Source organism: Pleurodeles waltl, chromosome 6 (genome assembly GCF_031143425.1).
Source record: "Pleurodeles waltl isolate 20211129_DDA chromosome 6, aPleWal1.hap1.20221129, whole genome shotgun sequence".
Lineage (NCBI taxonomy): Eukaryota > Metazoa > Chordata > Amphibia > Caudata > Salamandridae > Pleurodeles > Pleurodeles waltl.
The window spans coordinates 1651791613-1651863701 of NC_090445.1; positions in this window are offsets into that span (position 1 = coordinate 1651791613).

Consider the following 72089-nt stretch of genomic DNA (forward strand, 5'->3'; position numbering starts at 1 on the left):
ATTTTAATATTGAAAACTTGGGGCTTCAGCATGTGAACATCAGGGATGTGGTAAGTTGCAAAGTCACGATTCACAGAATACTATCAATGGGATATCCAGGAGTAGGAAATCATCAGACAGGAAGTAGGCCCGGAGCCTTTTTTTTTTTTACACATGAATGATTTGGGGAATTTCAGAAGCTTCTACTTTCTATCCCAAAGCCAACGTTTTTAAACATTGCCTGCTTGTGCAAGCAAAATAAAATTTAGCTTATTCTGAGACAATATGCAGTGCTTGATAACGAGTGCCACCAGCCAGCTAATAAGCAACCAATGGCAAATAAAGCAATTTTCGAACATCAGTAACTAGATTACAGGATTGCAAAACCTTTGACAGTCAGATTCCCTGCAGCAACATAGAGATGCTAATTGGTATTGAGTGAAATTGAAAGAACAAAAGGGGTTACTGCAGAATGGCGTGATGATGCAAATGTGTGCTCATGGCTTGAGAAGGGTTCATAAGGGAGAACAGGCATAGCGGTTGCGGTTTGAGGGATCTTTCACCACTTCTGCAGGAAACAAGACCCTAGGGAACTTCCTATTGTACTTAAACCAAGTCAGGCTCAGGTTGAGCTCAACTCACAGCTGGTGCCCAATGCCCAGCTACTTTCACAAGAACAGGGAAAACATATCTGAGTGTGGTTTAAAAAAGTATTCTGGGAAGTCCTCCAAGCAATAGCTTTAGTAGCTATGTCGTACCCAAAGACTCCATACAGAAGCCCTGTAATGAACATCTTACCCTTTCATTATTGTTCTTATTTGTATAGTGCATAATTGTGTACACTATTATAATTTTCCATTTGCAATATAGGAGATGTCTCTGACATCCTTTTTCCAAACAATGGGGGTCATTCCGACCCCGGCGGGCGGTGCCCGCCGGGCGGAAACCGCCCAAAGACCGCACCGCGGTCAAATGACCGCGGGGGTCATTTCAACTTTCCTGCTGGGCCGGCGGGCGATCTCCAAAAGATCGCCCGCCGGCACAGCGGGAAAGCCCCTGCAAAGAGGAAGCCGGCTCCGAATGGAGCCGGCGGATTTGCAGGGGTGCGACGGGTGCAGTGGCACCCGTCGCGATTTTCACTGTCTGCTAAGCAGACAGTGAAAATCTTTGTGGGGCCCTGTTAGGGGGCCCCTGCACTGCCCATGCCAGTGGCATGGGCAGTGCAGGGGCCCCCAGGGGCCCCACGACACCCGTTCCCGCCAGCCTCTACAGGCTGGCGGGAAGGGGTCGGAATCCCCATGGCGGCGCTGCAAGCAGCGCCGCCATGGAGGATTCCCTGGGCCAGGGGAAAACCGGCGGGAAACCGCCGGTTCCCCTTTTCTGACCGCGGCTTTACCGCCGTGGTCAGAATGGCCCGGGAAGCACCGCCAGCCTGTTGGCGGTGCTTCCTCTGCCCTCCACCCTTGAAACTGCCAGGGTCGGAATGAGGGCCAATGTTTTGATTTAAAATAAATAAAACATATCATAATAAATAAATACATATCAGAAGTAGAGCAAGAAAGATCCAGAAATCAAAATTGAATACACAGTTGTACACTGCAATAACTAAGTAGTTCATTATAATAGGGGCAAGGGAATCTTGTTTGTTTGTATAAGTGAGCAATTCTTTCCCAGAGTAGCTTGTGTTAACGTCTGAGAATGGTAAAGTCAATGAGATAGTACTGTTTCAAGTCATTTATCTAGACTGTCTCATAAAGCTTGATTGCTAATAGGTGATAAAGAACTATAGCATTGTATTCACTCATGCACACATATAAATAGACCATGCCCATGATGTATGCATTGAGAATCGATCTGCCTGTCTCTAATGTGAGACAGAGGTATTATGCCAAAATACAGTTTCTAAATTATTGCGAAAGACAGATATTGTGTCAAAATATTGTGATGTTAAAACTATCCTGGCACGGAATATAAAAGTTGAGAATATCATATTTAAAGTTTCTTATGTGATGTTTTTAATATAGGTGTGCATAATGTTGTTTGTTAATTATTTATGTGAGTTTTATTAGTGCTTGTGTCATAAATTGCTATCATTTTAATGTTAACTATGTTACATTTGTTTAGTGCAGTTTTTTTATTTGGCAATAAATCTTAAGGTTTTTTATTTTAAGAATATTTTAGTTTTTGGTGGGTTGTTGCGTTTGTAGGGGATTAGGGTGGGAAGTTTTTAATTTATTTTTATATTATACCTTTTTATAAGTTTTACTTTATAAATTAGATAATTGATTATGCAATTTTTGTTATTTATTAGATCATTTTAAGACTATATGGTAATAAATGTGTCAATTAGGTAATTGATATTGTGTGCATATAACTACATACAGATACATGTATATATATATATACCTCCACACACACACCCACACAAACACACACACACATTCTAAACTTACAGTCATTTAAAGCCACTAAAAATCTTGTCAATGAACAAGTAACATCCAAATATTGCGTTCTGAATAAAATCTTTGGCAGCACACCACCCTAAGCTGTATTATATTGTTTATCAAAATAGGCTTTAAAATTCATTTTACGAGGCCAAAATGTAAAGGCAGTCTATCACAGTATGAACTTCAGTACATTGCTTTTGCAAAGCACAACTACTCACCCCATGCACATTTGTGTTCCTAGAAAGGATGTAACCCTACTATAAATTGTAATATTACAATGCACATATGCTGATTCGACAGAGAAAAATTTATAAGAGTTATGTTCTCAAGACTCTCAAAAATGAGTGGTTGAATCCCAAACTTGGGTGGCATGATGAGCAAAAGAATTGATGGATTAAACCCATATCTGTGACTGGGGGTGAATGTTTGATTGGTTCCGCATTCCGTCCATCATTTGTGTTTGTTTGCTGTTGATGCCATAAGTGCGCCGGGTATGCCCAAACGTGGGTACCAATCAATCAATCAATCAATCATAGTATTTATAAAGCGCGCTATGTACCCGTTAGGGTTTCGAGGCGCTGAGGTGGGGGGGGGGGGGTGGAGAGGCTGTTTAGCGGTCGAAGAGCCAGGTCTTGAGGAGCTTCGGGGATGCCCGGAAGCATTCAGTGGAGGGCCCGGGGTTGAGGGCGCGGAGCTCTTCGGCCGAGAAGTGGGCGCGGGAGGCGCGAGGACCAGGGGGGGTGGCGCTGGGCGCGGTACAGGCGCGGACGGGCGCAGACGGGCTTGCCTCTGGCGCGCCAGCGGCGCGCCCGCTGCGTGGACGCGCAGCGCCAGCCATTAAGAAGGGAGGGGGGAGGGAGGAGCAGCTGGGAGGCGGGAGGCGGGAGGGAGCGGCAAATGGGGGCGCGAGGGGGGCGGGGCCGCAGGGAAGCAGCGGCTGGGGTCGAGGAGCGCACAAGGGGCGAAAGGCACAGAAATCGGGCAAAAACAGTCACAAATGCAGGAAAAAACACAATATGGACACAATACTGGGATTAAATACGATCGGGGAGACAGCAATCAGGGGGGCACAATGGGGCAAAAAGCGCCGGCGGCGAGGCGCAGAAAAGCGGAAAAAAAGCTGAAAAACAAACTTACGGGACGGCGGAAGCGGCACTCGGGTCAAGTGAGCCCACTAGCCACCAGGGATGAGGCGCAGGAGGATGCCTGCGGGTGGAGGAGGGCCTCGAACACGCAGACGGCAGCGTGGTCGTGGGGCAGAGGCAGAAGGCAGCAGGTTGGTGCTGCGGTCGTGAGGGGCGAGTTCAGGACCGTATGCCCAAACGTGGGTACCGGGCTCACTATGCCACTGGATTCAAGCTAGCCTGGCTGATGAAGGGTGATACCCTGAAACCAGTCCAGGGAGGACCTGGCCTGGCAGTTTGGGCTGGACTGTTCCCATGGGGAACAGGGTCAAGACTGATTTGCATATGGCTGGGTCCAAACTGGGACGGCATGATGAGCAAAAGAATTGTTGGATTGAACCCAGATCTGTGACTGGGGGTGAATGTTTGATTGGTTCCGCATTGCACCCATCATTTGTGTTTGTTTGGTTGAATCCTTTATACATAAATGCCATAGATCTGTTTCTCTTGAGACTTACAAACCTAACCCAGTTTCTATCCTTGATAAAACTATGGGGAAGGCAATATTACCATTAGTATTCTGCAATAAGCATGCAATATTTGACATCTGTTTCCTTAACTCTTTTGCCAAGCAAAATCAATTTGAATGATTTAATCTTTACAGAGAGTGGCAACGTCTGTTTGAACTGATGTTAACAGTTTACTCTAAAATCTCAATGGAGAACTAGGATTGCAAGTCTGTTTCAATTCAGATAGGGGGGCCACAGCACATTTAGTTAAGGATAATAGGTTTTTCAGATAATGCCCTTCCACCTTTTCCCAATCTAAATGTCCACTCAGACCTAGTATCTCTATCCCATATGAAAACTGAGGAGGGACCATTCCTTTATAAGATGCAAATATACGTAGTAACATAGGCCATCCGAATCTTGTTTGAATTTTTGAGTTTAAAGTTTCGATGTGCAGAGACCAAGGTAATGATTTATTAGAAACCTTCCCAGATACTTATATTCCCAGCCTTCCTCAACTCTTGTTGGGCCATTGACCATACGCACCCTTGTTGCTTTAAACCAGAGGTCATTCTTTTAATTTTATGGAGAATGATAATTAAATTTTTGCAGTACTAATCAAAATCTCCCAATTTCGTTTCCAGACCAATTGGGGTTCTGCCCAGAAAATGCTTGGGAATCTAATAAAAGTTTAAGGAGGTTTCTTTGGTAAGGGAATACATGTAAGTGATGCTGCACCACTGTAACAGCTTCATACATTTTCTAAGGACTGGAGAGGAATTAATCAATTTCAAGGCTGAATTTTAGGGTTTGGGTGGCATTCCACATGTCATCGGTGCCATTGATGGCACCCACATTGCCCTGATGCCACTACACAACAGAGAACAAGTGTATTGTTACAGGAACAACTTTCATTCTATCAATGTACCAGTGATGTGCATACCTGATGTATGCATCTTTAGGGCCTATGCACACTTCCATGTATCCAACCATGATTCGTTTGTACTACGCATTAGCAGCATTATAATAGTAAATGGTACAACTTGGAAATGTGAGGGCCTGGCTTCTTGGTAAGTGTTATGTTTCAGCACATGTGAGAATCCCATAATATAGTTCTGTAAACCATGACAAATATCTATACTATAATTTCCATTTTGTTTAAATGTTTTTGTATTTTAATAGACTCAGTCTATCCTAGTAGGCTATGGTTGCTTACTGCGACTGAGAAATCCAACCATCCCAGGAGAATTTTGCTTCAATTATGCACATGGTAAACCTGTGAAATGGGCTCTTGGCGTTCTGAAAGCAAGATTCTGTTGTCTGGATAAGTTTGGTGGAGCCCTCCACTATTCACCTGAGAACGTGTGCCAGATTTCTTTGTTTTAAGGGCCCACACATACCAGGTTCTGAGGATGGGATGAAAAGGGTAAAACTGTGTAGAAGAGTCTTCAGGGAGGTGTAACTCCAAAAATTATATCTTAAGTTAACAACTAACTAAGACAGAAATAATTCTTACACCGCTTTATGATGCTTACGATGTGTAGAAAGTATATACAAAGAAGTTGACATGATTTAAATTAGTTTGTGTATCTCCATGTAACATACCAGGGCAGACAATGGATACTTGTCATATAGGTGGTCATTACAACCCTGGCGGACGGTATTAAAACGGCGGTAAGACCGCCAACAGGCCGGTGGTAAAAAAAATAGCAATTACGACTGTGGCGGAAACCGCCAACAAAGACAGCTACTTTAACACTCCGACCGCCACGGCGGTACAAACAAACAGCGCGGCGGTCACCGCCAACAGACAGGCAGAAGACAATGTACCGCCCACACTATTATGACAGGCCAATCTGCCACCTTTTCTGGGGCGGATACACCATGGATAAAAACACGGCGGAAGCAGGAATTTCGAAGGGAAAACGCTCTCCTCTACACACTCCACGAGGAACGAGGACACCATGGAACCGGAACTCCAAATCCTACGTGCGATAGTCTTCCTGCTCCTCCACCAAGAGCACGAACGCTGGCGGCGAAGACCACGGTGAGTACTGCACCTACGACACAGGGCTGGGGGGAGGCAAAAAACAGGGACACACACATGCAACACCCCCACCCCCACCCTCACCCACTACAACACACACACTAATGCATATCAATACATCACAGTTACACCCCCTCAGACCCCCCCGGAAGAATGCAAAGACCAAAGAAAATGAGTGTAACCATCGGAATATATTACAAACAAGTAGGCAAAAATATATATATACACCATGTACAAAATATATACCAGGCATAGTAGTCCAGGTGTCGCACAAAGTAAGTCCGTGGAACACTGGGACCACACGGTATGGGCGAGGCCCACACAAGATCCCCGACCATGACGGAGAGAACACTGCAGGGGCATCAGAAAGCAAGAAACCAGGCACCTCAGGGGGAGGGAAAGGGGGGGGCACCTCAGCCACTTGAGTGCACGACGCCAAATCCACGAGGGGGCCACATGCCCACTGTTACATCCTGGGGAGTGCAAAACCACAGTCTCTCAAGTGTATACAGTGGGTGGGTTGCCCACTGTTCAATCCTGGGGAGTGCAAAGCCACAGTCTCTCAAGTCTAGACAGTGGGTGGGTTGCCCACTGCTTTATCCTGGGGAGTGCAAAGCCACAGTCTCTCAAGTCTCTACAGTGGTTGGGTTGCCAACTGCCATATCCTGGGGAGTGCAAAGCCACAGTCTCTCAAGTGGATAACAGTCTCCACTGGTTCTGGAAGGGGACTGGTGCCCAGAGTGCTTCATCCTGTGTAGGACAGAGGTAGTGGATAACAGTCTCCACTGGTTCTGAAGGGATCATGGTGCCCAGAGTGCTTCATCCTGTGTAGGACAGAGGTAGTGGATGGATGTCTCCACTGGCTCTGGAGGGGGACTGGTGCCCAGAGTGCTTCCTCCTGTGAAGGACAGAGGTAGTGGATGGATGTCTCCACTGGTTCTGGAGGAGGACTGGTGCCCAGAGTGCATCACTCACCACGGACCCAGTTGCGTCAGTGCCCCTGCCGCTCATGGGCTAGCGGTGCTTGAGTTGGCGGTGCCCTGTTCAGCGGTGCTTGAGTTGGCGGTGCCCTGTTCAGCGGTGCTTGAGTTGGCGGTGCCCTGTTCAGCGGTGCTTCTGCTGGCGGTCCTTCATGGCCCAGCGGGGCTTGTGCTGGCGATCCTTCATGGCCCAGCGGGGCTTGTGCTGGCGGTCCTTCATGGCCCAGCGGGGCTTGTGCTGGCGGTCCTTCATGGATCAGCGGGGCTGGTGCTGGCGGTGGCCTCCTGGGCTGCTGTGCTGGGGCTGGCAGTAGCCTCCTAGGCAGCTGGACTGGGGCTGGCGGTGGCCTCCTGGGCAGCTGGGCTGGCGGTGGCCTCATGGGCAGCTGGGCTGGGGCTGGCGGTGGCCTCCTGGGCAGCTGTGCTGGGGCTGGTGGTGGCCTCCTGGGCAGCTAGGCTGGGGCGGGCAATGGCCTCCTGGGCAGCGGGGATGATGGCAGTCCTCTCCGCCGTGCAGCTCTTCCCAGACTTGCCGAGTTTCTTGTGGCCCTTCCCCACCTTGGAAGGTGTCACAGCTGACTCCACACTCCCAACGGGACCCCTGGGAGCGGCTTTGGTGGCTGGAGTCTTCCCCCTCTCCCGCCGGGCACTGGTCAACTCCTGATGCTTCACAGGTGGGGGACTGTCTGTGCTGTGGCTCCGTGCCACATTGGCTGTCCTGGTGGCCCGTGCACTCCACATACCGGTGACTACAGGCACCACTGGTCCCGGAGATGTTGTGGCTGAGGTGCTACTTCGGGACCTATGAGATGGACGGGGTGGGGGAGGTGTGGGAAAAAGGTCAAGGCTGGACAGGAAAGTTTTTGGGACACACTGGGACGGGTAGCTGGAGGGGGTTTGGGAGTGGAGGAAGAGGTGGTGGTAGTAGGAGGTGTACGTTTGGTGACTTTGGGTGCAGGTGCATGGGTTGGAGGCTGTTGTGAAGTGGATGGCTGTTGGGTGGGTGTGTGCATGCGTTTGTGTATCTTGGGAGGGGGCGTCACAGACACACTGGGAGAGGACACAGGGGACGTGTGAATGGTAGTGGGGGTGGTGACTGCACGTGAGCGGGGTGTGCTGGTGGGTGTGCTGGTGAGGGACGTAGTGGCTGTAGAGGTAGTACATGCAGGTGTGAGTGTAGACGAGACTGGGAGGGAGGAGGGAGACGAGGAGGAGGGGGACACAGTGGAGGCAGAGGAATCACAGGACCAGGGCAGAGGAACGCTACAATGAGGCCGATGGGCGAACTAGGAGGGTGATCGAGCGGACCTTCGGCCTCCTGAAGGCCAGGTTCAGATGCCTCCATATGACAGGTGGATCCCTGTTCTACTCACCAAAGAAGGTGTGCCAGATCTTCGTGGCCTGCTGTATGCTTCACAACTTGGGTTTGCAACGCCAGGTGCCTTTTCTGCAGGAGGATGGTCCAGATGGCGGTGTTGTTGCAGCTGTGGAGCCTGTGGACAGTGATGAGGAGGAAGCAGAGGAAGAAGACATGCACAACAGGGACTCAGTAATCCAGCAATATTTCCAGTGAGACACAGTTAAGAATACAATCCTGCCTACTACATGTACTTTAACACTACTACCTCTCTCCTGTCTGTTGTTTTCACCCAGTGTATGGTCACTGAGTTGTCACTTTCCCTTACGATTTCACAGATGTGGGTCCCACTGTGTGACATCTGCTTAGATTCCTCATGGACTAGAGCTGTGTGACATAGGTATGTTGACATTACTATTTAAAAAAACATTTTGTCACTGTAATTGCTAATACACTATTTCGAAATCACAGACAGACTCCAGATCATTTTGTGCTTTAGGTGTGTTTATTTAAATGCTCAAAATTGGAGGGGTAGTGAAATGGTGAGGGGTGATGGCGGAGGAGTGTCTATGGCAGAGTCCAGTCTATTAGTCTCACTGGTGCATTGCCAATATGGGCATAGGAAGTGGAGCTGGGGCAGTTTAATTATGGACAGGGTGACAAAGTGGGACAGTAGGATGACAATCAGGGTGGTCTCATTTCTTGGCGGGGGTCTTGGCATCGTTCTCTGTCTTGTTCCTGGATCTCAGGGACCGTTTGCGGGGTGGTTCTCCCTCTGCAGGGGGTGGGGTGCTGGTGTTGTGGTCCTGTGGCGGGGCGTCCCGTCCACTAGCGCCGGCAGAGGTGGTGGGCAGTTCATCGTCCATGCTAGTGTCAGGGGCCCCTTGTAGTGCCACAGTGTCCCTCCTGGTGTTGAGTAGTTCCTTCAGCACCCACACGATGTTGCCCAGGGTGGAGCTAATGGTTCTGAGTTCCTCCCTGACGCCCATATACTGTTCCTCCTGCATGCGCTGGGTCTCCTGAAACTTGGCCAGTACCATTGCCATTGTCTCCTAGGAGTGGTGGTAGGCTCCCATGATGGAGGAGAGGGCCTCGTGGAGAGTGGGTTCCCTTGGCCTGTCCGCCCCCTGTCGCACAGCAGCCCTCCCAGTTCCCCTGTGTTCCAGTGCCTCCGTTCCCTGGACCGTGTGCCCACTACCACTGCCCCCAGGTCCCTGTTGTTGTTGGGGTGGTGGGTTAGCCTGGGTTCCCTGTAGTGGTGGACACACAACTGATTGACATGTCCTGGGTTCGGAGGTATGGGCCTGCTGGGTGGGTGCTGTGCTGGTGTTTCCAGAGGGGGGAAGGTCTGTGGTGGCCTGTGCCTGTGTGAGGGGAACCGACTGTACAGAGGTCCCCGATGGTCCGGGCTGGTCATCTAGATCCAGTTGGACAGAAGTGCTGTCATCACTGTGGGCCTCTTCTGTTGGTGGTGTGGACATGTGTGGACCCTCCTGTCCGGTGACGTTGGGTAGGGGTCCTGCAGGGGTATAAAAGGATGTTTATTAAATCTGTGTGTGTAATGGTGTGCAATGGGTGGGTGACCGTGTACCCCAGTGCTAGTATTCCTGTGTGGGAGCTTGTGTGATGATGGTTTAGGGGGGTGTATGGGTATGTGCCTTGTCCATACTTTGGTGATGGGTGTCCATGCTTTGTTGTTGCATGCAGGGCATGGTGTTGGGATGTGTGGTTTGTGATGTTGGGACATTTGTGAGGAGTTGGGGTGCTGGGGGTGAGTGTGAGGGTGGAGGTATGTGATAGCATGCAGGTAGGGTGGGGGATGTAATAGTAAAGCTTTGACTTACCAGAGTCCATTCCTCCATCTACTCCTGCAAGGCCCTCAGGGTGCAGAATCGCCAAGACCTGCTCCTCCCATGTTGTTAGTTGTGGGGGAGGAGGTGGGGGTCCGCCGCCAGTCCGCTGAACCGCCAGGTGGTGTCTTGAGACCACGGAACGCACCTACCCCCGTAGGTCGTTCCACCTCTTCCTGATGTCCTCCTGATTTCTTGGGTGTTGTCCCACTGCGTTGACCCTGTCCTCTATTCTTCGCCATAGCTCCATCTTCCTAGCTATGGAGGTGTGCTGCACCTGTGATCCGAATAGCTGTGGCCCTACCCGGACGATTTCCTCCACCATGACCCTGAGCTCCTCCTCTGAGAACCTGGGGTGTCTTTGCCATGCCATGGGGTGGTGTAGGTGATGTGTGGGGTGGAGTGTGTGGTGATAAGTGTGGTGATATGTAGTGGTGTGTTGTGTGAGGTGCGTGGAAGTTGTGTGGGTGATGGTGTTGTGTGTCTGTGGATGCTGTTGTTCTTGCTGGTGGTGTCTCTCTCTGGCCTTCTTTCGGAATTTTTTGTCGTGGGGGTTTGTGGGTGATGTGGGTGTGTGTTTTATATTGTAATGGGTGTGGTGTGTGTATGTGTCTCAGGTGTGTGTATTTTGAATTGTCCAATGTGGCTGTGTTTTGTAAGAGTGTGTGTATTTTGAGCGCAGCGGTGTGTACCGCCAATGGAATACCGCGGTTGAAAGACCGCCGCGTGGATTCGTGTGTCGTGATAGTGTGCGTGTATTTCTGTTGGCGTGACGGTGGAGGTTTTGTTTTTCGCCAGGTTATCACTGACCTTTGGTGTGGCGGACCTGTGTGGGTGTCTGACTTTTGGCAGATTCCGAGATGTGGGTCATAATAGCTGTGGCGGAATTCCACAGCCGCGGCGGTGTGTTGGCGGTCTTCTGCACGGCATAAAGCGCCTTTTACCGCCAATGTTGTAATGACTGCCATAATCTTTTTAAACAGTACACATGAAGCACATATTCATGGCAGCTTGGATAATATTCTGAAAAGGAAATGCATTTAAATGCCGTAGCAGCATTACAGTTTATTAAGATAGACTGACCTACAGTTGGTGTTAACATTAGATTTGCTGTACCTTTTTAGGAAATGTCTATGTTTACGTCAGAATATTTTTAATGTTACAAGACACAACTATAAGTGATTTACCAGGGAATAGAAATTTAATTATTGGCTGCCTACTGCCCATTTACTTACCTTTCTTCACTTCAAATAGGATTCTTTCATATTCTTCAGTTTGCAAGATCCCATACATCTTTTGCTCCCATGGCAAGAGGTGCATAGACCTGAGAGAACCCCCACCAGTCTGTTGGGCTGCTATGTGTGCTTTGGAGGCCAGAGATCTTACCCTCCCTTGCCGATCATTCCAGCGCTTTCTAATTTCCTTCTGTGAATGCATGGTGTTGGACACAACATTCAATCTTAGGCAATTCTGTTCGACATTTGCCTATTTTGAGTAATTGTTGTAAATTGGACAAGGGCTCCAAATAAGTGGGCACCATCTGAATGATCTCATCCAACATGACTGTCAGTTCTGAGTCTGTAAATCTGGGATTTCTTCTCCGCAGTCATGGTTTAAAAATCAAAAGGCAGATATACTAGGTAAAAAATGAAATAGAAATAGAAATAAAAAAGGGAAAATGCAACAAAATAGCACAGGAAAAACCAAATAATGTGAACCCAAAATGGCTATCTGCTGCCTTTTGCTTGTAGGAAAGGCAATGGATCATGGTGTAGCAGGGGGTGTGATTTGCGGTGTACTTAGCAAATGTGATTACTTAGAACATTACTATCGAGTATGTGATTTGAGCGTCCGTGTTTCAGATGCAATGCTATACCATGATAAAAACGTACCTTGACGTATTTAACAATACATAACTACGAGCCCGCAATGCTAATGCAGATAAATAAATTTGGTGGGCGGAATCCTGCTACACCAATGCGGAGTGTTGTTCGATGGTAGAGGATTATTTGCCGAATGGACAATGGATCTGTATCCTACACAATGGATGGAGGTTTCCAGTTCTATATGTGAATCAAATGGAAGGTACTCTGGAAGACTGGCGAGTGGAATAAAACCTCTGTCGTGGAGGACGGGTGGGACCACCAAGATAAAAATTGAGTCCAAAGTCTCTTATGTAAAAGACAATGTGAACAATATTCAGTGTGACAGTGGACTCTTGTCTAAATCTACATTTATTCACAGATGAAGATATTTCAGGGATGCTCAAGACACTGGGGCCCCTTCCCGAGTCACCTCCTGAGCTAAATATAGAGGGGGTTTTATTACTCACCACCCATCTTTTCACCTTATCAGTTGACAACAGTGGTTATTTGCTGCTCCTTTTTAACAATAGGCATCATAAAACTTCTCACAATCCTAGTGGCAGAGGGTTTCTTTACAAGTCTGGCGATCCGAGGACTGCCAGGCTCATGGTGACGGACGGACCACTGCTTTCAGGCTGTCCAACCGCCACATTACAACCCTGGCCGTCAGGGGACCACTGTCACCCAGCCATGGAAGCACTGAACTCAGCACTGCCATGCTGATTACAACTCAGCTTTCCTCCAGCCTTTCCATGGCGGTCACTGCACCATGGAAAGGCTGGCGGAAAGCCAGTGCCGGGGGCTCAGGGGGGCCTGTGCACTGCCATGCCATGGCAGTGCAGGAGCCTCCTTTCCCTGAACCCTTGGAATGCCTTGCAGACAGTGCGCATTCTGAGGGTGCTGTAGTGTGGAGCCGAGACCAATACCGTAGCACTGTTCTGGCAGGGCTGACCAACGGTAACATTATTCCCACTGGTCAGCATGGCAGGAACATTGCAATTCGACTGGGGGGTGCCGCCGGCATGACCGTGGGGTCTTCCCCGCAACATTGACGGTTCCGTGGTGAGACTGCCAATGTCATAATGGGCCCCAGAGTTTTAGAACTTTAAGTTGATTCCTTTATAGAAAACAGCAAATCACCATCCCTACTCTTCACTCTCCTAAATCGATTGTTGCGGCCGCCTTTACTCTTTGGTGGAGTTCAGCGGAATGTTATGTGCAGAAAAGAAACAAAATATCTACATAATCATGCCCAAATGTACCTGAGTCTCTGCTGATTGTATATTTGTGACGAAACTTGCAGTCAATGTGACCTCTGTGACCCCTTTGTGGCCCCACTCAGAGGAGGCTTTATGGGCCTCAGGTGAATCCAGTGCTACTCAAACACTCAGGCCTCAGCTCCCTGCAACCTCCAGAGATGGGGCACCGGGGGCCTCACCGTAAGTAAACGCAGAGGCAAACCTTGCACTCCTACTGCTATGAGAGCCTTACTTCATGGCAGCTTACATGAACGCCCCTCGACGAAGCCTGGGTACCCCTGCCGAATCTGGATGCGGGGGCCAGATCCAGCCCTACTCGGTCCTTCCTGGGCTTGTCTCATTCCCTACTGACACCACTCCAGGGCAATAACACTCACACAAACAGCCTCTGCATCCCCCCCCCATCTCAAACAGATGTGAAAATGTCAGCTGCCAATACTGTTGAGCTATTGTAGCAAGGTAGGTATGGTCTTTAGTAGCAATACTCCACAGCACCAAACAGGTCACAACTAAAAGGACAGCTGCAAAGATGCCAACAGAAGGAGGAACGCCAAGTGAGGTGCTAACCATGGTCGCAGCCACAGCCTCTGGCACCAATGAGAGAAGCACAAGCATACCTCTACCACAGGGGGGCAGACGAGGGCAAATTCACGTGGCTTTACCTGATTCACATCCTTAGCATACATTTGTTTACATTACACATTAATTCTCCTTCTGTTATGATCAATGAGAGGCAGCAGACCAGCCATTAAACTGTTCCACCTCAGGCCGCTCTGAATCCGCAGACTGTATATAATATGCTAAGTTTAGGATTTGGAAACGTCTTGGAAAGAAGTGATCTTGTGAAATTGTGCAACTCAGCCCAGAAAATAAACGGTTTCAGCAATGGGGCCTCCAAGAACCACATTGGTGGAAGTTGTTAGCTGCTCTGATATTGCTGGCATCTTAACTGTATCTCGAAACGTCCCGAATATCAACTGCTTTTGCAAGAAGAAAGTGAAACTCATACTTAGAAAGTGCCACTATGCAGTCACAGTCATACCTACAAACTATATAAACACATTCACAGTCTGCCCGCGAACCCAGGAGTCTGACCACAACCTAAATACTTGCATAACTATGCTTTACAAAAACAAAGTTCTGAAACATCATTGATCCAACATAAACTCTCACCAAAACACATATGGAAAATCTCCGGCAGAGACAAACTTTATCAAGCCCTCGCTAAAGAACAGATTGAAATATAGATCAACATTTTCCTAATAAAAGAAAATGATGAAAGCCAAAGAAGACTATAGGAATCCTCTGTAGGAAAACAAGCACGGTGAAAAAGCTTCAAGTTTGCCACTAGTCACAACAAAACCACAAAGGAAAAAAACGGAAACTTTGACTTTGACTGGAGGGCCCCTCACATAGAATTATGAAAACTCCCTAACCAAAAACCCTGCAACCAGGACCTAACGGCCCAGTACAATGGTCCTTTAAAATATTCAGGTTACTGTGGGAGAATAGAAAAAATACTTTTCGTGTTGCAACAAAGCAGAGAAAAAGAAGCAACTAACAAAGATTAGGTGGAAAGGGTGGACAAAAATCACAAACAGAGGAGCAGAGTAAAAGACTGCATCAGTCCACAGAGACCCCATGCCATTAACAGAGCTACACAAACATTTCAAAAACATAACACCGAACAAAGTACCTTGATAAAATAATTATTATTAAAATACTCATTCACAGCACCCTAGACTCCAGTTTGTATCGATACAATTACTTGCCCCATGACAATCCTCCTGCACATTTCTGGAGGGCTTATTATCTCCATATACCAAATTGAGAATCACCTGGACCCTACCAACAACTGAGTTGTCTGTGTTGATCTGGGTAACAATTCTGTACCACCAGAAACCGAATAGTCCAGGAATACATAAACAAATTACACTGAATGCAAACAACCAATCACAGGACAGCTAAGCACATACAATAAACACACAAATTAACCAAAACCTCCCTAGAAAACAAAAATGCAAAACATTTCCACACATTGCATATTTATCAAAGTTTTTTGACCGGTGACAATAAACTGTGCACTTTTTAGCCATTCCTACCCTTGCCTTGCCTTGGTCTCCTTGTTCTGCTCTTCAATCCATTTCTGTTGCCATTTGGAAAAAAAGTCCATATCGATGAATATTCTGTTCACAGTGTGGAAGGGTGCCCCCTCAGTTGCATTTTCATTGGCTGGTTTCAACATAAATTCAATCAAGCCAGGTGAGCAGCATGTTTGTGAAAGTGAACACTTAAAATAGTGCACTTTAAAATTTCCTATCCTTGTCTAGTAGTAGCTAATTTTTCTACTATAAAAATATTTTCTCCTGCATAGGGGGGAATCGCAAAATGATTAAGATTCAGTTCAGATAAAGGGGCGTTGTCTCCCCAGCTATGCTGCCACTGGCTTTCTTCTACATAAAGTAAACCAACTCAGTGGTGCAGTGCAATGGTGGTACATGTGTTATGTGAAAAATGCATAAAGTTTGCTGTTGTTGTGCTGTCAGGCCATAAAGCAGAAGGCACACCACTCTGCAGGCTCAGTTTCTTTTATCTCACAGGTGGAGTTGGACGTAGAATCAGATCACACTTTTAAAGGTACAGTGTGCCTGATTCAAGAAAACTGGTGCTGCATCCACTGCAACGCCAGTTTTCTTGCGCCCCTTAGAACCCCCTAAAGCCACCATGTGTGAGCCGTATTTAATATATGGCGCATCATGACGGTAGGTAGGGAACTAGCGTCCACATTTTTGATGCTAGTTTGGCGCTTTGCAGGATTAGCTCAAACAATGTTGCAGCTAATCCAGCAAAGCACTTTGAGGCCCATTCTAATTAATGGTATGTCTCCTTTTAACGCCTGCTCTGTGCAGGTGTTAAAAATGCAGCAAAAAATGGCACAAATAAATCTTTTAGAATTCACTCCCCATTTTTTCAGCCCCCCCCAACAGTGTAACGCCCTCATTGCATACATTATGAATGGCACAGGCATGATGTGGCGCAAGGGGTTACAAGGTGGCACAATGCATGCTTTGCACCCCTTTGTAAATCTGGCGCAAAAAGTTTGGCCTTGTTGGGCCACATTCGAGTTAAAAAAAATGACGCTATTGTGGTGCAAAGAAGCACTAGGCCCTCTTAAATCTGGGCCAATATGTGCAGGTGAAAAGTTACAAAGCAATCAGTAAAATCTTTCACTCCTCCCACAGACCCCAGCTAACTACCATCAAAACCTGGTAAAAACAGCTTTGCAAACCTGATAGCCACTTTGGGAGTCAAATACAGTCAGCATCTAATTTAAAGGTAATAATGTTTTATTAAAAGACTGAGGCACTTTAACTGCTGCTTCTTTCGTAAACTTTGAACAGACAGATTGAAGCCCCCATTTTAGTAGTTGCAATAGGTATAGACCTGGCATGGCCTCTGCAACTACCATAAATGTTATTCATTATTAATTATATGATTTTTCCATCACTCTTTAATCCTTCAAATGTTAGCATGGTCAATTTCCGCAGCAGAATTTCTCACTCAGTATCAAAGGAAATTTGTATTTCAGAAATTTGCTTTTCTATGCTTGTTCACCTGTCCTTGATAATTTCCCCTCATTTAACAGTGTAATAAACATAAAAGGGGAGAGTCATTTGCCAGTACTTGAAACAACAACTGTACCTCCAGAAATGTTCAAGGATTTGATAGAGGAATTAAAAACACATGTTTTCAATACAATTCCTGAAGCACTTTTCTTAAATATAGGAAGGCCAATTGTGGTTAAAAAAAGCCCACTAAATCCGGTGCTGTTGCTTCTGATGTTGCTTGCCAGTGATGTAGCTCTTTAACGTCAGTGATAAACCCACTTATGATGATAAGACCATTAATACATTAATACCATTTGTGAATCAAACATCGCCTCAAATTTTTTATATAGAAAAATGCTTCAGAGATTGAGAAAGCCGAAAAAGTTATGTTTTCAGAATTGAAAGTTTGCTATTTTTAATTTGTTTTACTTTGTTTACTTATTAAGATCTGAAGCAAACCAAGTAATGAGTGTTTTTTCAATTCACATTCTCTTATGAAGGATTTTCAGGAAAGTCTGTGTGAGGTGGTGTGGTTGAGTGTGTCTAATGCTGTTGACAGAGGTATGAGGATAAGGAGACAGGAGTCTCCCTTATCAATGATTACTAGAGAATAATCAGTGATGTGGAACAACACAACTACTGTGGTGTGGCTCTTGTGGTTGTCATCAAGAAGGTTATTTTCTGTAATGAATTGTTTGTGATGAATCTCCACATTCGTTCAAGAACTTTGTTCAGAAAATAAACATTTGAAACTGGTCATTTGTTATTCAGGTCTTTAGTGTCTCTGGGCCTGATCAGGAGTTTGGCAGATGGGATGACCTGTCGGCCAAACTTCAGAGGGGGAGGTTTCTGACAAATTGGCTACCTCCCTGCCGGACCCATTAAGACTTTCCCGCTAGGCTGACTGGCGGAAACCAAGGTTTCCGCCAGTCAGCTTAGTGGGAATGTGGCAGCAGTATTTTTTCCGGCTCATAATCGAGCCAGTGGCAATGCTGTCGCCTGCAGGGTGCACCAGCACTCTCGCAATGTTCACTGTCTGCAAAGCATACCGTGACTATTGCGGGTGTCCTAGCCAGAGAGACCCCTTCACTGCATGGGCAGTGCAGGGGCACCCCTGTGGCCCCCTGCATCTGTTCTCCGCCAGCCTTTTCATGGCGGTAAAACCACCATGAAAAGACTGGTGGAGAACCATTTCGTAATCAGCAGTCTGATTCCGACCTCCACCACCATCAGCCCATCGGGATCAATAATCCCGCCGGAGACAGGGGTACCCTGGCGATCTGATCACCAGGGTCTTGAGGTGGTGGTCGGACCGCCACAGCAGCGGAGGTCCTGATTGCCACCGCAAGGCTGGCAATCTAAAGACCGCTAGCCTCATAATGAGTCCCTCTGTCTCTTTTGAGCAGTCTCTTTGGTTTTAAGCAGTGGATTAATTTGGCTAATCTTTAGGCAGTCTGGTATGAGCCTTGTGCCAGAGGTGAGCTTTTCAAGTTGACCCTGAAAAGTATGAAAGAGGTACTGAATTCATATCACTAAGATAAGATCGGAACCAGCAATATCATGAGCAAAAAATATGATGCCAAAAATATCGATAACAAAACTATTGTTTTCCTTGACATGTACAAACATATTGAAGAAAATATTGTTTAACACTAATATCATTAAAATAAATACTAAAATATGTTTGAATATATATATATAGTTCAAAATAGTAACGCCTAAATATTTTAAAATACTCCATTAATATATTGTGCATTAATTAAATGTAAATAATATATAAAATATATACTTATAAAAAACACACTCAAAACATCATAAAGATTATTAACAAATCAAAACATCAAATAAATTACCATATAAATAACAATATTAAACATATAAAGTCCAGAAAAATAATTTACTCAAAAAATTATAAAAATAACATATATAAACAAATAAGTCAAAAGTAAAATATAAATAAGAATAATAGAAATATTCAAACAATATTCGAAAACGCCTAACAATAATAGATACACTATTCCCACTCCAGTCTGTGCAATAGTAAGGAAAGCATTGGACTTCTGAGGGGTTTAATTTACTATTTCCAATCCAGTCTGTGCAACAGTAGGGAAAGCGCTGGAATTCAGAGGGATTAATTGAACTATTTCCACTCTAGTCTGTGCAACAATAGGGAAAGCATTGGACCTCAGAAGGGTATATTTTACTATTCCCACTCCAGTCTTTGCAACAGTAGGGAAAGTGTTGGACTTCAGAGGGATTCAGAGGCATTATATTTACTATTTCCACTGCAGTCTGTGCAGCAGTAGGGAATGTGTTGGAATTTGGAGGGGTAAGATTTACTGTTCCTACCCCTGTCTGTGCAAGGGTAAGGAAGTATTGGAGTTCAAAACATCAACATTTACTATTGCCACTCCAGTCTGTGCAACAGTAGGAAAAGCATTGTACTTCGGAGGGGTTACATTTATTGTTCCCACTCAAATCTGTGCAACAGTAGGGAAAGTGTAGTACTTCGGAGGGGTTAAATGTATTGTTCCCCCTCAAGTGTATGCAACAGTAGGGAAAGTGTTGGACTTCAGAGGTGTACAATTTGCTATTCCCACTTCAGTCTGCACAACAGTAGGGAAGGTGTTGGACTTCGAAAGGGTAAAATTTACTATTCTCATTCCAGCCTATGCAACACTGGGGAAAGTACTTCACTTTAAACACAAAGTACTTCTCAATAACCCTATTAATTTACAACTAATATAAACCTTTTAATCGGAAATGTATTAATTAACCAAAAAATGAATTATATGTCTTAAAAATTAACAATGTACATGATTGTTAAACAATTTAATAATTAATTATCAATAAATGAAAAGTATTATTAAATTACCTTCCCAGAATGTACCCCCACAAACCTTGCAGCCCATACTTAAACTATAACTAAAATAAATAAGTATAACACAATTAACATAGTTAAGAATCAATTAAATAATAATTAATACATTCATTTTTAATTCTTACTTAATAACTTCTCAGCCTATGGCTCTATAAACCCAGCAGCCCGTACTTAATATATGACTTAAAAAATAAAATTAATATACAATTTACATCATTAAAAATCAATGCAATATCTTATATCTAATAATAAATGAATAATGAATTATTAATGAATTATTACTTAACTAACTTCCCACCCTATGCCCCTACAAACTCAGCAACCCGCACAAATATATAACTAATTATAATAATCAATTAAATAATTAAAAATAAATTAATAATTATCTGCTAATGAACCACCATACACCCTGCAAACAAAGTAGCGTGTATCCAATATATAATGTACAAAATATAATTTACATAATTAAACAAGTGCATAATTAAAAATACACTAATAACTGTTCATTAATTATTACTTAATTAACTTCCCACCCTATACCACCACAGGCCAAGCAACCTGCACCTAACATATAACTGAAAAATATAATTATTACATTATTTACATAAATAAAAATCAATTAAATGATGAAAAATATTTAATAATTAATTGTTAATTGTTATCTAATTAAATTCCCATCCTATACCCCTACAAACCCAGCAACCCACACTTAATATATAAGTTAACAAATATATTTATTAACCAATTTATATAATCATTAATCAATTATATAATGTTTTATTAAATTAAAACATAATTTTTAATTTATTATACTTAATTAACTTCCCACACTATGTCTCTACAAACCTAGCAACCCACTACAAATTACTGTTAGCAATTAAATTAAAAATGATAAATAACTTAAAATTGCAAACTATATTTAAAAATATTCTTAATATTCTAACAGTTATAAAAGCAATACTAACAGATAAAATCAATATAACTAAACCACATAAACATAATTAAAAATGATAATTTGGATAACTGTGTTATTGAAATGATTTTAACAACAAACATATTCTTGAAAACAATATTACTTACCTAAAAAAATGATATTATTGCCAATGATACTTCTGCGTCACAATATTTTTGTATCACAATATTTTTTTCTTGATATTTCTGCAAGTCGTTATTTACAACTTGATAATTTATGATAATTTATCTAGATAGTGCTGATTTCCTTAATGATAAACCTTGGAAGGGATCACTGCATTGAGAGCAGGGAAGTAGGTTTTCTTTAGATCAGAAAGTGAGAGTTCTCTGAATTAATTTTCTAAGTTAGTTCATCATAAGGGTCAGTTGAAAATAACTGTGATCGACGTCTTAATTTTCTCAAATTCCTAGAAAAAAAGCATGAGGAAAAGTGTCCATAGCTCTCCGAGTAAGGGATTGAAGGCAGTCCATTACTTTGCGGGTTTGTTGATTGTTTAACTAGGTCTTTTTTTTTTTGCCAATCTAATTTTGATCATATGAAAGAGGCATTAGTGTCAAAGATCAGTCTTTAATAAATTTGTCTTTCTAAATAGAGTTTCACAAGGTTTGCCATAGATGGATTAAGCTGAGGATCATTTAGATTGAATGTGTTGGAATGTTTTGAATTGATGAGGAAATTTTGCCTGAAGGGGCCTCAAGGTTCACAGTGTTTAGAAGCTCAGCAATAATACAGCTTTACCTTTCTATTAGGTTGCAAAATTTTACTTTTTCATGTGTGGTTGATGAGATGTGTTGAATTAGGTCATTGCAGAGTAGCAAGGCAGATAATTGAGAAACAAGACCATTATTGAGCTCACCTCAAATTAAAATGAAGTCACTGAGAAAGATGTTTCAAGTGGTGGAAATTTCATCCATAATGTGACCTGTGATTTATTCATACATGGACTTGGTTCTTTTTTGTGTGGGTAAATAAAGTGGAATTTGGATGGTGTTGCCTATGCTGTTCTTAGTTACATTGGAAAGAGGAGAAACTTTAATTCTTCATACATTTGGATTGAATGGAGTTTTTTACGGATGATCACCATTCCTCCTCCAAATTTTTGATCTGATCCATGCAGATGTTAGACTGTTTAGAGGAGGAGGAAATCAATTGCTTGTTAAGAAACTTGAAAACATTGTTGGTAATGAGGTCGATACGCTTAGTACTATGTTTAGTAGTCGATCGGCAGGGAGGAGGCACTTGTAAGATGCCTGGTTGCAAGTTTTGTAATGTGTGGTACTGTATTTCAATTAGGTTGTTGGTGTTGCTTCTCCTGTTGTTTGTGGTGAGCAAGGGATTTCTGGTGCTCACAATGGCAGGGAATGTGGTGTATATTGTTTAGTGTCTTTCTAGATTTTCAGATTCAAGTCATCCCTAACCGGTAAACCTGAATTGGAGGTGTGCAACATTTGTGTTAATTGCTTCTGTATGATTATGGGAGACCAGAGCAGAATTGCAAAAAATGATGTGAAGTACAAATCTGTGATTGCTTGCTATATTGTAGCACAAAATTTGTCTTTGCATCAATTTTTGGTGCAGGACACATTTTCCAACAAAATCACAGCAACAGCTGCTCATGTTATATTGTTCCTGAGCATTTAGAGCAAAAGTTTACAGTGAATTGTTTGCTTGCAGTTAATTTTTACGGTGAATGCCACTCATTTGTGTAAAGTATCATAATGACGTAATTTCAGGGTAAGCATAATGCAAAATTCCCCAAATCACGTAAACTATGCAAACGTAATCTGAATGTTACTACTGGAATTACGTGTAATCCACCAGTCTCTTTCCCCATTGATGGTGCTGAACACATCCAGGACTGTGCTTAGTGTAATGGTGAAGAAAGCAGAGAAGAAAGAGAGATATGAGAGAAGGGACACAAGAAATGCTGTCAGTTTGCAGGCACAAAGCTTGACTCAGTGAATGGAGATTCTCTCAGATTTGCTGCAGCCTGTCATGAGTGACTGCTTTATGAATACTAAACAAACCACTTCTGCTATTCTCTGCTGTTACATCAACTTAAAATATCACCATTAAAGGATTACAAGGAGAAACATAGCTTCTTGATTGTGACCTTTTCCTGCGATTAACCCCCTATCTCTTGCCTCGCAGCTTCCAACCAGCCTCCGGGAATTATTTGGGCAGAAGGCCAAAGATTTTACTTTCCAAAGAGGAAGGTCCTTGTTGAATATCTTGGAATGCCATGAAACAGACAAAACACAAACAAGAGAGCCCCTGTGTCACCTTGAACTCATTAAACACGTTCTATATCCTGTAATGCGATGATTCCCTAAATTAAATCTTTCTCTTCCTTCCCATCTGGTCAGGGATGGCAAGCTCTTCTAGGAATACCTTAGCCTTTGCAGAGAAGGTTGATGCTATGTTTTGGTAATCCAGGACAACTATCACAAAAATAACAACATATATTTTAAGTGGAGTATCATGAAGTAAGTGACTGAAAAGCTCGTTCTCCCTCTGGCACAATGGCTCAGTTGTATTCATGGAACAGCACGACAGACACCACCTCAAAAAGTGGTGGAGTGAGGCTTTGTGGGACCTCCAGGAGGAACGCAGTACTTCAAAGGATTGGAGTGTGTGAGAGGTGTCCTTATTTGAAACGATCATCTGGGCTATCACCAGAGGAGTAGATCTGGATGCCTTACTTGGGCCCAGGACTCCGGGCTCTGACACACTCCGCGGCAGGAGCCACAAGTTCGCATTTCCAGCATGCCAGCAGGTGCATAAAGGTGAGACCCCCCCCCCATTGCACAGACCGTGCCCAGGCTTAGCCTGGCCCAAGGCTGAGCCCTTCTGTGCCCATCAGAGCCCAAAAGAGACTGGGCTGGGCCACCCTTCAAACACCTTGCACAACTATATTGTGTACTTACACTGTTTTATTTTCCTTCAATTGCCGATTTATTTTTGTCAAATTTTATTGAAAGAATATTTGCGGCATTAAGTATGAGTATACTTCTTCCGTGGTCCTGAACATGGGAAGAGAAAGGCCCTAGAGGGGGTAAATGGCTACAGCAGCAGGAAGGAACTGAGTTGTGAACAGAAGTGATGGTCTTTTGGTAGAAGTGAAGGAGATATTAAACTCACCTGATGTTCTGAATCCAGCTACTTCACCTACTGCATAGCCCTGCAATGCAAGGAAAACTTTGGCACAAAGAGGATCCAGGACATGTTGACAAAGAAGAAGATTATTACCTTTCCGTCCAACAAACCTCGCTGGACCCAAATCAGTTCTCTAATACTACTTACCAGTCTCTGAAGGGTAACCCAGTGGTTTTGATAGATCGAGATGTAGTATGTGAAAATAGATTTGCTATTTTTTGTTGGCAGGATGACTGTGTGATTAACAATGAGAAGAGGGCTACTGATGCTCTCTTTAGCAAATCTAGGGCCACATGTATGTCCGTTTTGTGATTCGCAATTAGGTCACAAACCTACATGCGAATGATTAAATGGCTTTTTGCTATGTACGAATGCCATTCAGTAACCAGAAATAGAGATGCAACCAAATTGCGATTCAGTATAAATTGCGACAGGATTTTGTGACTTACAAATAGAGAATCTTTATTTGGGGGTCACAAACAATGGCCCTCATTACAGCCCTGGCGGTCGGTGTTAAAACGGCGGTAACACCGCCAACAGGCCGGCGGTAAAAAAAATTGAATCATGACCACGGCGGAAACCGCCAACACAGACAGCCACTTTAACACTCCGACCGCCACGGCAGTAGCAACAAACACCGCAGCGGTAACCTCCAACAGCCAGGCGGCAGACAAGCTTCTTACAGAGAGAACACTGCAGGGGCATCAGGTCGAAAACACACAGGCACCTCAGGGGGACGGGTAAGGGGGGGCACCTCAGCCGGAAGATGGAATAACGCCACTGCTCCTCGAGGGGGCTCCATGCCCACAGCGATGTCCTAGGGAGTGCAAGGCCACAGTCTCTCAACTGGGTGGTCTGCCCAGAGTGATGTCCTGGGGAGTGCAATGCCACCGTCTCTCAAGTCTCTCAAGTGTGTGGTAGCCCACTGCTTGCTCCTGGGGAGTGCAAAGCCACGGTCCCTCAAGACTCTCAAGTGGGTGGTGTGCCCACTGCTTGCTCCTGGGGAGTGCAAAGCCACAGTCTCTCAAGTCTCTCAAGTGGGTGGTTTGCCCACTGCTTGCTCCTGGGGAGTGCAAAGCCACAGTCTCTCAAGTCTCTCAAGCGGGTGGTTTGCCCACTGCTTGCTCCTGGGGAGTGCAAAGCCACAGTCTCCCTAGTGGCTGGCTTCTCCACTGGTTCTGGAGGGGGCTTTGTGCCCAGTGTGCTTCAGCCTGCCAAGGAGGGGCTGAGTGGATGCATATCTCCACTGGTTCTGGAGGGGGCTTTGTGCCCAGTCTGCTTCATCCTGCCAAGGATAGGGTGAGTGGATGCATATCTCCACTGGTTCTGGAGGGGGCTGTGTGCCCAGTCTGCTTCATCCTGCCAAGGATAGGGTGAGTGGATGCATATCTCCACTGGTTCTGGAGGGGGCTTTGTGCCCAGTGATGCAGCACATGGGGTGTGCCACTTCATATTCCCTCACCTGGGTGTCTGAGACACAAGATTTGCACGGAACAGGTAGCATGATAGTCAATGGAGGCAGGGCTAGACTCCATCCTGCGGCGCCTAAGGCTGCTAACTGGTGGTAGTGCCGGTGCTGGTGGGGGTGCTGCCAGTGGTGGTGGTAGGCTCCAGCCCATCTCCTGCAGCCTCAGACGGCCGACCACTGGGGCTGCTGGTGCTGGTAGTGGTCCTACTGTCAGCGGTGCAGGTGGCAGTGCTTGTGGCGGGACTGCTGGCGGTGCTGCCCGTGGTGCAGGTGCCGGTGCTGCGAGTGGTGGAGGGAGGCTCCAGCCCTTCTCCTGCAGCCTCGGACGGCTGCCCACTGGGGATGCTGGTGCTGATAGTAGTGGTGGCAGTGGTGGTGCAGGTGGCGGTGCTTGCAACTGTGCTGTTGGTGGTGTTGCATTCGGTGGAGTTGGCGGGGCTGGCGGTTCTGCTGGTGGGCACCAGGGCTTCACCTGCAGCCTCCGTCGGCTGAAGTGCCTTGTCTTGGGTTTTCTGCCCCTTCCTCACCTTGGCAGATGCTGTTGTGACCTTGGCTCTGGCAGCTGGAGTTTTGAAAGAGGCCTTGCTGGGTGGGTTGTGCTCATTGCCCTTGCTGCATGCTGGGCCCTTCTTCACCTTGGCAGGTGGCGGAATGGTTTGGTCCTTTGCAGGGGTTGGTAGCACACTGGCTGGCCTGACGGGTGCCCCCTTAGAGCCTCTGGGAGTTGCAGGTACTACAGCGGAAGCCGACTTGGTGGCTGAGGTGCTGGCCTGGGTTCTGGACACCCTGGCCAGAGGGGAAGGATGGGGGAGGGGTAGGGAAGAGGTCAATGTTTGCCAGGAAAAGCTTCTTAGACACACTGCGGCGGGAAGTGGAAGAGGGTTTGGGAGTGGAGGAAGAGGGAGTGGTTGTAGGAGGTGTCTGTCTGCTGAGTTTGGATGGAGGTGCATGTGCTGGATGCTGTTCTGAGGTGGATGGCTGTTGGGTGGGTGGGTGTTTGTGTACTTCGGTGGGAGGGGTCACAGACACACTGGGAGAGGACACAGGGGATGTGTGCATGGTTGTGGGGGTGGTGACTGCCAGTGAGGGGTGAGTAGTGATGGGTGTGCTGGTGATGGAGGTAGTGGATGAGGATGTAGTGCATGCAGGTGTGAGTGGAGATGCCACTGGGAGGGAGGAGTAGGGGGACACAGTTGAGGCAGGGGATGTTGGTGTGTCTGCATGGGTATGGTGCTTGTGTGAGTGCCTGTGGGATGAACTGTGGTGCTTGTGTTTGCCTGAGCCACTTCTGTGTGTTGATTTGGGTGAATGTTCATCTGAAGGTGTGCTTGGGATAGGCTGGGGTTGAGGGGATTGGGACTGGGTAGAGGAAGTAGGGGGGGGGAGGCTAGACACAGGGACAATGGCTGCCATCAGTGCTGAGGCCAGAGCCTGAAATGCCTCTCGACACCCTGGATGGCATTCAGAATAGTTGACTGCCCAACAGTGAGGGATCTCAGGAGGTCAATAGCCTCCTCACTGAGGGCAGCAGGGCTGACTGGGGCAGGGACTGAGGTGCCTGGGGTGAAGGAGATGCCCACCCTCTGGGGTGAGCGGGCACAGGAAACACACTGAGGGGCTGCTGGGAGGGTGGTGCTGGTAGAGGTGGTGGCGGCTGTACCTGTTGATGGGGTGGGCACAGAGGTGTCTGCCACCGCCAGGAAACTTCCATCGGAGGAGGAGTCGCTCTCTGTGGTCTCCCCTCCTGTCCCCGTCGTGTTGCTCCCCTCGCCCTCCGTCCCACTGGTGCCTTCACCATCGGTGGATTCGGCCTCCAGGCCCATAAGGGATGCAGCTCTCTCCGTCGCCGGTGCTTCTGCTCCTCTGCCAGATGATGCTAATGCATATAAGGACAGGGTGAGAGAACAAAAAGGGGGGGGAGACAGAGGATACACTTGGTCAATTCCTGCAACACCACTACCGTTGGCGTACACAACACACAGGGAGCAGCCCTATGCACTAGGCCATGCCCAACCAGTTACTAAGATAATCACCAGCCCATGGGGTACAGTACCTAACACCATCAGCTGCACCCCAGATACCCACAGAACCCTGCCCAGTAGTAGATGCCCACTAACACTTTTGGGGTAGGAGTGCACCAGAGCCTGCCCAACAAGGGACCTACCCTGCCATCTTGGCCCTGGCCACGGGGCACCCATAGCCCCAACCCCCCCACCCAGGTAACTCTTAATGCGCACAAAGTCAGGACTCAGAATCTGTACTCACCCCCTTGTGGCTGCTGTGATGCCTTCAAGCACCCATCCTACTCCAGATAGGCCACCTATCGGGGTATGGGATTATCCCTAAGGGTTAGTCTGTGTCTAACAGTTGTCCCTCGATATTTGCAGGTGACTCTGGTTACCCCAACCTCTCATGGCTACTGACCCCAGTGAGGAATGCCAGGACAAGGGCAGAGGCACGTTACAATGAGACACATGGACGTACAAGGAGGATTATTGAAAGGACCTTCGGCTTCCTGAAGGCCAGGTTCCGGTGCCTCCATCTGACAGGTGGCTCCCTGTACTACTCACCCAAGAAGGTGTGCCAGATCATCGTTACATGTTGCATGTTGCACAACCTGGCCTTGAGATGCCAGGTGCCTTTTCTGCAGGATGATGTGCCTGGAGATGGTCTTGTGGCAGCGGTGGAGCCTGTGGACAGTGATGAAGAGGAGGCAGAGGAAGAAGATGTTGACAACAGAAGCAACATAATTCAGCAGTACCTCCAATGAGACACAGGTAAGACATTGTAAGTTCACTTTACATTTCAGTTATCAGTTGGACATTGTACAAGGCAGCCTCTTACCCTATGTCTATGGCCATTGACAGTACCCTTTGGCTTCTCTATTTTCAGATCTCTGTGCCCCACTCTGGCTCCTTCTATGTGTACTGCTGCCCACCAAAGGTCATTCCAAAGTATATTTCACTGAACATTTGAGTTGCAATGCTTTGATGAAGTTGTACAAATACATTTGTGAATCATTTGACAGACTCCAGATTAGTATTTGTTCCAAGGGTGTTTATTAAGGTGCTCATAAGTATAGGGGGATGTGCAATGGGCTGGGGTGATGGTGATGGTGATAGTACAGTAGAGTCCAGTCTCTTGGTATCACAGGTGCATTGTCCAATGGGGCATTGAAAAGAGAGCAATGGCAGTTCAAGGTGGACAGGGTGCCAGAGTGGGACAGAGGGGTGACAATCAGGAGAGTCTTATTTCCTGGCGGGGGTCTTGGCAATGTTCTCTGGCTTCTGCCTGGATCGCAGGGGCCGTTTGCGGGGTGGTTCTCTTTCTGCAGGGGGTGGAGTGCTGGTGGCCTGTTGTTCCTGTGGTGGGGCCTCCTGTCCACTAGTGCTGGTGGAGGGCTGTTCATCTGTTTGGCTAGTGTCAGACACCTGTTGTTGTGCCACTGCCTCCCTCATGGTCTTGGCCATGTCAGCCAGCACCCCTGCAATGGTGACCAGGATGGTGTAGATGTTTGTTAGGTCATCCCTGATCCCCAGGTACTGTCCCTCCTGCAGCCACTGGGTCTCCTGCAGCTTGGATCATCGTCTCCTGGGAATCGAGTTATGCTTCCAGGAGGTTTGAGAGTGCCTCGTGGAGAGTGGGTTCCCTGGGCCTGTCCTCCCCCTGTCGCACAGCAGTCCTCCCAGCTTCCCGGTTGTCCAGTGCCTCTGTCCCCTGAACCGTCTGCCCACTGCCACTGACCCCAGGTCCCTGATCGTCCTGGGTTTGTGGGGTTGCCTAGGCTCCCTGTAGTGCTGATTGATGTGTCCTGGGGACAGAGGGATGGGCCCACTGGTGGGTGCTTTGGTGGTGTTTCCTGAGGGGGGAGGCTCTGTGGTGCGTTGGGACTGTGGCAGGGAAACCTACTCTCCAGAGGTTCCTGATGGGACAGGTTGGTCATTCTGATCCAGGCGTGCAGAGCTGCTGTCGTCACTGTGGGCCTCTTCGGGGGGGGGGGAATGGATGTAGCTGGCACCTCCTCTCCGGTGACGTTGAGTAGGGGTCCTGTGGGGATGCAAATGCAGTGTTAATGTATCTGCGTGTGCCATCTTGTGCATGGGTGTGTTTCCCTGTATGGTTGTGATTTCCCTGTCAGCTTGGCCTTGTGTGAGTGGTGATTTTGTTGGCTCTCTAATGGGCATGCTGTGGTAATGGATGTCCATGCAGGTCTGTGTTGGGGATCCATGCTTTGGTGTTGCATACAGGGCTTGGTATTGGGATGGGTGGGTTGTGATGGTGGGGTATATGTGAGGTGTTGGAGTGATGGGTGTGAGGGTAGGGGTAGGAGTTTGTGATGGCATGCAGCTTGGGGGGTGAAGTAGTAAACATTTGACTTACCAGAGTCCAGTCCTCCTGTTACTCCTGCGAGGCTCTCGGGGTGCATGATCGCCAAGACTTGCTCCTCCTATGTTGTTAGTTGTGGTGGAGGAGTGGGTCCACCGCCAGTCCTCTGTACTGCTACCTAGTGTCTTGCAACCACTGAATGCACCTTCCCCTGTAGGTCGTTCCACCTCTTCCTGATGTCATCCCTGGTTCTTGGATGCTGTCCCACACGTTGACCCTGTCCACGAGTCTCCGCCATAGCTCCATCTTCCTTGCAATGGACGTCTGCTGCACCTGTGATCCGAATAGCTGTGGCTCTACCCGGATGATTTCCTCCACCATGACCCTTAGCTCTATCTCTGAAAACCTGGGGTGTCTTTGGGGTGCCATGGTTGTGGTGTGAGTGTATGTGTGAGGATGTGTGGGGTGATGTGTGGAGTGATGTGTTGGGGTGTATCCTGTGATGTGTGCAGATGGTGTATGGGCGATGGTGTTCTGTGCCTCAGATTGAGTGGGTGCTTCTGGCTTGTGTCTCTCTGTGTTGGCAATCTTTTTTGTTGTTGAAAGGGTTGTGGGTAATGTGGGTGTGTGTTTTATTGTGGTGTGGGTGTGATGTGTGTGTGTGTCAGGTGTGTGTATTTTGAACTGTCCAATGTGGTGTAGTTTTGTAAATGTGTGTGTATTTTGAGCGCAGGGGTGTGTACCGCCAATGGTTTACCGCGATTGAAAGACCGCCAAGGTATCGTGGGTCGTGATACTCTGGGCATATTCCTGTTGGCGTAATGGTGTGGGTTTTGCTACCACCAATTTATCACTGACCTTTGATCTGACGGACTTGTGTGGGTGTCTGTATAGTGACGGATTTCTCAGTGTGGGTCATAATACCCGTAGCAGAATACCGCCGTGGTCATGGTATGTTGGCGGCTGCCAGCATTGCGTTAGGTGGCATTTACCGCCACGGTTGTAATGAGAGCCTAAGTCTGATCCACAGCGGGTGACACCTGTCACTCCAATCCGGGTTTTTCTCTGGCTAACTAGCAGTGCCTCATCTCTACCCAAGGATAGAGATGACTAGGCAGCCGAGCGCATGACATACTTGGTTTCTCAGGGAAGCCGTGGTCACTCAGGTCTCATCCGTTTCTCTCAGTTACATTTAGGGCCAGATGTAGCAAAGGTTTTTTTTCCATTCTGTGTCTATGGGAAAAAGTGTTCGTACATATGGCCCTTAGGGGGTGATTCTGACCCCGGCGGTCAATGGCATGGGCACTGCAGGGGCCCCCGTAAGCGGGCCCCACATAGAATTTCAGTGTCTGCATTGCAGACACTGAAATTCGCGACGGGTGCAACTGCACCCGTCGCACCCTTCCCACTACACCGGCTCCATTCGGAGCCGGCGTCCTCGTGGGAAGGGGTTTCCCGCTGGGCTGGCGGGCGGCCTTCTGGCGGTCGCCTGCCAGCCCAGCGGGAAACACAGAATGGCCGCTACGGTCTTTTGACCGCGGTGCGGTCATTCGGCGGTTCCCGCCAGGCGGGCGGCTCCCGCCGCCCGCCGGGGTCTGAATGACCCCCTTAGTCTCATATATAAATGACAAACAGAGGCAGTATATGTTTCAATAATGATTTTAATAAAACAACTGCATCTTAGATAGCAAAGCGTGAGCTGCAATAACCAGGACGACACAGCATAACAGTATTAAAACTGAGACGAGGAGAGTGAAGCATAGAAATAACGCTATCATATTGTCACTATTGTCAATGGACTAACTCCTACCTAGGCTGTTAAAGAGCACAGACATGTTAAGCTCTAATTCTGCCCTTCAGGTTCCCCTGGGAAGATATCATCACCCATACCTGAACAAAGGCCTGCTGTCTACATTAGCATCTGTAGCAAAGCATTCTGCAATCAGCATACAGTCGTGGTTCTCTGGCTGGAATCTCCCTCTAACGTGTAAGGGACAAGGAAGTGTTTTTATAACAACACAGCTGATGTTCTGGGAAAATGTCCCTACGTAAGGATGTGTGTTTTCTACAAATGTTGGAGACTAAACCTCTACCACGTTCACCGGCAATGTACCACGCTGTAGCCTTGGAAGAAGCACAGAGTGATCAAGAATGTCTTGTTTGAAAACAGAGTGCTGGCCTAGGCAAAAACAGTTAGATAAACAGAAAATAAAACAATACTGTAAAAGTGGCTTTTGTAACAATAATAAAATGAAGCCGAATAAAATATGTCTAGGTTAAGGTGCACAGCGGCTTGGCCTAGTGTGTTAAAATAACGTGCATGGAGCTATGGCTAAAATGGCTACACAACACCCTCCCCTTGTTGGTTGAAGGTGGTTCAAAGCCTAAGGACATACAAAAGTGCTACTACAAGCTCAACCTAAGATATATATGTAAAAGCAATGTCAATTATGACAAGTCAAAGGGACACGTGAGCATGTAGAAGGACAATTTAAAACATGAACATGTGGCATAAAACCGAATTTCAAAAGACAAAGTTATTATTGAAAAGTTCCAATCGATTCCAGGACCATAGAGGACAGAAAATCTTCCACTTTGGCCGATGTTAAAGTTGGAAAGTTATCGCCAAGAAGGATCAAGTAGCAGTCTTGTTCCATAGCCTCAGCCTCAGCCAAGGGGGCATTCCGTGGTGTGCCCAATGATGAGTCACGAGTCACATCCTCCAGGAAGGGCAACTCATAAGTAGCTTCCTGTAGCAAACGCAACCTCAATACGCTAGTCTGGTAATGAACCCTCAGCGAGAACATCAACAGATCGTCTAATGAAAGCAAGCGCTGCATAGAAAGACAGACTTCCAGTGCGTGTTCGAAAGAGCACCAGAGGCACCGAAATACAGGCTGTACACAATGTAAAACCGGTCTGAATGACAGATACCAGCCACACTCCAATTGCTCCAGGAGTGCTGCTCCAAAATACTGCATCATGCGTTCACAACACAGCGGTGCTGATGGAGCACTTTCATTCCTCCTTGTTGTGGCGGGACAGCCACTGCACATGTAAAAGGGACTGTATTTCTGCTGACGACCTTGCCACCTGAAGTGCGTAGGTGTCGCATGCAGATTTAAGAGCCACATGCTTTTGAAACAATAAAGCCTTGAGTCTGCTCAACTTGTCAAAATTCACATTTGAAGTAGCAATGTGAGGCCAAATGTCAGCTATGTCTTTTATGTTAGTGGGGTGAAAAAGTACGTTCCAGCAGCATGTAACAACCTTAGAGACGGAAACGACATAAACTATCCCGGCCCGCATCCCACAACAGTCCTCACTGTTGAGGAGAACATAGCTGCCATTTGAAAGCACCTGGAACGTAGGTCTAATCAAGGGGACTGGAACTCCCTTCAGATAACAAGCGAAGTTTGCTGCAGACGTGTTACACGCCCCATGCAAGGACAGCTGTTTACAAACCAACGAATGGCTGACTGAAGTCTCACATTTACTACCGCTAAGAAAGTCTTCTTTCATGCCATTGAGACATTTGTATGAGAAGGGATGCTCCCACACCTCATGGATGTAACTATCTCCCAGCCTTTCATATCTGCATACTGGAATGTGTTTTAAACAAGAGGTGAATTGAAGTGTAGAAATAGGCAGATTAATGACCCCGTATATTAGCCACTCAGCAGATGGTATTTCAGCCACAGTAAAAGGTAACTTTTCTAACTTCTCGATGGTTAGATTGACATAAGTTACTTCTTTCTTAGCCATTAGTTGTTGTTGTAGCGTTAAATTAAAGGAAGAAAATATTTCCCTTGCGCTGACATGCTGCCGGGGAACGCGACCCACAATGTTTGAAGTGTCCATCCCAACTGCATAATGGACCTTATATGACTCTGTCTATGATGTAAAGAAGACATATCTGTTTGTATAACGACCGCTGAGGGTATTTTGGGATTTGCCCTGGGCTGGCGGGCGACCGCCAAAAGGCCGCCCGCCAGCCCAGGGCAAATCAACCTTCCCACGAGGACGCCGGCTCAGAATTGAGCCGGCGGAGTGGGAAGGCCGCGTATTTCAGTGTCTGCAAAGCAGACACTGAAATACAGAGTGGGGCCCTCTTACAGGGGCCCCTGCAGTGCCCATGCCACTGGCATGGGCACTGCAGGGGCCCCCAGGGGCCCCGCGGCACCCCCTACCGCCATCCTGTTCCTGGCGGGAGACCCGCCAGGAACAGGATGGCGGTAGGGGGTGTCAGAATCCCCATGGCGGCAGAGCGCGCTCCGCCGCCATGGAGGATTCTCAAGGGCAGCGGAAAACCGGCGGGAGACCGCCGGTTTTCCAAATCTGACCGCGGCCAAAGCGCCGCGGTCAGAATGCCCTGCGGGGCACCGCCGGCCTGTCGGCGGTGCTCCCGCCGACCCTGGCCCCGGCGGTCTCAGACCGCCGGGGTCAGAATCAGGGCCAATGTTATTTAAGGTGTATATTCGGTCGGACAGAGTATTAATCTCATTATCTACAACAGCTAATGCTTTTTTTAGATTTTCCTGGTCTATTTGCCTTAACTGGGCAGCTCTTTCTTGTTGGGAAAGCTTCCAAATTTCATTATATACTTCATATAAGAAACGCTTTCTGCAGTGTTTTCTGGGGCCTAACAGGAAATCCTGAAAATCAGTATTATTAGACAGGAGACTGAGGTGTTCTCTAACTGCATCTAGTGAGGAAGTTCTTAACCATTGCTGGCATAGTTTCCCTACACTGTATGTTGTAACTTTTCCCCCATGTTCGCATGATATATAGCGAGGGTCTGACCTATTAGTTCTAAAACCACCTGAGGAGTTAATAAAACATTGGTGACACCCATTGGTATCTATTGGCCACAATAACCACCTGCCAGGACGTGTCAGTGAAACATTAAAAGTACCATTCTGGACCCATTCGTCGAGCTGATCTTCAGTTGCATTTGTATATTTTTGCCATTTATAAAACTTTGCAGGGGCAGGTATACTGGGCGTGTTTAATTCCTTAATCCTTGCTAAGCCTAAACAACTTGTTTGTTGTACTGTTTCATTTAAGAATATAGGGGGTCATTCTGACCTCGGCGGTAAAAGGCGCTTACCGCCGGTCAGAAGACCGCCATAACACCACCGCGGTCGCGGTAAACCGCCACGGTCATTCTGACCCGCTACTTGAAAACCTCCAAAAACCCGACATCCACAAAAGTCCGCCACACCAAAGGTCAGTGAAAAAATGGCGATGACCAAACCTCCACCGTCACGCCAACAGAAATACGCCCATGCCATTCCGACCCACGAATCCACGCGGCGGTCTTTCAACCGCGGTATTCCATTGGCGGTACACACCGCCGCTCTCAAAATACACACACCCTTACAAAACACAACCACATTGGACAATTTGAAATACACACACCTGAGACACATATACACACCACTCCCACACACCCAATACAATATAAAACACACACCCACATCACCCACAAACCCCTACGACCACAATTGCGAATCAAGGACAGAGAGAGACAGTACTGTTTAGAGTAGACCATCACACAGAGGCAAATCACAACATCACCCACACAATTACCACGCACAAAACACCATACACCACCACACACATTACACTCCACAACACATACAACTTCCCTCACCTCATCCACACCACCCCATGGCACCCCAAAGACACCCCAGGTTCTCTGACGCAGAACTCAGGGTCATGGTGGAGGAAATAGTTTGTGTAGAGCCCCAGCTATTCGGGGCACAGGTGCAGCACACCACAATTGCTAGGAAGATGGAGCTATGGCAAAGGATAGTGGACAGGGTCAACGCGGTGGGACAGCATCCACGCAATCGGGAGGACATCAGGAAGCGATGGAACGACCTACGGGGGAAGGTGCGTTCTATGGTATCAAGGCACAACATCGCGGTGCAGAAGACTGGCGGCGGACCCCCACCTACTCCCCCAGAATTTACAGCATGGGAGGAGGAAGTCTTGCACATCCTGCATCCTGACGGCCTCGCAGGAGTATCTGGAGGAATGGACTCTGGTAAGTCAATTCTTAACTACTACTTCCCACCCCCACCCCACCTGCATGCCAGCACATACCCCCACTCTCACCCCCACCCCCATCACACCAACTCCTTGCAAATGTCTCACCATCACAACCCACCCATCCCAACACCAAGCCCTGCATGCGACCACAAAGCATGGACACCCATCACCAAAGCATGCCCACTGCACACACACATCACCCCCACAAGCCACCCTCACAAAAGCCCCCACAAGGGAATGCCTGCACTTGGGTACACGGACACCCACCCATCACACGAAATGCCACACACAGAAGCAATAACCATACCCTTATACCCCTGCAGGACCCGAACGCTACCACACCGCCACGGAGGGTCCAGAGATGTCCATCCCACCCAGAAGAGGCCCCCAGCGATGACAGCAGCTCTGTCTCCCTGGACCCAGATGACCAGCCCGGCCCATCGGAGACCTCTGGACAGTCGGTTCCCCACACACAGCCACAGGCTACAGCAGACCTAACCCCCTTTGGGAACACCAGCACAGCTCCCACCCAGCGGGCCCATTCCTCTGTCTCCAGGACACGTAAATCAGCGGTGTGTCCGCCACTACAGGGCACCCAGGTTGAACAACCACCCCAACAACAACAGGGACCTGGGGGCAGTGGTAGTGGGCACACCGTCCAGGGGACAGAGGCCCAGGAACACAGGGGAACTGGGAGGGCTGCTGTGCGACAGGGGGGGGACAGGCCCAGGGAACCCACTCTCCAAGAGGCCTTCACCACCATCATGGGAGCATACCACCACTCCCAGGAGACAATGGCGACGGTACTGGCCAGGTTCCAGGAGATCCAGGCACAGCAGGAGGAACGGTACATGGGGTTCAGAGAGGAACTGAGGAACATTGGTTCCGCAATGGGGACCATCGTCCTGGCCCTTAACCAGATAGTCACCACATTGCGGGACCATGTGGCACCCTAAAGGGCCCCTGTCACTAGCCTGGACCAGGAACAGCCTACCACCTCCACCGGCGCTAGTGGACAGGAGGCCCCCACACAACGACAGGCCACCAGAACCCCACCTCCTGCTGAAGAACAACCACCCCGCAAGCGGAACCTGAGATCTCACAAGAAGACAGAGTAGGATGCCAAGACCCCCGCCAGCATAAGATACCCCTTGATGTCATCCCACTGTCCCACATTGTCACCCTGTCCAACCTTAAACTGCCCCTGCTCAATCCTTCCACAGGCATATGGACAATGCACCTGTGAAACTGAGAACTGGACTCTGCCATGGACATTACTCCACCCCCACCCATCACCGTTTTACAATCATGTACCTATATGTAGCACTTGAAATAAATCACTAATTGCACTTAAAATAACAGGAGTCTGCTTGTATTTTTCACAAATGTATTACACATAATGGTGCAATTATGTTCAGTTACATTGTGATGACAACATACCAATGTCAATAAGCTTTAGTCCATGGGCAAACAAAGCAGAAGTCACGCAGTGGGTCATACAGCTCTGAAAAGGGAAGGGAAAGTCACAATTCAGTTAAAAGGAACTGGGGGGAAACACAGACAGTAGAGACGCAGGAGGCCTTAAGTAAATGTGAAATGGCGTGGTTGATTCTTACCTGTGTGCTACTGAAAATATTGTTGTATGACTGTATCCCTGTTGTCTGTGTCGTCCGCGTCGTCTTCCTCCTCTTCACTCTCCACAGGCTCCACAGCTGCTACAACACCACCATCTGGACCATCCTCCTGCAGAAAAGGCACCTGGCGTCGCAATGAGTACATTAGGGATCCCCCTGTCATATGCAGGCACCTAAACCTGGCTTTCAGGAGGCCGAAGGTCCTTTCTATGATCCTCCTAGTTCGCCCATGGGCCTCATTGTACCGTTCCTCTGCCCTGGTCTGGGGATTCCTCACTGGGGTCAATAGCCAGGAGAGGTTGGGGTAACCAGAGTCACCTAATAACCACACACGGTGTCTCTGTAGCTGTTCCATCACATAAGGGATGCTGCTATTTCGCATAACATACGCGTCATGCACTGACCCAGGGAACTTGGCATTTACATGGGAGATGTACTGGTCAGCCAAACAGACCACCTGGACATTCATAGAATGATAACTTTTTCTGTTTCTGTACACCTGCTCACTTTCTTTGGGGGGAACCAAAGCCACATGGGTCCCATCAATGGCACCAATGATGTTGGGGATATGTCCAAGGGCATAGAAATCACCCTTCACTGTAGCCAAATCATCCACCTCAGGGAAAACAATGTAGCTCCGCATGTATTTCATCAGGGCAGACAACACTCTGGACAAAACCTTAGAAAACATAGGCTGAGACATCCCTGATGACATGGCCACTGTTGTCTGAAAAGACCCACTTGCCAAAAAATTGAGTACTGACAGAACCTGCACCAGAGGGGGAATCCCTGTGGGTTGGCGGATGGGTGACATCAGGTCTGGCTCCAGCTGGGCACACAGTTCATGTATAGTGGCTCTGTCAAGCCTGTATCTAAGTATAATATGTCGTTCTTCCATTGTCGACAGGTCCACCAGCGGTCGGTACACAGGAGGATTAATCCTTCTCCTCGCAAGTCCCAGCGGACGGTGCCTAGGAAGGACAACATGGAGCAGAAAGTCAAGCAAACCACAGGTTCGTTCACGCAGCTTGCACAGTAAAAGAATCGCAATGCATTGAAAGGCTTGTATGAGTGGCAATGCACGGCCTAGGCCTGTGTGACGCAGTTGAAATTATGCCATGTGGGCCCTTGAAATGGCGGCTGCCTGACCTGTGAAGTGTGACAGTGGGATGTGAGGTCAATGCGCTGGCGTGGCACACCGTGGCGGTAAGCGGTCGAAGACCGCAGTGCTAAGCCGCATTGGTTAACATTGCACCCTATGGGTTTCAGGAGCCAATGACGATATGCGCCGGCGGTCGCGGTACGCACCGCCGCGGTACGCACCGCCGCGGGCGTGACCGCCATTTTCTATCTGATTAATCACTCGAGACCTGATCATCCACAGGAGAGGACCTATACTGCAAGTGCTGCTGTGACCTCGGTCTGGGAGATACAATGGCTGCTGCGACTGGGGAAAGGGCCCCTGCCTTCACATCTGAGGAATTGGAGAAACTTGTTGATGGGGTCCTCCCCCAGTATGCGGTACTCTACGGTCCTCCAGACCAACAGGTTAGTACACAGGGTGCACGTTGATTGGGCTATGCCTGTGTTGAGTGGTGTGGATGTAAGATGGTGGGGAGGGGAGCGAATGAGGAGTGCAACGCACGACAGATGAGAGCATGTGCCACATGGCAAGGTTGGGGAGGGGGGGCCACTCACATCGACCATGCAGAAAAGTGATGATATTTCCTTTCCCACCCTGTACATGTCAAATAGGTCAGCGCCCATCAGAAGATCAACATTTGGCGTGCCATCGCCAAGGACGTCCGGGCCCTGGGGGTCCACAACAGATGGGGCACCCACTGCCGAAAGAGGTGGGAGGACATCCGCTGCGGGACCAGAAAGACCGCCGAGTCTCTGCTGGAGATGGCCTCCCAACGTAGGAGGGGTGCCAGCCGCCAATTGACCCCCCTGATGTCCCGGATCCTGGCGGCGGCCTACCCCGATTTGGATGGGCGAGTGAGGACATCACAGCAGACACAAGGGGGTGAGTATCAGCACATTCTGCTATCTTTGCGCGCAGTGGAGGTGTCTGGGTTGGGGAGGAGGGCTGTGGGTAACTCTAGGCCAGGGCGCTTTCTGTAGGCTAGTCCCCTCCGTTAGGCATGGCCCTGTGCCCCCGCCCCCCACCTCTGTAGGGTGCCAAGTACAGCTATCCATGGTCCTGCATCACCCATGTGTGCATTTGTCGTCCACAGACCTGTAGGCCTAGTCACAAGAACTGAGTAGTGTACCCCGATTGCGCGGCGTAGTGCTGGGGGCTTCTGTGTCTGTCCTCTCCGACAACGGTGTTGCCAATGCATGCACTCAACCTGTCTTCATTTGTCCCCCCCACCCATTTTCTTTTTCTTCCTGTGCATGTGTGCATTAGCATCATCAGGCGGAGGAGAATTGGCATCGGCGCACGAGGGAGCTGCATCTCACATGGCCCCAGAGGGCCATGCAACAGACTCCGAGTACACCAGTGAGACGGAGGGCGAGGGGAGCTCCACAACGGGGACCCGTGGAGACGTCAGCGACACCGACACGTCCTCGGAAGGGAGCTACCTTGTGGTGGCGGCAACATCCGTGCCCACCGCCACAACAGGTACAGCCGCCACCCAGCGCACCAGCCCCACCCTCCAAGCAGCCCCTCAGCCTTCGCTCCGTGCCCACTCGGCCAGGAAGCCGGCCATTTCCTTCGCCCCAGGCACCTCAGGCCCTACCCCAGTTACCCCTGCTGCCCTCAGTGAGGAGGTCATTGACCTCCTCCAGACCATCATTGTTGGGAAGTCTACCCTTTTGAATGCAATCCAGGGTGTAGAAAGGGAGGTGCATCGGAGCAATGCATACCTGGAGGGCATTCATTCGGGTCAGGCTGCCCATCAGCGATCGTTCAACGCTCTGGCCTCAGCACTGACTGCAGCCATTGTCCCTGTCTCCAGCCTCCCTCTTCTAACTGCCTCCACCCAGTCCCAGTCTCCTGTTCCTCAGCCTATCCCATCCACACCATCAGACCAGCCTGCACACACCTCAACACCCAAGGGCAGCTCATCCAGACATAAGCACCACAGATCCCACAAGCATTCACCCAAGCAACATCCAGATGCAGACATGGCAACAGTCACTACCACCTCTGTGTCCCCCTCCTCCTCGTCTCCCTCCTCCCTCCCTGTGACGTCTCCACTCACACCTACATGCACACCACCATCAGCCAGTACTTCCATCACCAGCACACCCTCCAGTACAGTCCGCACACATGCAGTCACCACCCCCACTGCCATTTACACGTCCCCTGTGTCCTCTCCCAGTGTGTCTGTCACCCCCTCTTCCAAACCACACAAACGCAGGCAGCCACCCACCCAACAGCCATCCACCTCACGACAGCCTCCGTCACAAGCACCTGCACCCAAAGACAGCACACTTGACTCTCCTACAACCACATCCTCTTCCTCCACTCCCATACCCACTGCACCTACCCTTCCCATTGCTCCTAAAAAAAAATTCCTCTCCAAAATTAACCTCTTTGCATCACCTGACCCACCCCCTCCATCTGGTAAGAGTCCAAAGAGCACCTCAGCCACCACCAGCCCTGCATCTAGTATGACCATAGTGCAGGGCTATTGGAGTCCACCAGCTCCTAGGGCAGGAACATCGGCCAGCAGCAAGGGGACAGCCAGCCCACCCCCTGGGAAGAGGACAACAAAAACTAAGGGCCGGCGCGAGAAGCCTGAGACAGCTGCCACCAAGGACAGTAGCCTTGCCCCGTCACCTGCCACATTATCAAAGGGAGGCAAGGGCCAGAGAGCTTCAGCGAAGGAGGGCAAGGGCAGCAGGGCGGAGAAGTCATGCAGCAGGCGAGCTGACCAGGAGGGCCCCACCAGCCCCATTCCGGGTGGGACGGACGACACCCACGGGCCCAAGACTCCATCACAGGAGGGCCCCGCAACCGCAAGGTCGGAGGGCGACTAAGCGGGGAGTCTTGGCCAGGTCTGGCTCCCTAGAAAGACAGGACAAGCACCGCTGAACAGGGCCCTGAAGCACCGCTGAACAGGGCCCCGCCAAGACAGGCACCGCTGAACAGGCCCCGCCGTGACAAGCACCGCTGAACAGGGCCCTGCCAAGACAGGCACCGCTGAACAGGGCCCCGCCGTGAGAAGCACCGCTGAACAGGGCCCCGCCAAGACAGGCACAGCTGAACAGGCCCCGCCGTGACAAGCACCGCTATACAGGGCCCCGCCGTGAGAAGCACCACTGAACAGGGCCCCGCCAAGACAGGCACCGCTGAACAGGCCCCGCCGTGACAAGCACTGCTGAACAGGGCCCCGCTGTGACAAGCACCGCTGAACAGGGCCCCGCCAAGACAGGCACCGCTGAACAGGCCCCGCCGTGACAAGCACCGCTGAACAGGGCCCCGCCAAGACAGGCACCGCTGAACAGGCCCTGCCGTCTCAAGCACCGCTCCGCTGGGCCCTTCCTGTCAAGCACCGCTCCACTGGGCCCTTCCTGTCAAGCACCGCTCCGCTGGGCACTTCCTGTCAAGCACCGCTCCGCTGGGCCCTTCATCTCAAGCACCGCTCCGCTGGGCACTTCCTGTCAAGCACCGCTCCGCTGGGCACTTCCTGTCAAGCACCGCTCCGCTGGGCCCTTCCTGTCAAGCACCGCTCCGCTGGGCCCTTCATCTCAAGCACCGCTCCGCTGGGCACTTCCTGTCAAGCACCGCTCCGCTGGGAACTTCCTGTCAAGCACCGCTCCGCTGGGCCCTTCCAGTCAAGCACCGCTCCGCTGGGCCCTTCCTGTCAAGCACTGCTCCGCTGGGCCCCGCCGTCTCAAGCACCACTCCGCTGGGCCCTTCCTGTCAAGCACCGCTCCGCTGGGCCCTTCCTGTCAAGCACCGCTCTGCTGGGCCCCGCCGTCTCAAGCACCGCTCCGCTGGGCCCTTCCTGTCAAGCACCGCTCCGCTGGGCCTGTCATCTCAAGCACCGCTCCGCTGGGCCCCGCCGTCTCAAGCACCGCTCCGCTGGGCCCTTCCTGTCAAGCACCGCTCCGCTGGGCCTGGCATCTCAAGCACCGCTCCGCTGGGCCCCGCCATCTCAAGCACCGCTCCGCTGGGCCCTTCCTGTCAAGCACCGCTCGGCTGGGCCCTTCATCTCAAGCACCGCTCCGCTAGGCCCTTCATCTCAAGCACCGCTCCGCTGGGCCCCGCCGTCTCAAGCACCGCTCCGCTGGGCACTTCCTGTCAAGCACCGCTCCGCTGGGCCCTTCATCTCAAGCACCGCTCCGCTGGGCCCTTCCAGTCAAGCACCGCTCCGCTGGGCCCTTCCTGTCAAGCACCGCTCCGCTGGGCACCGCTCCGCTGGGCCCCGCCGTCTCAAGCACCGCTCCGCTGGGCCCCGCCGTCTCAAGCACCGCTCCGCTGGGCCCTTCCTGTCAAGCACCGCTCCGCTGGGCCCTTCATCTCAAGCACCGCTGGGCCCTTCCAGTCAAGCACCGCACCACTGGGCCCTTCCTGTCAAGCACCGCTCCGCTGGGCCCGCTGTCTCAAGCACCGCTCCGCTGGGCAACGCCGTCTCAAGCACCGTTCCGCTGGGCCCCGCCGTCTCAATCACCGCTCCGCTGGGCAACGCCGTCTCAAGCACCGCTCCGCTGGGCATCGCCGTCTCAAGCACCGCTCCGCTGGGCAACGCCGTCTCAAGCACCACTCCGCTGGGAAACGCCGTCTCAAGCACCGCTCCGCTGGGCCCCGCCGTCTCAAGCACCGCTCCGCTGGGCAACGCCGTCTCAACACCGCTCCGCTGGGCAACGCCGTCTCAAGCACCGCTCCGCTGGGCAACGCCGTCTCAAGCACCGCTGGCCCATTGACTGTGCCGGTTCTGTGTCGAGCAGGTGTTCACGAAGCACTCTGGGCACCATGCCTCCTCCAATACCAGTGGAGTCGGTTATCCATCTGATGGACTGTGGCTTTGCACTCCCCAGGATGGCACAGTGGGCAACCCTCCCACTGTAGAGACTTGAGAGACTGTGGCTTTGTACTCCCCAGGATGGCACAGTGGGCAACCCTCCCACTGTAGAGACTTGAGAGACTGTGGCTTTGCACTCCCCAGGATGGTACAGTGGGCATGGAGGCCCCTCGTGGATCTGGTGTCGTGGACTCATGTGGCTGATGCCCCTGCAGTGTTCTCTCCAATGGTATCCGGTCTCGTGTGTGGGCTTTGCCCATGTGTTTGTACACATTGGCCCACGGACTATGGAAATTTAACTAACTGTGCAGGACTTATTGCCTATGTTTATAATTTTCACTATGTTCATTCTTTATTTTGTATATTTCATATTGCATATTTACCATGACTTCAATGAACCTATTTTATACATAAATTTTAAAGATCATTTTAATTATGTCTTTGCATTATTCCGGGGGGTTTGGGGGGTGTCACTCTGACTTGTTGCTCTGCATTGGTGTGTAGGGATTTGGGGGGGGGGGGTTTGGGTGTGTCGCGTATGTGTGTACCCGTAACCTTTTCTCCTCCCCCCTCCCCTGTGTCGTAGGTGCAGTACTCACCGTTGTCGTCTTCGCCGGCGTTCGTACTCGTGGTAGATGAGCAGGTAGACAATAGCTGGGAGGATGTTTAATTCGGGTTCCATGCTGTCCAGATTCTTCGTGGAGTGTATAGAGGTGAGCGTTTTCCCGTTTGTTGTCTGTTTCCGCAGTGTTTTTATTGGCGGGGCTCCCGCCACGGAAAAGGTGGCGGATTGGTGAGTTGTGATAGGGTGGGCGGTACATTGTCTGCCGCCTGCCTGTTGGCAGTGACCGCCAACCTGTTTGTCTGTTCTGCCGTGGCGGTCGGAGTGTTAAAGTGGCGGGCTGTGTTGGCGGTTCCCACCAGGGTCAGAATTCCATTTTTTTGACTGCCTGCCTGTTGGCGGGTTGGCCGCCGCTTTATCACCGACCGCCAGGGTTGGAATCACCCCCATAATTTGTACAGGTATCAGGCATGCTCTGAATAAAGCTTCCTTCCCCCTTATTTGCTAATGTCTAGTTCCCCATACACTTTTCAAGTCAACCGACTTCGGCCAATATTCGTAGCCTTCTATAGACAACCGGGAAATAAAGGATTCCAAATATATAAATTTCGTATTTGTCAATAGTATATGTATATCTTTAGTATGTGGCAATTTAAAATAATACGACTCAGCATTTTTTACATTGTGCCCAGAAAAATATGTAAACTTTTCAGAATATGTTTTGGAACTCCTTGTGGTGGAGTCGTACAATGTTCCCATTATGTATAATTAAATAGCTGTTTTGGGGCTGCTCGCTCTATGTATGAAGTGGTGCCCATAATAATTATAGCAAACCATAATTTTCTTTAGATTGGTAAACATCTTTGTTTTCAAATACAGTATAATACCGCAATTCAGTCATCATAGAATCAACTGTTTTCACATCCCAATCATCAGAAACAATGCCTGGTATTATAATATCATTCATTGATAGTTTGAACACATATGGGATTTGAATAACTTCAGTGGGACCGTATATATATCAAATATTACTTTATCCTAAAAAATCCCATCAGGAATTGGTATTGCGGAAATGCTCACAAAAGATAAGCCTCTTCGGACCACACATGATGAAAAATGTGGTTTTAGTACCACATCCACCAGTTCAACTGTTGATTTTTCAGGAAGAAAATTGCCATGTGTTAATAAAAAGAAAATGATAACAAAACCAATCTAAAGTAGGAAAGCTAATACAGTGAAGGAAAGCCATAGATAGGTCCATGGAAAAACAAAATATGTTGTTTTAAGCCAGTTCATTAGCTTACGTGTGTTCGACAGTTCAGGTGTCGAAGAGGCGAATGAGTCTGAGACGTCATCATTGATGTTGGCAAAATATCCAGAAGCAGTTTGTGCAAAAGTTGAAGTTGTGTTAATTGGTGGAGTTGGTGTTTCTTGCGGTGGCACAGAATAAATCGCACCATCCGTTTGTGTTGAAGTTGTATCGAAGCGATCAACCATTTCTGTATTATTTGATGTTAGTGGAACCAATGCAAGATCATTTTCCACCCTCCCCAAGCTCGGAGAGGTGTCGATGTTGCTGCTTACAACTTGTAGAGGAACTTCTTGACAAGTAGTGAGAGGGATTCAGGAACTACCGGGTGTTCCTCTCGGTCTGCTGTGCAGGATCGGCCACATGGTGTAGTTTGACATTGTCGATGGAGACAAAACAATTTTCTTTGGCACATGCCAATGGTGGTAGAATTAAGTTCTGGTACCGTGTATCCCAAAGACTGGGACTGGTGCTCGATAGGAAGGACCAGATTCCTTTTTCACAACAACCTTTTCACGTACTAGATTCCCGATTCCAGGAATCTAGCTGGTAGGCGTTACAGGTACATCCTTGATTCCTGTGTGTAGGAAAGTACCATCTTGCCTGGCATGTTACCCTCATATTTCACTGTATATATGTTGTTTTAGTCTATGTGTCACCTGTATGTCTAACCTTCACCTGGTGAAGGTTGGGTGCAAAGTTACTTAGTGTGTAGGCACCCTGGCACTAGCCAAGATGCCTCCACATCGTCAGGGCAAATTCCCAGGACTTTGTGAGTGCGGGGACACCATTACACGCATGCACTATACATAGGTCACTACCTATGTATAGCGTCACAATGGTAACTCCGAACATGGCCATGTAACATGTCTAAGATCATGGAATTGTCCCCCCAATGCAATTCTGGCATTCGGGGGACAATTCCATGATCCCCCGGGTCTCTAGCATAGTACCCAGGTACTGCCAAACTGCCTTTCTGGGGTCTCCACTGCAGCTGTTGCTGCTGCCAACCCCTCAGACAGGCTTCTGCCCTCCTGGGGTCCAGGCAGCCCTGGCCCAGGAAGGCAGGACAAAGGATTTCCTCTGAGAGAGGGTGTTACACCCTCTCCCTTTGGGAATAGATGTGAAGGCTGGGGAGGAGTAGCCTCCCCCAGCCTCTGGAAATGCTTTGATGGGCACAGATGGTGCCCATCTCTGCATAAGCCAGTCTACACCGGTTCAGGGATCCCCCAGCCCTGCTCTGGTGCGAAACTGGACAAAGGAAAGGGGAGTGACCGCTCCCCTGACCTGCACCTCCCAGGGGAGGTGCCCAGAGCTTCTCCAGTGTGTCCCAGACATCTGCCATCTTGGATTTAAAGGTGCTGGGGGAACACTGGACTGCTCGGAGTGGCCAGTGCCAGCAGGTGACATCAGAGACTCCTTCTGATAGGCTCTTACCTGTCTTGGTAGCCAATCCTCCTTTGTTGGTAGCCAAACCTCCTTTTCTGGCTATTTAGGGTCTCTGCTTTGGGGAATTCTGCAGATAACGAAAGCAAGAGCTCATCAGAGTTCCTCTGCATCTCCCTCATCACCTTCTACCAAAGGATCGACTGCTGACTGCTCAGGACACCTGCAAAACCGCAACAAAGTAGCAAGATGACTACTAGCAACCTTGTATCGCCTCATCCTGCCGGCTTTCTCAACTGTTTCAAGGTGGTGCATGCTCTGGGGGTAGCCTGCCTTCACCCTGCACCAGGAGCTCTGAAGAAGTCTCCAGTGGGTCGACGGAATCTTCCCCCTGCTAATGCAGGCACCAAAAGACTGTAACACTGGTCCTCTGGGTCCCCTCTCATCCTGACGAGCGTGGTCCCTGGAACTCAGCGACTCTGTCCAAGTGACTCCCACAGTCCAGTGACTCTTCAGTCCAAGTTTGGTGGAGGTAAGTCCTTGCCTCCCCACGCTAGACTGCATTGCTGGGTACTTCGTGTTTTGCAGCTGCTCTGGCTGCTGTGCACTCTTCCAGGATTTCCTTTGTGCACAGCCAAGCCTGGGTCCCCGACACTCTTTCCTGCAGTGCACAACCTTCTGAGTTGTCCTCCGGCGTTGTGGGACTCCCTTTTGTGACTTCGGGTGGACTCCAGTTCACTCTTCTTCCAAGTGCCTGTTCAGATACTTTTGCGGGTGCTGCCTGCTTCTGTGAGGGCTCCCTGACTTGTTGGGTGCCCCCTCTGTCTCCTCCTCCAAGTGGCGATATCCTGGACCCTCCTGGGCCACAGCAGCACCCAAAAACCTCTACCGCGACCCTTCAGCTAGCAAGGCTTGTTTGCCGGCTTTCTGCGTGGGAACACCTCTGCAAGCTCCATCGCGACGTGAGACACCCATCTTCCAAAGGAGAAGTCCCTAGCTCTCTTCTTAATTGCAGAACTCCAAGCTTCTTCCATCCAGTGGCAGCTTCCTTGCACCCTCAGCTAGCATTTCCTGGGCTCCTGCCCACTCTCGACACTGTTGCGACTATTGGACTTGGTCCCCTTGTCTTACAGGTACTCAGGTCCGGAAATCCACTGTTGTTTCATTGCTGGTGTTTGTTCTGCCTGCAGAATCCCCCTATCACAACTTCTGTGCTCTCTGGGGGTAGTAGGTGCACTTTACACCTACCTTTCAGGTTCTTGGGGTGGGCTAGTTTTCTAACCCTCACTGTTTTCTTACAGTCTCAGCGACCCTCTACAAGCTCACATAGGTTTGGGGTCCATTCGTGGTTCGCATTCCACTTTTGGAGTATATGGTTTGTGTTACCCCTATACCTATGTGCTCTTATTGCAATCTATTGTAATTCTACACTGTTTGCATTACTTTTCTTGCTATTACTTACCTAATTTTGGTTTGTGTACATATATCTTGTGTATATAACTTATCCTCATACTGAGGATACTCACTGATATACTTTTGGCATATTGTCATAAAAATAAAGTACCTTTATTTTTAGTAATTCTGTGTATTGTGTTTTACTTATGATATTGTGCATTTGACACCAATGGTATAGTAGGAGCTTTACATGTCTCTTAGTTCAGCCTAAGATGCTTTGCCATAGCTACCTTCTATCAGCCAAAGCTGCTAGAAACACCTCTTCCACACTAATAAGGGATAACTGGACCTGGCACAAGGTGTAAGTACCTCTGGTACCAACTACAAACCAGGCCAGCCTCCTACACTGTGGAGGCAGCGCTGATAGAAGAATTGTTATCATGGAACTGTTGCAATTCCTGTAAGACAATGACATGTTCATTTATGTCAAGAGGTGTTTCTGCCGCCTCCACGCCAGGACCAACAAGATCAGGAACATACATTTGAGTTCTGAACAGGCACTCATATGAAGTATGACCCCCCAGGGACCTTCTAGGCAGATTGTTAAGTGCTCTTTGATCTCCATATAGGTGATTAAGCCAACTACGACCCGTACCTATGACTCTGGCTGTTAAGGATTGCTTTAAATCACGGTTTAATCCCTCCACGACACTATTTCCCTTGGGATGAAATGGAGACGAGTACTGGAGTTGGACCCCCAACGAAGCCATGGCATCCCTGAATGCCCTTGAGGCGAAAGCAGGGCCCTGGTCTGAGTGGAAAGCTGCAACCGCATATTCACCGATAAAACCTCACAAATCTTTAATAACAGTCTGAGCGTCAGCAGAGCGTTGTGGCCATACCCATAGAAATCTGGGGCAAGAATCAACAGCGACTAATATATACTTGTATGCACTATCTGGTGTTAGGGGACCACAATGGTCCGAGTACACACATTGTAATGGTTTATTCAAAATCAAGCGGGGTGTCTGCGGCGGGCGTTTGACAGTGGAAACTTTGATTTGTTGGCAGATGTCACAGCAAAGGACATACTGCTTGTTCTCTCTGTAGAGGCCTGGCCACCAGTAGCGGGCTTGTAAGATTAAAATTGTAGCCACCACAGCAGCTTGTGCAGATGCCACCCCTTCATGCTCTGCTTTAATCAGCTCTGGTCTTATGTCTTTGTTGGGAATATCTCTCACGCCTACACCTGGTATCCTAACCTCAGCGTTCAGGCGGTCTCCCATTCGGTAAGAATATTTAGCCAGATATGTTTTAGGATAGGGTGTACCATCAGCCGTAGCTTTCACGGCAGCCCATATGTCTGCGTCTGGTTTCGTACGTAAACGTGTGACTGCAGCTACAGCAGCCATAGCTACTGCTGACCTTGCGGCTTCATCAGCCACTGTATTCCCAGCGACGTGTATTCTAATGCGCTGGTTTCCAAGTGTATGTACAACATGGCCATTTGGTAGCATCTCTTTCAGATCTGCTACTTTCCCCCACAGAAGTCTGTGTTTGATGGTGTTGCCTTTAGAATCTCTGAACCCATTCTGGTGCCTGTAATGCAGGTATTCATTGAATGACTGGAGACAATAATACGAATCACAAACAATCAGCTTTGGCTGTGCAGGATCCGTATGTTCCAGTGCCATCAACAACGCTTTTAGCTCTGCCATTTGTGCTGTGCAGTCCCCTAGGGTTTGCGTAAATGTATGTAGGGGGACAGAATTTATTGTCCTCCATATAGCCGCTTACGACTGCGCAAGTAGCAGAATATTGGTACTTTGTGCCAATTGCAGGTTGTGCAGAGCCATCAGTGTACATGACTCTATGATATTGCTCGAAAGGCAGTGAGTTTGCAGGAACTGGGTATTCTAGTTCATACTGCAAAAATTCTTGAGTTTGTAATTTTTGGGTCAAAAATGTAGTCTACATCAGTGGCTGTCAAAGACGTGGCCCATTGTATCCAGCGCGGATTTAATGCTTTTGCGTTTGGAATGCTGGCTTTTGTAACAGCCTCTAGGGCTGGGATTGGGGAAACAACAATTATGCGTTTACCCTGGGCTAGAGGTCTTTATTTAATGACCGCCATCTGTACAGCAGTGAGTATTTTCTCAGTGGGAGCAAAGCGTTGTTCTGCTGCTGAGTCCAAGTGTGATTTGTATGCAATTGGGACTGTCTGACCTTCATTAAATGCCACATAGGTGAAACCGATGGCACCAGCAATTACTCTGATGACCAAATGTGTTTTGTTGTCCCTTGTGTGTAAATGTTGTGCTGCAAGCATGTCTGTCTGCAGTTCTCTGAGAATGCATGTATGCTCAATTGTCCAGAATTTACTGGAAAAATCAGGATGTATCAAATCATATAAAGGTTTTATGCGTGTGGCATAATCTGGAATGTAAGTTCTGCCAAATTTGAGAAAACCCAATAGAGATTGGAGTTTTTTTATCGTATCTGGGGGTTGTAGTTGTGCTCATTTTTCTAAGAATTGTGGCGCTAGGCTCTTTCCTTCACTTGACAGCTCATATCCGAGGAAGGCAATTTTTGTTTTTTTTAAGCTGAATTTGTAACCAAATTCAGCAAATCCGACAACAATACGGGCTACCCGTTTTAAATGTTGTAGCAATTCATCATCCGTAAGATAAATATCATCTACATAGAACAATGCTTCAGGGTCAATCTCGTGCAAAATTGCAGTAACACGAGCTGCAAACAGTCCTGGTCTGTTCTTATACCCCTGAGGTAAATGACAGAATTTCTTCCGAGAGCCTAGTGCACTGAAATTTGTTTAGTCTCTACTCTCAGACGCTATATTCTGGCAGAAGAAACCATTGGAAATGTCCAGTGTTGTATTTTTTAAACACTATATTGTTCATCAGTGCTGTGCTATATGAGTTTTGTATAGCATATGTGCGTGTATGACTGTCTAAGTGTCTGTAGTCTAAGACTATTCTGTATGAATGGTCCGGTTTAGCTACTGGGAACAATGGATTATTCATTGGGGAGACATAGGGTTCAATTACGCCCTGGTACTCTAATTGTGTGAGTATTTCCCTCACAGGTGCTTATGCATCATGTTTTATTGGATACTGAGATTGTGGTTGGGGTTGATTTTCAATAGGAATTTCATGGTAGGGGGATTCTTTATCCCATCCTACATGATTGCGGTATAACACAGGTGCCTGTGCCAAAGCCCAATCAATGGCATAGGATTCAGCGAGTTCCTCTGGAACAAGGGGTGAGAAAGAAGGTTTAATAACGTCTTCTCCATATGGGCAGGTACGAACAAATTCAGGTGGCCAATCTTGTTCGGCCAACAAAACATCATATATGTTTACTACGCAATCCCAAAAGATTGCGTCTATTATGCGCTCAATGTCTCCTCCTAACTGCAGCTTTACTTTATACACCCTATCAGGCGTGGAGACACGCATGTCCAAAGTTTCTACTTGTATAAAGTCATTAGTTGCTTTCACCTCCAGATGCTCTAGAAGACTCCTGCAAACTATTGTGACCTCTGCTGCGCTGTCTAGCAGTGCTAGTGCCCACTTCCTGTTCTTCAAGAGGACCCTCTTCCTGTGTGGCATGTCGGACTGCAACTGCTGCCCATTTTTTCCTTTTTAAATTGGGGTTTTTGTTGGGCAGGTTTCTCTTCCTTTTTAACAGAAACTTCCAATGAGCGTTGTGATTCCTGTCTCGGTTTCACGTACTCTGATCTTCGCTCTGATTGCCCACCTCTCTCATTTCGTTTTTCCGATGAGTCCAGAAAGGAACGAGATTGGAGTGTATCAGTATATTGATATCTATCAGGCGTTTTTATATTGTCTCTATTTCTGAGATTATATCTATTCCGTGGGGTCTCCATACGTGGAGTTTCTCCGCTCTTTTTTTTTTAGGAGTTTGTTGTTTTTTATCCCAGCTTTTCTTATTACCCTCAGGAGCTTGCTTGGAAAAATCTTTGTTAGGTTTGCCCTGAAATTGTGGTTTAGTTGGTCTGGCCCCTAAACTGTCTCAACCAATACTAGAATAGGTCTCTGCGACAATCTTAGGCAGCGCGCGTTCCTGATCTTGTGGAGGAACGTCACAGAGCCGCATGTGCACTGCTAGTGCGACCGCTTCCCCTTTAAGATTACTTAAAATAATATTGGATACTGTGGCAAAATTGCCCATTAGTTGCATCCCCAAGTCCAGGGCCGGGCCAGCCCCGTATTCATCATGAATTTGTTTCAACACTTCCGGCAAATTGGCAAGTGTCGGTGTACCGTGTGTGGTTGTATAGAGCACGGAATATACCGTGCCCCAAGTATTACAGTTTTCTACTGTAGGGACCATCCCAAATGGCAAGCACATCGTAAGGATTCTATGTTTATCCTGAGGTCCTGTATGGGGAAATACTGCCTCCAGCGCGTTTATTTTTTGTGCTAACCAAAACGGAGTTTGCTCTCGTTTGGTGGGTACTTTACCCATGATTGAATGTACAGTCGCAGGGTTTATACCCGGCGTGACTGCATGTGGTTGTGCTGGAGAAGCACGTGCTGGGTTTGTATTTAACATTTGCATCTCAAACTGTACTAATTATCTATATGTCACTGTTAATTCAGTATATAAGCGACGAACCTCAGCTACTTCTAAAGTCGCTACTGGAGGATGTGGTGTATAGGTGGCCAATAAAGGCCAGGTAGGACCATCGTTACTTAGAGGACCTAACCTTACTGGTAATATTGTGTGGGGTAGAGCGCAATCAAGCCAATTATTATGTTCTTGATAAGATAATGGTATTTCCAAATATGCATATGCCCTGTATTGTACAGGTGCATTTGTATGTGTGTAGTGATCAAATGTATTTGTGTTCCCATCAACTGCTGGAAATGTGACCCAAGAATAGAAGAGCTCTGTTCTACAAGCTGGATGGGCATCCACCACAAATTTGACTGGCCCCCCTGGGCCATTAGGCCGTTTGTAGTTAGTGTGCAGTCAGAGGTTGTCTCATGTTGACTGCTATTGCTATCTGCTGTGGATTCGCCATACTAGATCGAAGAAATGTTCAGAAAAGGCACACCAAATAGGGCTTTCCTTTTAAAGTTTAAGCTTGAACAACCTCCAGCCCCAAATAGGATAGCCTACGTAGCTGGAGTGGAAATACTCAGTACCACGGACGTCTCCGTATATACTATTGAGGGATCATTGTATATAATGAGACAAAGATACTCCGGAGGACCCGAAAATTAGAGCCTGACCAAACGTTGGCAGCGCCATGTTGTGTAGACTCTCATTATTCTAATGTGACTACTGGATTTTGAGCAGCAGAATCATCCGCGATGTGGGAGACTAAGGGCCTTATTATGACCCTAGCGGCTGGCGGTTTAGCTGGCAGTAAGGGGGTTTTGGGGTGGCCCTGGGGGCCCCTGCACTGCCCATGCACTTGGCATGGGCAGTGCAGGGGCCCCCAGGCACAGCCCCGTTGTGCATTTTGGGCAGTGAAATGCACAACGGGTGTTACTGCTACATCAGCATTGCCGCCGGCTCTATTATGAGCCGGCAGCAATGTTAATATGACTTTTCTGCTGGGCCTGCGGACGGTAACACTGTTACCATCCGCTGGCCCAGCAGAAAATTCATAATTGGGAGCCAGAAATACCACCAGAACTGGCGGTATTCGAGCTCCCGCAGCCTCTGCTCTCTTTTGAAAAGACTATGGCTCTCATTACAACCCTGGCGATCGGTGTTAAAGCGGCAGTAATACCGCCAATAGGCCCGCGGTACAAAAAATGGGATCACGACCACGGTGGAAACCGGAACACAGACAGCCACTTTAACAGTCCGACCACCACAGCGGTAGCAACAACCACTGCGGCGGTCACCGCCAACAGACAGGCGGAAGACAATGTACCGCCCACAGTATCACAAGGCACCAATCTGCCAGCTTTTCCGGGGCGGTACCAACGACATCAAAAGCACGGCAGACACAGTCTTTGGAAGGGAAACCATTCACCTTTCGACACTCAACGAAGAACCAGGATGCCATGGAGCCCGAACTACAGGTCCTGCTGCTGCTGGTGTATGTGCTAATACACCAAGAACATCAAAGAAGGCGGCGGTGACGACCACGGTGAGTACTGCACCTAGCACACAGGGGAGGGGGGAGGAAAAAGAAAGTGACACACACACTCAACAACCCCAACCCCACCCTCACCCACAACACCATACACACAAACACATGCAACAACATTATATGTACACCCCGTAACCCCCTGGAAGAACGCAAGGACAAAATGAATTGAGTTAAATCAGTGATATTTAGAAAATGCAGATAAAGTTAATGATTGTAAACAACAGTATATACAAATATTTACAATATAACAGAGAGAACACTGCAGGGGCATCAGGTCAACAAACACACAGGCACCTCAGGGGGAAGGGGGGCACCTCAGCCGGAAGATGGTACTATGCCACTGCTCCTGGAGAGGGCAACATGCCCACTGCTTGGTCCTGGGGAGTGCAAGGCCACAGTCTCTCAAGTGGTTGGTTTACCCACTGCCTGGTCCTGGGGAGTGCAAGGCCACAGTCTCTCAAGTGGGTGGTTTACCCACTGCTTGCTCCTGGGGAGTGCAAAGCCACAGTCTCTCAAGTCTCTCTAGTGGGTGGTTTTCCCACTGCTTGGTCCTGGGGAGTGCAAAGCCACAGTCTCTCTAGTGGGTGGTTTGCCCACTGCTTGGTCCTGGGGAGTGCAATGCCACAGTCTCTCAAGTGGATGACATATTCCACTGGTTATGGAGGGGGCTTTGTGCCCAGTGTGCTTCATCCTGCCAAGGAAAGTGATAGTGGATGCATATCTCCACTGGTTCTGGAGGGGGCCTTGTGCCCAGTGTGCTTCATCCTGCCAAGGAAAGTGATAGTGGATGCATATCTCCACTGGTTCTGGAGGGGCCTGAATGCATATCTCCACTGGTTCTGGAGGGGCCTTTGTGCCCAGTGTGCTTCATCCTGCCAAGGAAAGTGATAGTGGATGCATATCTCCACCGGTTCTGGAGGGGGCCTTGTGCCTAGTGTGCTTCATCCTGCCAAAGAAAGTGATAGTGGATGCATATCTCCACCGGTTCTGGAGGGGGCCTTGTGCCTAGTGTGCTTCATCCTGCCAAGGAAAGTGATAGTGGATGCATATCTCCACCGGTTCTGGAGGGGGCTTTGTGCCCAGTGTGCTTCATCCTGCCAAGGAAAGTGATAGTGGATGCATATCTCCACTGGGTTCTGGAGGGGGCTTTGGGCCCAGTGATGCTGCACCTGGGGTCTGGCAGTTCCCATTCCCTCACCTGGGTGTCTGAGCCACGAGATGTGCAGGGAACAGTTAGCATGATGCTCCATGGAGGCAGAGCCACACTCCATCCTGAGGCGACTTAGGTTGCAAACTGCTGGTAGTGCCGGTGCTGGTGGTGGTGCATCAAGTGGTGGGTAGAGGGTCCAGGCCGCCTCCTGCAGCCCCTGACGCCTGCCCACTGGGGATGCCGCTGATGATAGATGTAGTGGCACTGGCTGGGCATGTGGCGGTGCAGATGGCGGCGCAGCTGGCAGTGCTTGCGGCAGTGTCTGTGGCGAAGATGCTGCCAGTGCAGGTCGTGGTGCAGGTGCTGGTAGTAGTGGAGGGAGACACCAGGCCGCCTCCTGTAGCCTCAGACGGCTGCCCATTGGGGATGATGCTGCTGACTGTTGTTGTGGCAGCGGCGGTGCATGTGGCGGGGCAGATGGCAGTGCAGGTGGCGGTGCCTTCCACAGTACAGGTTGCTGGGCTGTCAGTACTTATGGTGGGCACCAGTCCCTCACCTGAAGGGTCCAAGGCCTGAAGTGCCTGTCCCTGGGTTTTCTTGCCCTTCCCCACCTTGCCAGATGCTGCTGGGACCGTGGCACTGGCAGATGCAGTTTTGGAGGAGGCCTTGCTGTTTGGGTCCTGCTTTTTGGCAGTGCTGCTTGCTGGCACCCTCTTCACCTTGGCAGGTGGCGGAATGGGTTGGTCCTTTGCAGGGGTTGCTGACACACTGGCAGCCCTGACGGGTGCCCCCTTTGATCCCCTGGGACTTGCAGGTACCACCGCGGACGCCGACTTGGTGGCTGAGGTGCTGGCCTGGGATCTTGACACCCTGGCCCGAGGGGAAGGACGGGGGGAGGCGTAGAGAAGAGGTCAAAGTTAGCAAGGAAAAGTTTTTTAGACACACTGGGACAGGAAGATGGAGAGGGTTTGGGAGTGGAGGAAGTGGGAGTGGTTGTAGAGGGTGTCTTTCTGCTCAGTTTGAGTGAAGGTGCATGGGCTGGATGCTGTTGTGAGGTGGATAGCTGTTGGGTGGGTGCCTGCGTTTGTGTACTTTGGGAGGAGGGGGTCACAGACAAACTGGGAGAGGACACAGGGGAGGTGTGCAAAGTTGTGGGGGTGGTGACTGTTCGTGAGGGGTGTGTAGTGATGGGCGTGCTGGTGATGGAGGTAGTGGATGAGGATGTAGTGCATGCAGGTGTGAGTGGAGACAAGACTGGAAGGGGGGTGGACGAAGAGGAGGAGGGGGACACGGTGGAGGCAGTGGATGTTGCTGTGTCTGCATGGGCATGGTGCTTGTGTGAGTTCCTGTGAGATGAGGTGTGGTGCCTATGTTTGCCTGAGCCACTTTTGTGTGTTGATTTGGGGGAATGCTGGTCTGAAGGTGTGCTTGGGATAGGTTGGGCTTGAGGGGATTGGGACTGGGTAGAGGAAGTTGGAGGGGGGAGGCTAGACACAGGGATGATGGCTGCCATCAGTGCTGAGGCCAGAGCCTGAAAGGCTCTCTGTTGGGCTGCCAAGCCAGAGTGAATGCCCTCCAGGTATGCATTTGTTTGTTGCAAATGCCTCTCGACACCCTGGATGGCATTCAGAATGGTTGACTGCCCAACAGTGAGGGATCTCAGGAGGTCAATAGCCTCCTCACCGAGGGCAGCAGGGCTGACTGGGGTACGGCCTGAGGTGCCTGGGGCGAAGGAGATGCCCACCCTCCTGGGTAAGTGGGCATGGGAAACACACTGAGGGGCTGCTGGGAGGGTGTTGCTGGTAGGGGAGGTGGCGGCTGTACCTGTTGTTGGGGTGGGCACAGAGGTGTCCGCCACCGCCAGGGAGCTTCCATCGGAGGAGGAGTCGCAGTCACTGGTTTCCCCTCCTGTCCCCGTTGTGGTGCTCCCCTCGCCCTCCATCCCACTGGTGCCTTCACCCTCAGTAGATTCGCCCTCATGGGCCATGTGGAATGCAGCTCCCTCTGTCGCTGGTGCCTCTGCTCCTCCGCCAGATGATGGTAATGCACAAAAGGACAGTGTGACAAAACAAAAAGGGGGGGGAGAGACAGAGGATACACTTGGTCAATGCCAGGAACACCACCACCGTTGGTGTACACAACTCACAGGGAACAGACGTATGCACTAGCCATGCACTACCAGTTACAATGCTAGTCACCAGCCCATGGGGTACAATGCCTGACACCATTAGCTGCACACCTGAAACCCACAGGACCCTGCCCAGTACTAGATACCCACTGACATTATTGGGGTTGGAGTGCATCTGAGCTTGCCCATCATGGAACCTACCCTGCCATGTTCGCCCTGGCCTAGGGGCACCCACAGCCCACATCCCCCACCCAGGTAATACCTTAACACGCGCAAATCATGATTTTGAACCTGTACTCACCCCCTTGTGGCTACTGTGATGCCTTCAAGTGCCCATCCAACTCTGGAGAGCCCACCGCTAGGATGTGGGCCATCAGGGGTGTCAGGGTACAATGGGCACCCCATCCTCATTGGGGGGCCAGCCCCAGCTGGGCCTCCGCCATCTTCTTTGCTCAGCGGCTCAGGTCTTCTCATTGTTTGTGGCAGTGGGTGCTCCTACTGTTAAAGACCCCCCAGGGTCTGCACCTCCTTGGCGATGGCACGCCAAATACCCTTTTTCTGATGGGCGCTGACCTGCAGAAAAAACCCAGCAGAAAAGGTATTAGTCATACCGTCCGAACTGTTATACTCATCACCCACCATATCCCCCCATCCCCTTACGCACATACATTGACCACCATACGTGCAGCACTTCGCCCAGGACCCCTCAGCCCGTTCCGCCATGAGGCTTACACACACAGCAATCCATAAATTCATGGCCCACGCATCATGCTCACAGTGTACTCACCTGTATATCTGGAGGACCATAGAGTAAAGGGTACTGGGGTAGGACCACATCCACCAGTCTCTCCAACTCCTCCGAAGTGAAGGCAGGGGCCCTTTCCCCAGACACTCAAGCCATTGTCGCTTCCAGACACAGGTCACAGTAGCACTTCCAGTGTAGGTCCTCTCCTGTTGAAGGTCAGGTAGCAAGTGAGTGCACAGGTAGAAAATGGCAGTCACTTCCGCTGCGGTGCGTACCGTCACCTACGGCGTACATCGCCATTGGCTCCTGGAACCCATAGGGCCCAATGATAACCAATGCGGCGTCACAGCAGACATTGGCGCATCAACTAACTTACTAGTTCACATACTCTTTCTGAAAAGCAAAAAATGCATATTAATGTAAAAACATGTGTGAATATGACCTTCTGCTAACCGTTTTTCACCCTAGAGTTCAACCACTGAGGATGAATAGAAGATGGAGACATCCCCCGTGTACAGACCCCTGGTGGACCTGGCGACAATGGAGGACAGGCATATTATCCTGACCTACAGACTTGATACGGCCACAATCCAAGAGCTGTGTGCCCAATTGGAGCCAGACCTGATCTCAGTTATCCGCCACCCCCAGGTTTCCCCCCTCTAGTGCAGGTCCTATCAGTGCTCCATTTCGTGGTAAGTGGTCCTTCAAAGCGACAGTGGCCATGTCATCAGGGATATCACAGCCTATGTTCTCAAACGTGCTGACCAGAGTGTTGCCTGCCCTGATGAAACACATGCTCAGCTACATCGTATTCCCACAGGTGGAGGATTTGGCCACAGTTAAGGCTGATTTGTATGCAATGGGACATATCCCCAACATCATTGGTGCTATTAATGGTACACATATTGCCTTTGTCCCACCCTGGAGAAATGAACAGGTGTTCAGAAATCGAAAGAGCTTTCACTCTATGAATATGCAGATGGTGTGTTTGGCGGACCAGTGCATCTCCCATGTCAATGCAAAGTATCCTGGCTGTGTGCATGATGCCTTCATCATGAGAAATAGCAGCATCCCATATGTGATGTCTCTACTCCAGAGGCACAGGGTGTGGCTAATAGGTGAGCCTATTGTCCCCACCCAGTTGATGTGGGTATATGGGTGTGGGGTTGGCCCTAAGGGTGAGTGTGTGGCTAACGGGTATCCCTCGATATTTACAGGTGGCTCTGGTTACCCTTTCATGGCTACTGACCCCAATGAGGAATGCCAGGACAAGGGCAGTGGAACATTACAATGAGGCACATGGGCGTACAAGGAGGATAATTGAGCGCACCTTTGGTCTCCTGAAGGCCAGATTCCGGTGCCTCCATCTGACATGTGGATCCCTGTGCTATTCACCCAAGAAAGTGTGCCAGATCGTATGTTGCATGTTGCACAACCTGGCCTTGAGACGCCATGTGACTTTTCTGCAGGAGGATGAGCCTGGAGATGGTGGTGTGGCAGCGGTGGAGCCTGTGGCAGTGAAGAAGAGGAGGCAGAGAGAGAGGATGTGTACAACAGAACTAAACTTATTCAACAGTACGTCCAGTGACACACAGGCAAGACACTGTAACTTCACCTTCCATTGCAGTTTTGTGTTGGATATTGTACAAGGCAGCCTGATTTCACTATTTGTATGGCCACTTACTGTACCCTTTGACATCTCTATTTTCAGGTATCTGTGCCCCACTCTGGCTTCTGGTGTGTTTACTGCTGCTCACTACAGGTCATGCCTATGTAAATATTACTGTACAATGGAATTGCAATGTTTACAGCTTGTTATACGAATACATTTTTCAAACAATTGAGAGATTTCATACTTGTCTTAGTTCCAAGGGTGTTTATTTAAGTGCTAAGAAGTAAAGGGGGTATTGCAATGGGCTGGGGTAGATGGTGGAGAAATGTCCAGGATGGAGTCCAGTCTATTGGTATCACAGTTGCATTGTCCAAGGGGGAATATGAAGTGGAGCAATGGCAGTTGAAGGTGGACAGGGTGACATGGTGGGACACAAGGGTGACATTCAGAAAAGTCTTATTTCCTGGCGGGGGTCTTGGCAATGTTCTCTGTCTTCTGCCTGGATCACAGGGACCGTTTGCAGGGGGATTCTCCTTCTGCAGGGGGTGGGGTTTGGTGGCCTGTTTATCCTGTGGCGGGGCCTCCTGTCCTCTAGTGCCGGCGGAGGTGGAAGGCTGTTTCCGCAGTTTGGCTAGTGTCAGGAGCCCTTTGATGTGCCACTGCCTCCCTCATGGTCTTGCCCCTGTCAGCCAGCACCCCTGTAATGGTGACCAGGATGGTGTATATTTTAGTTAGGTCCTCCCTGATCCCCAGGTGCTGTCCCTCCTGCAGCCGCTGGGTCTCCTGTAACTTGGCCAGTACCTGGCCCATGGTCTCCTGGGAATGGTGGTATGCTCCCAGGATGTTGGAGAGTGCCTCGTGGAGGCTCAATTCCCTGGGCTTGTCCTCCCCCTGTCACACAGTATTCCTCCCATCTTCCCTGTTGTCCTGTTGCCCTGTGCATCTGTCCCCTGAACCATGTGCCCACTGACCCCAGGTCCCTGATAGACCTGTGTTTGTGGGGTTGCCTGGGGTCCCTGTAGTGGTGGACACACTGCTGATTGACGTGTCCTGGGACAGTGGCAAGGGTCCGCTGGGTGGGTGCTGTGCTGGTGTTTCCTGAGGGGGAGGCTCTGTGGTGGGTTGGGACTGTGGCAGGGGAACCGACTGTCCAGAGGTTCCTGATGGGCCAGGTTGGTCATCGTGATCCAGGTGTGCAGAGCTGCTGTCATCACTGTGGGCCTCTTCTGGAGGGGGACTGGATGTGGCTGGCACCTCCTCACCGGTGACGTTGTGTGGGGGTCCTGTGGGGATGTAAATGCAGTGTTATTGTTTCTGTATGCGCCATCTTGTGATGGGTCTGTTCCCCTCTATGGTTGTTATTAGCAAGGCAGCTTTGGCTTGTGTGATTTGTGATTTTGTTGGCTAAGTGATTGTCACTATTGTACATGCTATGGTGATGGGTGTCCATGCAAGTGTGTGATGGGTGTCAATGTATTGGTGTAGCATGCAGAGCTTGGTATTGTGATGGGTGGGTTGTGATGGTGGGGTATATGTGAGGTGGTGGAATGATGGGGGTGAGGGTAGGGGTAGGAGTTTTTGATGACATGCAGGTAGGGGGTGAAAATAGTAAAGATATGACTTACCAGAGCCCATTCCTCCAGCCACTCCTGCCAGGCCCTCAGAATGAATGATCGCCAAGACTTGCTCCTCCCATGTTGTTAGTTGTGGGGGTCCACCGCCAGTCCTCTGTACAGTTATCTGGTGTCCTGATACCACGGAACACACCTTCCCCCGTAGGTCGTTCCACCTCTTCCTGATGTCATCCCTTGGGTACTGTCCCACGGCGTTGACCGTGTCTACGACTCTCTGCCTTAGCTCCATCTTCCTAGCAATGGACGTCTGCTGCACCTGTGACCCAAATAGCTGTGGCTCTACCCTGATGATTTCCTCCACCATGACCCTTAGCTCCTCCTCTGTGAACCTGGGGTGTCTTTGTGGTGCCATGGGAGTGGTGAGTGTGTGTGGGGTGATGTGTTGGGGTGTGTGATGTAAAGTGTGTGGGTGGTGTATAGGTGATGAGGTTATGTGGCTCTGGTTGTGTGTCTGCTCTTGCTGTCTCGCTCTGGTATCAATTGTTTTTAGTTGTAAAGGGTTGTGGGTAATGTGGGTGGGTGTTTTATTGTGGTGTGGGTGTTTGGGTGTGGTGTGTGTATGAGTGTCAGGTGTGTGTATTTTGAATTGCCCAATGTGGTGTTGTTTTGTATGTGTGTCTGTATTTTGAGCGTGGCGGTCTGTACTGCCAATGGTTTACCGCGGTTGAATTTCCTCTAAGGTGATTCGTGGGTCATAATGCTGTGGGCGTATTTCTGTTGGTGTGGTGGTGTGGGTTTTGGTACCACCAGTTTATAACTGACCTTTGGGCTGGCAGACTTGTGTGTGTGTCTGTATAGTGGCAGATTTCTATGTGTGGGTCATAATACAGGTAGCGGTATACCACCGCAGTGGCGGTATGTTGGCGGCAGTCAGCATGGCGGTAAGCGGCATTTACCGCCAATGTTGTAATGAGAGCTATTATCTTCATGTGTAGATGCACGAGACCCAATGACCCAATCAGACTCTTTTACCGCTACGACCACCATACTCTGTCACTGCTTGGTCTCCAGGGGGTGTTGGGGAGCCCCCTGGGGGCCCCTGCACTGCCCATGTACTTGGCATGGGCAGTGCAGAGGCCCCCGTGCACAGCCCCATCGAGCATTTCACTGCCCGAATAACGGGTAGTGAAATGCACAATGGGTGCTGCTGCACCCGAAGCATCTCAACATTTCTGCAGGCTCGATTACGAGCCGGCTTCAATGTTGTGATGAGTTTTCCGCTGGGCCAGCGGGCTGAAACGCTGTTTTTTTCCGCTGGCCAAGTGAAAAACTCCTAATAGGGCAGCAATCATACCGCCAGCACTTGCAATATGATGATGCCCGCTGCTTTGGCGGTCTTTGAAAAAGACTGCCGAAGTCATAATGAGAGCCTGAGTTGGATGTGGGCCGATACCAGCTCTGCGGTGAGATCATCTGATCTCTTGAGGGACTGTTTTGTTCTTAAGTGAGACATCATGTATTTCTATAGAAACCAGTGGAGTTAAATATCTTCACCCTGGGTCCAGATATTCTGTCTACCATATTACAAGTGCATTATAGCCTATGCACTTGTAATACGGTGGACTGGATTCATTACATTTTGACAGAGTATCCCACCTGCTAAGTTCTAAATAAGACCCTACCACATTTATCAGAGATAATATTCTTATAATAAACCTGGCGGATGGAGGATAAATAGGTAACTTTTTGATTGAAATATCCCCCACTTAGTGCCATCCACGACTGACATTTTTGTAGCCTGGAGAATAAGGGGGTCATTCCGACCCCGGCGGGAAACCGTCCAAAGACCGCACCGCGGTCAAATGACCGCGGGGGTCATTCTAACTTTCCCGCTGGGCCGGCGGGCGATCTCCAAAAGATCGCCCGCCGGGCCAGCGGGAAAGCCCCTGCAAAGAGGAAGCCGGCTCCGAATGGAGCCGGCGGATTTGCAGGGGTGCGAAGGGTGCAGTGGCACCCGTCGCGAATTTCAGTGTCTGCAGAGCAGACACTGAAAATCTTTGTGGGGCCCTGTTAGGGGGCCCCTGCACTGCCCATGCCAGTGGCATGAGCAGTGCAGGGGCCCCCAGGGGCCCCACGACACCCGTTCCCACCAGCCTGGTTCTGGTGGTGAAAACCGCCAGAAACAGGCTGGCGGGAAGGGGGTCGGAATCCCCATGGCGGCGCTGCAAGCAGCGCCGCCATGGAGGATTCCCTGGGCCAGGGGTAAACCGGCGGGAAACCGCCGGTTCCCCTTTTCTGACCGTGGCTTTACCGCTGCGGTCAGAATAGCTCAGGAAGCACCGCCAGCCTGTTGGCGGTGCTTCCGTGGTCGTTGGCCCTGGTGGTCGATGACCGCCAGGGTCAGAATGACCCCCTAAGTGTCTCTAAGCCTTAAAGAGTCGAAGTACGCATAAATGTTACCTCTCATGCTCACTTCAACAACCAAGAAAGGTGGAAATAAAGAGGTGTTAGGTTATTGATGCTTTTGAATGCAATATATTTTTCCTGGGCCTCATAACATTTTAATTCCATGCTTGAAGTATGGATGGATGGCTTCAGATCTAGAATTGTGTGGGATAAAACACAATACACATGCAATTTGAATCCTTCACGTAATTGCTTTTGGTTGGCTGCTAATGTATGCTTCAAATTAAGTATTGGTTAATTAAGTATGGGATAGACTTCTTACAAATGATGCCTAAATGCCACAGCTTAACCACTAAAATTGTTATCTAAGAATATTTGAGTGGTATGTTGCAATTTCAGAATTCTGAGGCTATGCACCTATTATTACAAGATAATAATGCTTTAATATGTCTTTAGGAAACATGGGCTCCTCTAAATGATTCCCTTGACTGGTATCACAGGTTTTTATTAAAGCCATCTGTGAACCAGTAGACACTTGAAGGGTTGGCCATTATTATTTTAAGGAGATCTCAATTTTAATTTAGATAACGTCGCTAATAACGCTGACCAGTTTGCTCAGTGTGATTTTAAATGTGGGATTCGTAAGGTTGTTGCTGTTGACCAAAGAAACCATCTTGTAGTTGATCAGTTCTTGGATATATTGCCAACTTTGAGTCTCAGATGTTTGAATGGACAAGTTGAGCCTGATATTCCAGCTAAAGTCACTCATGTCTCATCGTTTGAAGTACATGTGAGATGATTGGCTTCTTTCTGTTTATTTGAATACAATACCTCATTTAAAGTTATTCCAAGAATCAACAGTAGTCCCCATCCACTGGTATTGCACCTAACACTCCAATTTAAGCTGGCTCAACAGATTTAAATAACAATGCAGTGGTGGCTGCCAGAAATCTCAAGGGGGTGTGGGGGCAGATGATGGGGAACAATAATAAAGTACCTGTCCGCCTCGCTCCTCTTCCATCCAGATGGTGTTGGTGTCCCAGCACTCCCTGGGACACCAGCACATTCTCCCCTCGCAATCCTGGCGCTGCTGTCAACATTAGGATTGGGCTGAGTGGCTTGGTCTGCCGCTCAGACAGTGCACTGGAGTCTGTGCGGTTTTTCCAACTCAGCTATGCAACACAGCCGGGTTGGAGAAACCTAAGTGTGCGTGTCAGTTTGGCCAGTCTAAGAGAGCCGGACAAACTGACATGCACACTCAAGTGCACTCATTCCACTCCTCCTACCCCCTCCCATGACACGGCTCCGCCCCTCTCTACACATGCTGGCTCAGCCAGCAGCTGAAAAATAAAGCGATAATCAAATATTGTTTTATTTTTCAGCTGCTGACTGAGCCGGCCGACACTCCTCTGCCGTTGCAGAGGAGCAGTCTCTGTTTAAATGGAAACCATTTAAGATATCTAGAATTCTAAATTTTAACAGAAGTCATACCTCGCATTTCTGAAATATGAGCGTGGACCTTTACTCCCTTTGCTAGATAGCATACACGAACCTACTTTATGTAAGACAGTTTAAGCAGTAAAGAGATAAAAGAAATTCCCAAAATGTTCCTTGGGGCACAATAGCATAAAAGATTCTGGAACATAAGCAGCGGCTTGCACAAACTGCAGCCAAGCTGTAAGTCTTATTGAAACATGTTTTTGATATGCTGAGAGATTTTAATGAGAAGCAATGGTTGATTTTGTTTGATGTTTGTAAACTCAATGATTCTCAGAGATTTTGGAGGTTTATTCTTTTTTTTAAATGTTAGCCTGTGCAAGGCAGGACAATTGTGGTTTCCAGTGAAGCGTGAGAGGACCACTTAGCCTTGTTAAGCTCAGACAATCCTAGCACCTGGGAAATGGCAACAGATGTTCAGATAGTTTGTTGTCCACTAAAGAAACCATTAGTTAAGGTAGGTGACATAATCAAAGCAATATACATACAAATAAAGCAACTCAATGTCAGAGAGTTTCATACGGGAATATCGTGTGTTTACGGGATGCTTCCGGATCTACTTATGTGCACAACAACTTAGTAATCATTGAAGAAGGGCCACTAACACCAGGATCATAGATAGAAGATCAAAAGATCAGATATCTTCTCCATGTTAAAGGTCTGCTTCTTCTATCAACAACAGAACAAAAACTAAAGTCATGACCACCTCAACAAAATTTAGCCCAAGACCCAAACAACACGTTTAGTATAAACGGATCAATTAATGAGTAGACAGCATGAAATGCCTCCAAGTGAAGGTGCCCATGGCATTATTCACTGCAAACGGAAGTTGCAATTTCTGAATGTTCTGGTGAAACTTTGGGTTCAACTATTTGATAGAGTGATCAAACATGTATTGGTATTGACGTTTAGGGTTTTGCACACAACATATTCCACAAAAAGAAAATCAAGCACAGGAGAAAGCAAGCGATTGCTGGTTGGCAAACACCAAATGTTAGCAGGAATGCTACCAAGAAGGCTGTTCACTCAAGAACAACGATGATTCACTACAATGTATGATAAACTTCTATAAACTGTAACATTTCAGATACTTGTTAATAGAAGTGAACACAAGTGCTTCCAGTGTTGCAAACCCTAGAAAATGGGACAACAGATCTCTTGATAGTGGAAAAAGAACCCCATGCCTAAGTGATGCACAGAAATAAGCATAATACAGAGGTAAAAAATGTCGGTCATATCAGGAAATCCAATCAACCTGGAAACCCAAACACAGAATGAGAGCAAAATGAAATGCTAAAAACCACTAAAGGGTAACTACATAAAAGCAGGTTACTTGATTATGATGAGAAGAATCTAAAACACAGTTAACTAAAAAACAAATACAGCGTCATGAATGCTAGAGATAAAAAAGGGTGAAAAAACATATCTGCACAGCAGAAGAACACAAAATACGTCAACTATGTTATCTGTGCCTCCTTGAAAATGTTATTTGATTACTTATACACTGCCCTATCAATGAGTCAATAATGAGCTACTACTGGTAGCAATGGGTACTACTGATAATACAATGAACTACTAGTGTGGGTTATTGCAAAATCACCAACTTCAAACAGCCAAATGGTTAACAGGAGATCTACATCCTTCTTGGAGATAGAAGGAAAGGGAACAGAACAACTCTTAGCTTTTGATACCAATGGGCCAAAAGGCAGTTATGTAATGCAGTAATTATTAACTAGCACTGTTTTGAAAGTAATAAAAATGGTGCTGATTAAACATTATTACATTAATTCAGAGTGACATAAATAGAATTGAATTGAGAGATAGGGAGAGAGAGAGGGAATAAGCAAGAGATAGAGTGAGGGAGAGGCGAGAGAGACAGAATGAAAGAGAGCCTGAGAGGCAAAAGGAGGGGTAGAAAGAGACCATCCAAAAGAGAAAGGAGAAGAGAGGGTGAAAGGAAATGAGAGAAAGAAAGGGAGGAGAGAGAAGTAAAAGCAAACGAAAAGAGGAGCGAGACAGTGAAAGAAATGACAGGACAGAAAATGAGAAGAAAAGCAGAGAGAATGAGAAAGACATAGCTGTAGCAAGAGAAAGAGAGGGAAGAGGACGCCTTTATTTGACTGACCAATTTCCTGAACCACATTGAAAGTGTTGTGCCACATATATTTGATTGAGATTGCCTTGGTCTGCAAGCTAATTTCCTCTACTTACCACAAACCCTCAGTGTTACGTGACCCTTCTGTTGAATTACAAATATTCCCCAAAGCATCCTACCATCAGCTCATTCTACCATCTTTTTTACCACTCACAGACAAAATAGCGGAGGGGGCAGCTAATGATCATCACACACTTAAAACAAAGTTAAAAATTGGCCAATGATTAATCAATATGGTGAAACTAAGTAGGTTTATTTTTCACCAGGATCAAAGGTGCTCTCACAATCAAGATTATGGGCTGTAGTATCCTGCAAATGTATTGCCCACTTGCAGACCCCTTATGACCATAATAATCTTAGTGATTGTGAGGTGTGAATAGCTGCATGGCTCTGAGTAACTATGGGGGTGCCTGAATGAACTTCAGTCATTCTTTCATTTCCTCAATACGACAGAAAGACTGCTGGTCTTGGACAATGAATGCTATGATGACAGTAGTAGAGCAAGGGCTAGCATTAAATTTTAGATTCCTAGTGCTGTCTACTTCATGTGACACTGTGCATCACTCTCTTCTTGAGGATTTAAGCAGAGTGACTTTGCTTTCTAACTCGCCTGTAGCTTAGATGAAAGATGCCTCCAAAATGATACCACTTTCATTCTTTTCTCCTCTGCCTAGACTTTGGGATCCATGGGGATTTCTCTTGTCTTGTCAATGCAGTGCCGTAACATCTTTACCAGACCTTTTCTTACCAAGTTTTAAGCCAAAGGCACATATTTCAGTTCATTGGCTGACAATACACAAATATGCCCATGGACCAGTGGGTCTGATGAAAGCTTTTCCACCTAGACAGGAGCATTCAAGGAAGTGGCTCTATGAATAGACCTTAGTGGCTTCAAACTAGTGGGACCAAGGCAAATCTTGCCATGGGAGTATCTGTTTGGTTGTTTAGCTTACTGGCTTGTGTTCAGCTCACAAACTTTGTTCATAAGAACATCATTTTCTTTGGGTTCTTCAAGATGGAGAAATTAACCTGAGTTTCCAAGTAAGGTCTGTGGTTCAGCTTCCTTCTTACAAACCTGTTGGTTCTGACACGCCCTACTGTTTATTGAGAAGGATCCCAGAAGAGTATTGGTGGAGGCCTTGATGACAGTAAACATAGGCATCTAAACATCCTATAAATATGGCTGCTGATAATTCTAAATAACCAAAATGCAGCCACCCATCTGAACTTGCTACACTGGAAATCTCATGCCATCTCCTAGTACCTTCACTAGATCCACTGTTGTCAATGAAACAAATAATACAATTGATGCTTGAAAGCAACTGCCCAGACCGATCCAATTGTTTTGCTTGGCCAGTAGATGGCAGAGTGAAGCAACATGGCCTTCAGGTAGTCCATAGATCATAGTTCAAGTGGAGGAAATATTGCTCTATCACTGTCCAGGAAAAACTATTTTAGGCCATTCTTTCAGGAGACAATCTGAAATGTTGTAATGTACATAAAAGGTATAAAACATTTTTTACTAGGCTATCTGGATACTCATGTAATCTCTTGTGGTTGTTACATACCTCTCATTAATTTCCAGTTAATCTAATGAATCGTTGTTCATTTTGTGTGTCATCCAGAGTTGTTTTAGGTCGATTCTTGTGAGTACTAAAAAGTGATTTAGTGAACTTATTTAGACTTTTAGGGGCATATGTGCGAACACATTTTCCCATAGACACAGAATGGGCAAAACTGCTTGCTACATCTGGCCCTTAGTGCTGTTCTTCTGGCCTACAGTGTGATGGAAGCCCTACCTGAAGCATTTAGGCATCCCATCCTGCCAGTTGGAGATCTCTGCGCCATCAGTGCATTCACCGGTGAGATAGATTCATCCGTGATGGAGCAGAATAGTGAGCATGCACCATGCTTTTGTAGCACTGCTATGCATGTATTTTGTTGTTTCTTAAGTAGACTCCTGAGGAAGAGTTTTGCTTCAGAAAATCCCAAACAATAGCACTGAATTGCAGAAAGTTTTCTCCATATGCATTAGGTCCATTTACTGTTTTCACCAGTAAATCACCATTATTGATTGTTTATGTGCAGGAAGGTGTTCCTTCCTGCACATAAACCATCATGCCCTGCAACGTACGCACCCTTGTACTATGGTGCAAGGGTGCCTGCGTTGGCGCTAGGCAGCTAAACTAATTGCCAGCACTAAGGTAAACACAGTGGTGCGCTGTATTGCCATAAATTCGGTGCATCCCTGCATTTCTGAAATGGTGCATCGCTGCCAAATCTGGCGCAGCACCACATTGCACCACTTTGTTGTAAATTAGGCCCTAAATCTTACCCAGTAGCTTAAAGGGCAAAATATGACATCATCCCCATCATCCCATTAATGCAAGACATTATAGCAGCAGGCAGAGACATAAAGCATTACAAATCCATGCAAATATTAATAAAGTGCAGTAATGGAAACAACCAATAAGGCATGTTCACAGAAAAACGACACATGGCTCTGTGCAATATTTAAAGAATGGAACACGCTAAAAGCAGGAAGACAAAAATACAACTTAAGCATACTGCATTAAAGTATTAGTACATTGTTCAAGGCAGAAGCTTTCCAAGGTCAACCTAAAGTGCAGCACAGCTTGTAAAGTGCTTGTCCACATACAGTTAATCATTCATATTATTAGTCCACTTAGTTACAGATGACCAGATCCTAGGTCCTCGTCTCTGCGCCTTTCGCCCCTTACACGCAAATAAATTGATCTCCATATTCTGTGTTGCCAAGAACCCGGACCTCCATTCCGTAAAGAGCGGTGACTCCGGGTTTAGGCACCCTGGTGCAGTGCACAGTCGTACAACAGCCAAAGCAACGCATAGCAGATGCGCCTCTTTTTCCAAAGGGCCATCGCTCTCCATGCTACCCTTAACCTCCAATAGCATCATTACAGGGGGGATTTGGAACTGTTCACCTATAATTGAACGAAGAAAATGCCCAATCTCCCTTATAAAAGAGTTCAATACAGGACAAGAAAAAACATATGTGCAGTCTCCGCCTGCTCTGCCCTGCACCAATGACAATTACCGCGGGACCTCCTGCCCCATTATACAACTTGTCCAGTGTGTAGCACAGATTGAAGATTGTTTTGATATTGTGTCTCTTTAACCCAGCCATCAGAAGGACCTTCCCGCCGATATCTAATGACTCCTGAAGCACTGGCTCCTCTACCCCACGCCTAGTCCCCATTTGCTACTTTGAGCCTCTAAATCTCATACCTACTTCTCTTTCAGAGCCATCTCTGAAGGGTGTTTGGACAAAATATTGAGTCCAAAGTATTGTGTGGACAATATATTGTGCCGAGAATATTGAGGACGAAAATATTGTGAGCAAACGTTTCTGTGAATAAGCAACATTTTACTATACTTAACCTTATATATATTTACCTTGTCAATATACGTATCTTCAAGGTACGCATATGTGGAGTTAAGAATAGTAAATCTACACTTAGCTATTTGCACTTACATTCTCAATGTTTTGGTCATTGATATTTTTGATACAATATTCTGTCCACATGATATTTTTAGTGTCAATATTATATCAGACAACTCTCTGAAGTCTATGTCCACCTGTGTCTCATCCAAATCTGCATGTGTTTCTCCTACTGTAGGTATTGACCCTCACGTCTATGCACAGGTACTTGGTTGTTCCTCCTCTTTCACGCCTCTCAACACTTTTAACTTATGAATGAGACTGAGGATGAGGCAGAGATTAGGGCCTCTTCCCTAGCTCATCCTCTATCTAGTCTTGGAAAGATACAATCTAAGTTACACATTGCCACACAGCACCCAATACCAAACTTGTCATTGATTTAAGTTTAACAAAAAATTGTAATCTTCATACCACTTTCCTATATATATAGTAAAAAAAAACTAGCAGTGCTTCGAAATATGTTAACTGCATGCACAAAGCATAATATAAAAATACACTATTACAATTTTGATTTTGAAGCATGTGTATTTTGCTTATATTAAGTTGTGCATCCTACAAGTTATGTCAGTTAATGGAAATGGAAGGGAGTATTTTATAGCACAGGAGACTGGCTGCATTATTACAAAAAAAAAAAAAAACAGCATCTTGCTCCTTGGTTGGTTAAAGGAACTGGCATCCACTTGGCTGGTGACCTTATGGATGGCCAATGTCCAAGCAGGCTCATTAACCTTGAAAGACATCACTTATAAATGGAAATTGTTCGATGTGGAATGAAGCACATTGCACCACACCCAGACAATTGATGCCCTCTTACAGCAAATGGCAACTCATTCCAAAATTAGGTGATGGCTTCCTTGGCCAAAATGCTCTTCCTTATGGACCAGTTGTAATATCTGTCAACATTGACACATACATTCAGTATATTTATGGAATAAAGAGTACGTAATAAGAAAGAAGGACATGTCTAGACATGCCCTGGAAATCCCTTCTCAGAGTAGTTTATTTTATTGCAGGAAAACTGCACTGAAAATGAA